Below are 72089 nucleotides of genomic sequence, written 5' to 3'. Positions count from 1 at the left end.
TGTGCACCTGAGCCTTTCCTCATTAATGTTCAAGAACACGTCTGTTATAAACAATCAGCTAAAAGAACATTCTCACTCTAACTACATTTCACTGGCAATCAGAAACTGATATGTATTTATTTTATAGTTATGTTTGGTTACTTAAAGATGATTGTGATTACATTAAACAGTGTATTCTGGGTGGATGAATTGTTGTCAACAGCCTTTAATATAAATACACCAATTTATTTGAATTTATTGACAACAATTTATTATTAAGCAACTTTTTAAAATACTTGTTCTTTTGGTTTGTAACTTGCAAACTAAAGGACTTAGCAATATCAGCAATAGTGAAGAAAACCAAGTGGGCATAATAACATTGTTATCCTGAGTGTTTAGTTAGTTTGTGTTTGTTTTTTGAAATAAACATCATATTTATTCATATTCATGACAACTCTGCTTTACCTCACACAGCAACTCTTTCTCATCTACTAGACAATTTGCAAATCTTAGTATGCTAAAACTACAGTAAAACCAAGCCCCAGATCCATAAGCTGCAGCTGAAACCTAATGAATGGTCATTCAATCAGAGTTTATTTTAAGTACCTACTTTATCCTGGTCACACTTCCACAACTGTCTATATACATTATATATACACACCTTCATTCATTCATTCATGCTTTGTCCTGGGCAGGTGAATCTGGAGCTTCTCCCAGCAACACTAGGGATGATGCAGGAATACACCCTGGATGATACAGCAGTCTAATGCAGGACAAAATGCACAGACACATTCACACACTCATTCAGACTTAGGGGAAATTTAGTGTCAGCAGTCCACCTTAAGTTGGAACGTTTAAATCACAGTACAAATAAGAAAACAGAGGACAAGCTCAAAAGGCTAGAGTCATCATCCCTCCATCAAATAATTATGTTTAAGATTATAGGCATTACCCTTATGTGCAATCAAACCTTGTCACTAATTTTTTATTTATTTTTTTTTTTTTATCTGTATGATCAAACTCACATCTGTTCAAATGAACATGCAGAATAAACATTTAATAAATGAATGTAGATGTAGATTTTTTTATTTATAGTTGTGTTAATCCCTCATTTTCTTTTCAGGCTATTAGCTCCAGCTGCAAATGTTTTCACAAATGTTGTTTGTCTCTGTGGTTAACTGATAAGTTGGTAAAGTGAGTCTCTTTCATCTTCTGTGGTTTTAGAAACTTAATATACCATGTTGATGTATTTGTAAAGCCTTTCAGTGACTCTGTATCACTGTGCTGTTACTCTAAGAGCACAATGATAGAGTGCAGAATCTGAGAGCTTTAGACCTCTGATAGTAAGTTCAGTAGAGTCTCTGCTTGTTTTCGACTCTAGTCGACGATCATCAGGAGTGCTCCCAGCACCTGCATTTGACCTTGCGCCTTTATACAGTAAATACTGTGGTGTGCTGTTAGGATATTGTTTGTACCAGTAAAGCAAAATGTATTCACTGCTTGCCTCATATGAACATTTCAGAATAACAGTCTCTGCTTCTTTCCTGACAATGTTTGCATCTGTTGGCCAAATTTTATCTGCAAAGCTACCTGGTGTGACAAAAATATAAAGAAACATGTCAGTGAAGTATTTTTTGTAATTCCAATATTGACTTAAGGAATCAAGAAATTATTAGATTAATACAAACATGCTTATTAATTAATGCAATTATTTAACTGATTAAATATCATTGTAATAATTAATAACTGAAAATGACCTGTAACTAGAGTGAGAATCAGTGGTATGTATCTCACTATGTACAGTAAGTTGTATAGTTGATCCATTTCTGAACACAGCTCTGTGAGGATTCTGTATAATAGTGCTGTATGTGCTGAACTTTACACGTCTCTAGAAGGACACACCCAGGAAGTGATGCTGTTGTAGTGTAGAGTCATTACTATGGCTGTGTTGTATTTTAAGATTCATCATCTATACCATACTATAAGCCTTTATCTGTTTGTGTGTTTTTTTAATTATTTGTACATTTATAAATAATTATGATAATTTCCTATGATAAAAATCATAGGAAACTGGATCCATGAGTAAACTGGATCCAATCTCTCATAAGTAAATTTGCTGTGTCTGTTCCCAAAAGGTAATTAAATTCACTTCATTTTCATTCATATCACTTTTAACAATAGACACTGTCTCAATGCAGCTTTACAGAAATACAGAAATTCAGAATAGAAATTACAAAGTTGAAAATTAACTTTACCCCTAATGAGCAACTCTGAGGCAACAGCGGCAAGAAAAAACTCTGTGAGACGATATGAGGAAGACTCAAATGTGAACCCATCCTCATCTGGGTGATACCAGAGAGTGTGATTATGAATAAATTACCTTCTAATTGTATATTATCAAACATTAAAAGCAGCCGAGGAGATGATCAGATCCACTTGTTTAGTTTTATCATCAACTTTAGCAGACAGACGTGGTGGCATAGGGTTTTACCTTTTACCCTCCTTTCTGAAAAGGTCAATGTTAACTTACCTAATGAAAGCCACAGACACATGAATATAACAGTGAACATGATGAATGGTGTTAGTAAAATGACAATATTCTGAGGTCTTTCTGTACTCTATTATATTAATTTTTCAGAGGTTCATGTCTCCACAAAGTGAGACATTCTCCATCCCGCTCCCTGTATTCCAGAGATAGGCTCCAGGTTGGAGCTTTAATTTTCAGAGGTAATTACAGTGGGATTTGAACCTTTTTGGACCTCTGGAGAAACAAGCTTCCAAGCGAGAACCAAGCCAGCAGTGCAAGTATCCATTAGTTTTATCCCAACCACTCTATTCCATTTAAAACCAGGGCTCCTCCGGGATTTGAACCCGGGACCTCTCGCACCCTAAGCGAGAATCATACCCCTAGACCAACGAGCCAGGTCATCCCTGTTACCTTGATGTGCACCAATGAAGGTTCACTGTACTCTGTAACTGTATGACCTTCTTGCTCATATGGCCTGGGGTCCGAGTAAAAGGAACTCGGTTACACAAAGTCAAGTTAACAATAAAGCGAGGCTCCTGTGGGATTTGAACCTTTTTGGAATCCAGACGCTAAGTGTGAACCAAGTAAGCAGCTCTTGCCATTGGGCCAAATTATGTCATTTACAGGGTTGTTACTGTAGTCTTAGATTTCTGTTCTTGGTGAACAGGAATGAAACCCGATGTGGTCTTTAGCTGTTGTAGCTCATCTACCTCAAGAATTGATTATGGAGCACTATTTCAGTAGAGCTTATTTATTTCCTGATTGTGTGATGGAAACTGTGTTTTTATTTTCCACAATTCTTATTCTTAGTTATACATACTTTCAGGTATCCTGTAATTCTCAAAAATATATTAAACACCCTGCAAAGACACACATGATGAACACATTAAATAGCATGCTCAGTAAAATAAACAAACAAACATAAAATAAAATAAAAATAAATCAGATCAGCTGCTTGTCAAAAGAGTTTACAATATCCACATTTTTATTCCTAGAACAGAATCAAATTCCAGCATGTGATCTTTACACTGTCATTAAGTAAATAAACCATCAAACCTGCCACTATTGTTTATGAGAACTGCACTTAATACTGCAGAGGGAGTGAACATGTGGCTTCTTCAAACACACACCTAACTTTTCTATCTGTATTTGGATTCACTTAGAATGTTTTGTCTATTCAATTCAAATAAAGTATTCATATATGGTTATATACATACATTTCTATTGGATCAATAATCAGAATGCTGATGTTATGCATAGCTTCCAGTCTTTTCTTCTTATTGTGATTCTTTAACACTTTCATGTTTGAGGTCTCTGTAGGTTTTTGGACAGTGAAGTTGACTTTCCTGTCACTGTGGGCTGCAAGGCGCAGTAGTACAGTGCAGAGTCTGATACTGAAGCAGGCGAGATCTCCAAATCCACACGCTTCAGACTCTTATGAACTTTAGCAGACAAATGAGGATGAGGAGTATCACCTGTCTGATTCCCTCCCGATTCCGTCAACAGAACGAGGAATTCTGGTGCTGCATTGGAATATTGTCCATACCACTGTAGATTGTTCATAGAAACAGTGTATTTATAATCACAGGAGAGTGTAACTGCTTGCTCCTCTTTACCATAGACAGCAGAAGATGTTGGAGTAATGCTGTCCTGTGTGCTCTCACCTGAAGAGGACATTTATTTCAGAATATTATCATTTTATATTATACAGTATACATACAGTACATGCTTACAATCTAAAACACTCACACATGGAAACATTTCTTTACTAGTTATAAAACATTTAAACATGATATATGGGGATAAATAAAATATAAGCTTACCTATGAACATGGTAAAAAACAGAAACACAGAAAACCTGTGTTTGAGAGCATGTGCACAAATACATAAGCATCTTGTATTAAGCTCAAGATTCTGCAGTAATTCAAGTGTTTCAGTCGGACTGCACTCCACACACCATGTACCTGTGCTGAAGCTTTGTTCAGGTTTAATGTTCATGGCTACTTTAACACTCCACATGGTTCTGTTGTGTCCAGGTCCAATCAGGTTCAGTTCTAGAGTATTTTCATGTCATGTACTGCCATCTGCAGGAGCTGAATTTAAATAGACATATACATTGTTTACATCAAGAACCATCAATATATTTTAAAACAAAAGTATTGCTCACCACGCTGGGAATAGTTCACAGTTTCAATTCACAGATTCATTTGGAATCATTACAGCATTTCAGCATATCAGAACACAAGAATAACCCGTCTTTTTCTTTTTTATCTGTATTTCTGACATTAACCTAGACAAAAACAAGTCCTCAGATTCAGCATCCTTAAAGAGACAAATTTGCTGGTGTGCTTGTGATTATTGTCCTTTAATATGACCCAGTTTCAGCACAACATAAGCTCATGGACAGTCTTACATTTGTCTCAAGAATATTCTAATATAAAGTGGAGATCATCAATGTCCAAATGATTAAAAGTTTTCTAGAGCCTGTGGCTGCAAAACAACCGAATCCTCACCCCTCCACCACCATGACACTTGGTATGAGGTGTTTGTTGTGATAAACTCTGTTTGACCTTCACCAAACATGAAACTATGAATAATGATTAACCATCAGGCCAAAAAAATATTGTTCCCGAATTTGTTAAGATGCTGCCATGTTTTTTTGGAGAGAAAGGGCTTCTTCCTCTCACCTCCTCCATGAAAGCCATATGTGGAGGCAGGACTGAGGTGGAGCACAGGTTTGTGAATGGAAGGTGGTGCAGGGAAGAGTAAGTGCTGTTTCCACAGGTCAGGGTCATAACACTTAAGACCTGGGAAATGCAACTGTGAATGGATTTTTGCTGATCCATTTAAAATTTGGCAGACATTGTACATCCATTTAACTGAAAATACAAATGTTAATACACAATTTCCATTTTCATTTCATTTTCACTCAATCTTGATGAATTTCATTATGATCAATAAAAGGAAAGCAAATTTGACTAACACTTTCCTTATTCATCCATTTTAACTTCTTGTAACTATACAATGGAATTATGGTCTGGAGTGCTCACATTTTGTTCTGGATCTTAGTTCACATTTGGTAAAGTAACATACATTTATACACACAGGAATAATAAACACATGAAAGAATAAATAAATGTATGAATGGAAAATAAATTACAGGATATAAAATATAGGATATTGTTTGTACCAATAAAGCAGAATGTTATCTCTGCTTCACTTATATGAACATTTCAGAGTAACAGTGTACTGAATAAACAAAAAGTAACCATGTGCCTTTATCATGAATTAAAGTTTAAACCTAATGTCATGTATTGGAGTTGAGTTGAAAATCAACATTTTATATATATACACATATCTTGATGTATAGAAATGATCTGACCGAGGCTGTAATAGATGCAAATGAAATACGTTATTAGAGTTAGGATAGGAGGATGATGAGAGGAGGGTTAATATTGGTTGAAATGATATTAGATGAAAGACAAACACAGAAAATTCATTAACACTAAACCTGGAAATGTAACGAGAAAGCAATTATTTCTAGTGAGAATGATAAAATGCTACACAGGCTACAACTGACTGTGCAATTCTGGTCCTAAAGTCCTGGGATCGTTGTGCAGACCTGTCAAGGGGAAAAAGAAGAGAGATATTTTAAAATGTGACAATTGAAATGTTACAAAATCAATTTATACTCATCTGTGGAGCGCTTGAGCAATGTAGGGACAAAATATGAACTGTAACAAAGTATGGAATGGGAACTTGTGCAATAAATTGTGTTTTTGTGTGTGTGTGTTGTGTTGGTGGGTACTGGGAAGGTGTAGAAGTAAGGGAAGGACATTGCCAAGAGCCTCTCCAAAGTCTTCACCATCTTCTTCTCGACATGCTGCCCGAGGAGCTGCCTAACCGTGCTGGCTAAAGCTGGCGGGTCGGTGTAGAGCTCCAGGGGCTGAGAGAACAGTACCACAAAAAGGCCTGTAAGCTGATCCTATCAACAAATGACACAAACACAAATCCAGTGTAATGTCACTGTCTTAGAGATACAATGCTGACCATTTGTGTAACGTGGCATCAGAAGATATTTGAACACTTACAATAAGCACTGTGAAGTAGATCTTTGCTCCAGGCTCCCGAACGTCTACAACCCACTTGATGAGCGCAAGCAGGCGCTCCGAGAGTCCTCCCTGAAGCTTTAGGAAAGGGAGACGACAAGCTCTGTTAATGCCAGGGTTTAAAATATGGGAAAACAAAATGAAATAAAATAGATCCTGTTCTCAAACTACATTCAAGCATCGCTTTTAAATCTCCCGATAAGACGCTTACTGGCTGAGGCGTTAAGCCCTTCGTGAAGTATCCGCAGAGAAGCAGCTCGTAAAACACGTCCACGAGGTTGTAGTGGTAGGCCTGCAGAGAGCAGAAAAGTTACAAAAAGAAATTAACTTTACATAATGGAGTCCTAATGGAGTTCTCTATTATCAAAGTCTTTCAGATTTAAACAGCTGTCATGTTACACAGGCATTCATAAGCTTACACAGGACCCGGAGAGCTCTGCTTTGATGGAGTCCCGATGAGAAGGAGTCCTCAGGAACCGAATCGGAGCCACGGAGGCCAGCTGTACGCCAACTGCATCCTGTTAAAACGTAAAAAACAAAAAAATCTCTGTAATTCACTTATGGTGTTCTAGATGGCGACTTAATTTACACCTTAACACGAAGCAGGATGTAAGCCTAAACATGTCCTGTTCTCCAAAAAAGATGATGTACTGTACATTTCCTCCCGCCGCCCCATCATAAGTGCTTCTTCTCATCGCAGTTTCATAATAACACATCTAACATTCTGTCACGTTCCTTACAGTAAAAACAGCTTGAGTAAAATAAAGGAAAGGTTTGTTTACCGGTTAAAAGGTTTGCATTACTCATTACGATATTTATCTTAATGATGCTACCAAGTTAATTATCCAGGCTTGCTAACAGTGTAGATAAACCAGTGCTTTTTTCACCCACACCCAGAAATAGAGGATTTTGATTGTTTTTTTGTTTTGTTTTTTAAAAAGGGAGAAGTAAAAAAACAAAAATTTCCTTTTTAACGCCGAAACGTTAATAAACCTGTGACTTTGTAAGCTAGTTAAGCTGAGAATAAACAGACAAATATTTAGTTATATGCATTAGTTAGCATTAGCTTGTGTAAATTCACCGTACATGGTGACTGATTAAAGTCTCAAAAACCTCCTGTCCCAGTCCCTCATCCGAAATCTATCTAAATATTATACGGAATAATTATTAAAACCTTCACCCGAGTTCAGCAAGCTTTACACTCTATATGATATTGTGTAAATGAAATGATTAGCGAGGTTCGCTAGCTAGATAACATACATCTGTAACCAAGTCCTTTGGGGCGCTAACTGGATAATCACTAGTCTAATCATGATTTAGTGTGAAACCAGTACTCAGGGTTGGGAAAAGTGATCTGTTTGATGGGGTAAATATTATAATGTGGAAATTATGTCAGTTTGACATATTCTGCAATTCTCATTGCAGTTTCATAATAACACATCTAACATTCTGTCACGTTCCTTACAGTAAAAACAGCTTGAGTAAAATAAAGGAAAGGTTTGTTTACCGGTTAAAAGGTTTGCATTACTCATTACGATATTTATCTTAAAGGTCAGAGAGACCCTGATGTTTCTAGTGTTTTTGTTCTGCTGTAGGTACTTGTGCTCCGAGACTCAATGCAGTTTCACCTATTAAACTCTGGTACAGCTGTTCAGGATGCTAGCAATATATTTTCCTGAATGTAGTGATGATGATGGAGGTGTGGGCCTCAGAGCACAGTAGTATAGAGCAGAGTCTGACACAGCAGCAGAGGAGATGATCAGATCCACTTGTTTATCATCAACTTTAACAGACATTCTTGAGGGATTGTTGGGACTGATTGGTTTTCCTCTTTGGTGAATATACAGAAGGAACTCAGGTTTAGATTTTGAATATTGCCTGTACCAGTGGAGGTAGTTGTTTGCTGAACTTGTGCTTGGTTTGTATTTGCAGGACAGAGTAACATCATCACCTTCATCTACAACTTGGTGAAATCTGGCTCTATTGAATCTACCATGGAGTCACCTGTCATAGAGAAGACAACATAACATTTTTAACCTTTAAATAATCAATAGGAAATACCTAAGACCCACACACTGCATTTTCACACTGCATCACCACACAGACTAATATTTAATATAATATAGTTAATATTTCTGTAATAACAAAAAGTCAATGTTAACTCACCTAGTGAAAGCCACAGATACATGAATATAACAGTGAACATGATGACTGGTCTTAGCTCAGTGAAAATAGTGGAGATCTTTCTGTAATCTAATATGTTAACACCATAAAGCTTCAAAATTGCTCCACCCCACAGCATCACATGACAGTGTCACCAATGTTGTTGTCAGATTGTTGATTCTTACTGAAACATCCTGGCTTTACATTCAGCCTCATATGGGAAACCTGTCCAGAGCACATTTAAGTAAACACATACTGAAAGCAAGAAAACAATGTATTTATGTAAAAATGATCAATTTAATCTAGTAAAAATCTAATCTAATAATTACATTCTTAAATATTTAAATGATGTATGCTAGTGATGTCTCCAAATTAGGTAACTGTTGTGTAAACACCAGCAGGCAGATTAATGTTAGAACCATTAAGTGGAAGAGAATAAGGTTTATTTCAGAATAAGAAAGAATATTTTTCCTTGATAATTCAGAAAAAGCTTTCCTGTACTCACTGTAGCATCAGAAGAAGAGAAAGAAGAGTAAAGGCAGATTTACAGATAAGTTTCCAGTTTTCAGTGTTTCTGACACAGCAGGTGCTTTTGCTTGTCACAGAAATGACATTAGATGAGTATTTATTCTTATGACAGTTTAGTGTTAAGTGGACAGTTGTGTTGTTTAATCAGAATGGTATCTCTGAAATTATCTTAGGCACTAAGAGTAACCAGGGCAGGGGTTAGGATATTATATCAGCAGTATGTATGATAGAAGAACAAGTATACTCTATGTCACAAAGGTTTTACTGTGAAAAGTAGCTTCCATCATCTCAGAGAATGTGAGCAGGTTGTGTGGCGCTCTAGTACTTAACCCACAATAAGATAAGTGACTGCGCCATCTTGTGTTCACTGAAGAGAAAAACCTAATTTAAGACAATAAATTAAACCCTGCAAACAGGTCACACAGCCACACATATATACTGTGGATTAGTAATTATATATTAGACCTTATATTTAAATTGTATTTACAACACCATTTACTTTGTGGTGGCTTCATAACGCCCATCCATTTCTCTCTCAAATACTGCTGCTTTTGTCATTGTATATGTGTTTCTGTTTTTTCTTTATATCATTTAATGTAAAGCAGAAAAAGAAATAAGAAGGAAAAACTAAAAGAAAACAGTTGTTGTAAAACTAAACACCTGAACGGAACTGGCCATTGAGAAATACTTTATATTCACATGACATTGTTCACAGTTACTTGTTTGAAAATACAAGGAATTGGTTTGCTAATAAGATTTAGTTTGCGAATAAGAGCTTAGTTTTGAAGATGATCTCATTATGTTGAGGTTTTACTTGTTGAAAATCTCTGATTACTTTGACTATTATATATGTGAAGTTAGATGGAATTGTACCATGAGGGTAGAAAACACCTCACTAAAAGAAAACACTAAGCAGAAGGATTTTAACAGTGATAGCACAGTGACACAGCAGGTAGTGTTGCTGCATCACAGCTTCAGGGTCCCCACTTTGATGATGAGTTCAGGTTACTGTCAGTTTGTGTGCAGTTTTGCATCCCCTCCAAAAAACATGAAGTAGGACATTTGCTAGGAGAAATAATGTTTTTGTGTGAATGAGTGTGTGAAAGGGTTTGTGTATGGTTTGTATATGGAGATCTGCAAAGGGTGTTTTCCTACCTCATGTGAACAAAGTTCATATCATATCAACCATGACCCTGACCAGTAGAGAGAAAGACAGAATCCCCCAAAAGGACATGTAACTCTCTCTAAACCACTGGAAGAGCTGCTTTCAGTCTAACAAAACTGTATGAAAGTTTTCTTGTACAGTGCAGCTGGATTTCCTGTCACTGTGGGCTCCAGAGCACAGTAGTATAGAGCAGAGTCTGATACAGCAGCAGAGGAGATGATCAGATCCACTTTCTTACTCGTTTTATCTGGTTTTATGGACAATCGTGGGTGAGGTGGATGAGCATGTGTGACATATTCACTTCTTTCATCAGTCAGCAGCAGAAACTCAGGTCTTGATCCAGGTTTTTGTCGATACCAGTGGAGACTGTTAACTGATCCAGTATATGTGCAGGACAGTGAGATGTTGCTGCCTTCCATTGAAAATACATTGGTTTGATCTGGTTTAATGTTATTGTCAGCAGCCTCTGCTATAAAAACATTACAACAATATTGTGATATTTTAATCATAAATGACACATTTCACTTGGAAAACTGTGTCTTATAAATTAGAAAAAATAATATTTTGTGTGCAGTGTATATGACTTACCAACATCAGCAAGAGTGAAAAACACCACGAAGAGGAACAACATTGTTTTCCTGAGTGTTTAGTTCAAACCTCTAGCTTTAGAAATGAATGTCTGTGTTACTATTTAATGTACATCTCCTCCTCTAGCTCCACCTACTTGTATTTATGCATATTCATGATAACTGTTCTATACTATATACTGTTCCTATAAATCTATATAATTATTATTATTATTATTATTATTATTATTATTATTATTATTATTATTATAATAATAATAATAATGTGGTCCTAAGAAGCCATGAATTCACTTATACCATTTCTCAGTTCCATTACCTCATTGTTTTGTGAAATTCTATCTAAGACAGTTTTACTGGATTCAATGTATGTTGCAGTGGTATTTATTGTTTTTCTTCCTTTGTTGGTCATGTGTGCAGTAGAAGGTGGCTTATTGTTAGAACCACTAAGTAAGAAAATAAGGTTTATTTGAAAATTAGAAAAAAATATTTTTTGCAAACTTTAATTAACCCCTTAATGCTCAGCCAAAGGTTACAGCTAGTTAAATATAAAAAATAAAATGCTCCTGTACTCAAGAGTTTCAGATGAGTTCAATGTTTCTGACACAGCAGATGCTTTTGTTTGTCACAGAAATGACAATAGATGTGCAGGTCAGTGTGATGTTGCTGCCTTCACTTGAAGATATGATGGTTTGTTCTGGTGTAATGCTGCTGTCAACAGCACCTGCTGTAAAACATTACAACAACATAAACATTTCTACTTTCATTGTGTAAGAGTTTTTAAAAATGAATTATCATTTTTAGGTATCAGCTCAAATCTCCAGCATTCATCTAAAGTTCGTGTATAATATAAATGACTTACCGATGTTTTTAACAACTATGAAAATAAAGAAGAGTAACATGACTGTTGTGTCTCTCTTGCAGTAGGTATAAATGGCAGGATCTCTGTGAAACTTTCTAAACTGTATCTTACCACATCTAGCTCCACCCACTTTTACTTAGTCATAGTCATGTTAGTTCTGGCATTATATGTGCTAAATCTATTTAAATAACAAGCAGTGAATGTTCATAATATTTTATTGCATGTTTAAATCTGTTAAGGCTAAATTTTGATAGATTTGGTGATAATATTAAGCAGTTCACTAGAATGAGAAACTCTTTACTAATTGTTTGCATATTGTGTCTATAGTATAGTAACTGCATTCAATCATGTATTCAGATTAATTTTAATCATTCTGTAGTGCTACATGCTAAACAGTGTATTTAATGCTATAGTTATCGTCTGGGTCTAAAGACGGACTTCAGTACCTACCCTGAATGAACATTGCAATATGTGAACCTCTGTGATAAACAGACTAGCATCAACGTGCTCCTTGATCTCTATCACTACTGAACCTTTGCTTACCTGCTGCACTTTCTATTTTTTTTTCACAGTGAATCATTTTTGGCATACATTTGTGCTGGTATTTCTTATTTGCACATTTTAGAGGTGTGCAGTAATTCACTGCAGACTTTGGTCCAAGTAAAAGCATGTCTCTTTTCTTCAACTTTATGAAGGTCCGGCTGTGCTGTTTAGATGTGACATGAAGTCACATAAAGTTACCAGGTTACGTCTGCAACCTGATAGCAGGCAGTTGGCTAAGTTCTGAATCATCTACTTTTTTTGTTAAAATTTGCATTAGATAGTGCACACACTAGTGAGCTACGGCAGCTAAGTAGTCAAGTTGGTAAGTAGCACCTTGACATAGCTTCAGCATCCCTGCTTTGATTCTGAGCCACAAGGTTTTGCATGTTCTTTTCATGGCCACAAGACATGCCAGTAGCTGATTTGGCTAACTTGCTCCTAGGTGTGAATGTGTGTTCTAGCATGTTGTCCTGTAAGAGGCTTCAATCCAAGGACCCAATGTACGCCCAGTATTCCTGGGATAGGCTCAAGATTGGGGCTCTGATTTTCAGAGGTTATATGGTGAAATACACTGTGGGATTTTACCATCCTTGGAACTGTGGGATTTTACCATCCCAGGATTGTAGCTTCTTTGCTGCTGTGAAAACTCAAGTGGTTGCTACAGTATAGCTTGGTGAATGTTATGAGGTTCCAAGTGGTTTCTGTGATGTTTACTATAAGTTTCAAAATGATTCCAGGTAGTAAAAAAAATGAATTAGCTGGTTGCTAAAGAAACTCAGGTGGCTGGTAGCTGTTATAAGGTCTCATTTATTTGGTTGGGTGACACTAGGAAGCTGTAATGGAGTCCCATGTGGTTGCTATGGTTTTTCAAAAAATATTTTAGTATGATTTAATTTGTTTACAGGGTTGTAGTTTGTTGGCTGCTAATGGATCTAAGCTGGTTACTAGATATTGCTTGTTGGCTGTTATGGGGTTCCAGGCGGTTTCTATTGTGTTTTTAGGAGATTTAACATGATTCCTGTTGGTTACAAGGTGGTAACTAGTAGGAACTGCTAAAGAAACTCAGCTACTTAATCCTGGTATTAGAAACAGTATTTGGGTTCTATGTTTTTTTTAATGAGGTTTTATTATGATTATTCCTGGTTGCAGGAGTTACAGGCTTGTTAGTTGCTAGGGAACTCATATGGTTACTGGTATTGCATGATGGCCATTATTTGGGGGTTTTGTGGTGTGTATTGTTGTTGCTAATTGATTACTTAAGATTGTCCAGGAAACTATTTTGGTGTCCCAAATGATTGCTATTGCAAGGAGTTTCAGTATGGATTAAGATGCTTAAAGAATTGTATTTTGTTGGTTGCTAATGAAAATCAGGTGGTTGCTAGAGTCTGATTTGACTGGTCTATTTTAGTGTTTCTATGAGGTTTCAATATGGCCTATGCTGGTAGCAAGGTTGGAGCATGTAGGTTAACAGTAAGGCTCAGCTGTTAGTTGCATGTTGTTAGGTGCTGTTTTGTGGTCCCAGGTGGTTGCTATGGTGTTTTTAAGCAGATTTGATTCCGATTCTTTCTGGTTGCAAAACTTTAGTTTAGCTAGTTGATAAAAGTTTAGCTGGTTGTTTGGATACTGATTGATGGCTTTTATGGGGTTCTAGGTGGTTGCTTTGGTGTTTTGTATGAGGTTTCAACATGATGTTCAAAGGTCCAAGATGGTTGTTATGGTGTTTATAGAAGGCTTTATTTTGATTCTTCCTTTCTGATTCTTCCTAGTTGCAGAATTTTAGTGTGCTAGTTGCTAACAGAACTCAGCTAGATTTTGTCACAAAGTTCCCCGTGGTTGGTATAGTGTTTATATGAGGTTTCAATGTGTGCCTAGTTGAAAACTTGGGCCTGGGCTCCACACTAGTCGTTAGCCAGTTACTCATGAAATTCAGCTGATTCCTTGGTTGTTTAAATGGTTGCTATCATGGTTCAGGTACTTGCTGGGGTGTTGTTAGGTGGCATTTATGGTGCACCAACTGGTCTCGCTGTATCACAGTGTTGTTAGGATGTTTCTATGTGACTCCAGTTGGCTGCTAGTTTATTGCAGGCAGGTTTCTATGATATTCCAGGTTGTTTCTAGCAGGTTACTATAATAATCTGCATGTTGCTAGAGTTTGAATGACCTAAACCAGCCTCAATGCTTCCCTATGACCCAATTTTCAGCATTGCTATTTTTTTTAAAATAAAACAATAAGCATAACATAAAGAAATACAAAAAAACAAAGAAATATAAACCTAAAATGTTTTCAATAAAAAGTGGCATTTGAAATAGAGTTTAAATTAAAGAACTCAACATTAAATGAAACTAAACAAATTCGAATAAATTCAAAAAAGAAAAAAATAAATCAAGAAACTTAAATAAAATTTAAATTTAAATTGAAAATGAAAATGTGTCAATTTTAACTACAAAAGAAATGATCTGTCAATAAAAGAAGTCAAGTTTAAATAAAACAAATGTAAAGAAGCAGCTTCAGATCAAAAGAAGTAAATTTTATAATAAAATAAACAGCTTAAAAATACTGTGTATGAACTAAACTGTCTTAATGAAGACACAGCAGGACAAATAACATTTATCTGGGTTCTTACAAATCTGTTGGGCTGGTTGTCAGCTACTGCATTGCTGATTTTACAGTTATTTAAATTAGTAATATTTAACATGTAGTAATATTATTTTCAAGGACAATCAGGATTTTATTAAATAATTTAACCATAAATAGGCAAGTAAGAACAATTATTTGTCAAAATATTGGACAATAAGTCCTTTACTAACTATATCTGTCGAAAATGTTGATGTTCTTAATAGTTTTTAACTGTAGAATATAGAAAAAAATCAAATGATCCATGGGCAGTTTCTGGTAGGTCATCTTTGTATCTGAGAACAGTTGTTTCTTGTATTGAGTTTTTTTTTTTTTTAATTTATTTAATTATGTGAAGGTTGGACATCTGATTTTAAGATACTTAAATCCCGAAAACTGTTCATCAGGGAAATAGTTGATCATCAGACTACTTTAAGTGCACCACTCTCATAACTTTTGCTATAATATTAAATTAACATTAAAATTTGCATTTAAGTTGTAAATCATTGATTATGCTACATTATACTGAAGCTTTATTAAAGCATTATTTATTCCTCTTGCTTTATAGATATATGATTAATTTACAATTAAAACTTGGAAACATTTTTTGTGATAAAGCAGCATTAATATAGTTGCTATTAAAGTAAATAAGCTTTCTATACTAGGCTATTACTAAAGAAAATATATAATTTCATCATAAATTTTATGTTTCAAATTAAGAATCAATGAAGGCATGGACTTTACAAGATGTTGCAAACATTCTGAGATTCTGTGTCATTCAAATGGTGATTGGTATTAACAGGCCAAAGAAATACTGTAGGTCTGGCACCAACAATCATTCCACCTCCACTCTTGTAAGTCACTCTATGCTCCTCCCTCTTCTGAAAATAAGTGGTAACCACAGCCATGTCCATCCTCTTAGCAAAGTCCACTACCATCTGCCCTTCAAGGTTCCTATCCTTAACTCCAAACTTGCCCATCACCTCCTTATCTTACCTTAACTTGTGTTCCCCTCACCAATTAAAATCTGCTCCTATCACCACTCTCTCACCTGTGGGAATACTCTCTGTCACCTCATCTAATTCACTCCAGAATCTCTCTTTCTCCTCTAACTCACAACCTACCTGTGGGACATAACCACTAACAACATTCAACATCACCCCTTCAACCTCTAACTTCAGACTCATCACCCTGTCTGACACTCTCTTCACCTCCAGAACATTCCTCACAAACTCCTCCTTCAGGACCACACCTACCCCATTTCTCTTACTATCCACACCATAATAAAACAGCTTGAATCCTGCTCCTATACTACGAGCCTTGCTACCCTTCCACCTGGTCTCCTGTACACACAGTATATCCACCTTCCTTCTCTCCATCATATCAGCCAGCTCTCTACTTTTCCCTGTCATAGTACCAACATTCAGAGTTCCTATTCTCAGTCCTACACTCTTACCTTTCCTCTTCTCTCTCTGTCTACACACTCTCCTCCCTCCTCTACTTCTTCGACCAACAGTAGCCCAATTTCCACCAGCGCCCTGTAGGTCAACGGCACCGATGGCGGTCGTTGTTAACCCGGGCCTCAACCGAGCTGGTATGAAATTCAGAGTACTGACGATTCGCATGATTAAATTTGGCAATGTTTTACGCCGGATCCTTTTCAATGTTTTATCCTGGTCAGAGTTTCAGAGCATCTGGAGCTTCTCCAAGAAACACTAGGTATGAAGCAGGAAGACAAATGAAAATTGATTACAGTGGGTTGTAGGCTGTTTATTAATGTGATTGCACATTGTATTCACCAGCAACATCTGACACCTGAAACATGTAAGTTTGTGAAATTACCACAAAATTGTGTAGTTGCTGTGTTAATCTTTCAGCATGCTTTTTTCTGTTATCTTTGCAAGCTGCAAATGTTATTACAAATGTTTTTTTTTTTCCTGTGGTTAACCACAATGTTGATGAAGTTGAGTCTCTTTGATCTTGTGGTTTCTGATACTTCATATGTACCATTTTACTGTTTTTGTAAAGCCTTTCAGTGACTCTGTGTCACTGTGCCACTCCTTCAAGAGCACAGTGATAGAGTGCAGAATCTGAGAGCTTTAGACCTCTGATAGTAAGTTCAGTAGAGTTTCTGCTTGTTTGTGTCTCTAATCGATCATCATCAGGAGTGCTCTGGCCAGTACTTGACCTTGCACCTTTAAACAGTAAAAACTGTGGTGCGCTGTTAGGATATTGTTTGTACCAGTAAAGCAAAACAAATTCAATGGTTGTCTCATAGGAACATTTCAGAGTAACTGTGTCTGTTTCTTCCCCAATAATGTTGACATCTTCATCCATTGGACCAATTTTATCTGCAAAACTACCTTTTATATATATAAAAGCAATGAAGTATTAGTGAAGTATTTTCTGTAAACCCAATATAAACTTAAGAAAACAATAAATTACTAGATTAACCCAACATAATTATTAATTAATGCAATTAATTAACTGTTTAAATATAATTGAAAATGAATTACCTGTAACTAGAGTGAGAATCAGTGGTATGTATCTCACTATGTACAGTAAGTTGTATAGTTGATCCATTTCTGAACACAGCTCTGTGAGGATTCTGTATAATAGTGCTGTATGTGCTGAACTTTACACGTCTCTAGAAGGACACACCCAGGAAGTGATGCTGTTGTAGTGTAACTTTGTACAGATCATTACATCACAGTATCAGTGACAGAAAACTATAGCCATTAATTTGGCTGGTGTTGTATTTCAAGATTTATCATCTATACAATACTATATAAGCCTTTACCTGTTTGTGTGGTGTTTTAATTATTTGTACATTTTTAAATAATTATGATATTTTGCAGTGGAACTGCATATGTGATGAATAAGGTCACTGGTCACTACATCAAGCTTTTATATGAAAAATGAATGCAAAATTTCCATAGTGATCATCATAGGAAACTGGATCCAGATTTAAACAAATTCCCTCATGAGTAAATTTGCCGTGTCTATTTCCAAAAGGAATTAAATTCAGTTCAGTTCAGTTTTTATTTTTGAGTTACATTGCTCAGACTCATTTTCTAATTATTCTTAACATCACACAGGCTAATTAATCATTAATGTAACACTTCCTTTCTGAGAAGGTCAATGATAACTTACCTAATGAAAGCCACAGACACATGAATATAACAGTGATCATGATGAATGGTGTTAGTAAAATGACAATATTCTGAGGTCTTTCTGTACTTTATTATATTAACATTTCAGAGGTTCATGAAGCTCCACCCCTCAGCATCATATGACAGTGTCACCAGTTTTACTGACAGATTCTTGACTTACTGCATCCTGACATTACATTCAGTCTCACATGTGGAACAAGACATTTATCATTCATCTAATAATTAGGATTTAAATATTATACCAGGGGTCTCTAACTCCTTTTTGGACCATATTAGTCCAATGTCAAGTGGGCTAGACAATGAATCAATCAGTTAATCAAATAATTGTTTGTTTACTTATGTGACCAATAACACAACATTATCTGAAAGCTTTATCTTCAATGTAAAAATGATTTCATTAGGTAAAAAATAAAAATCTACATGATAGATACAAAATCTACAATGCTGAGTTTCTTGAACATTTCCTGAAAGAGACATGGTTACAGAGTGACAGCAGCACGTTTATTAGTGGCTGGGTTTATTGTTTTATTGATTCATTATCTTTTCTTTCTCATTTATGTGTGATTTTGTATCACATGACAGTGTTGATTGTTGATTATTTCAGTAGAATCCAGGATTTACATTCAGCTTCAGTTAAAGGAGCTATATTTATATTTTATGCAAACAAACATGAAGCAGGAAAAATTAATTAAAGGAAATAATTGTAATAATCATTAAATCTTTTAATTAATTCATTTAAATAATCATTTATTTATAAAAATTGAAACCAGTAATTTAACTACACAGTGTATATTTATAGTCAGAGGTGTCTGCATCTTTATCTGGAACCAATATTCCATTTAAATCCAAACTGGTTTCTAAAGTAACCAAACATAACACTAATCCATTCGACATAGTCATGTTGTTTTTCAGATTCTATTTCATCGGTCAGCCCAATTTAAGCTGCAAAAGTTCCTGTTCTAAAGAAGTATGTAAATAAGATAAGTTTCTGTTCTAAAGAAGTTTATAAATAAAAGAAATAAATCTGTCAAGTATTGTGAACAAACTACAGAATATGTTCACTCTATGGACCCTTTCTTACTCTTCAGGTCTAACCATAATAGTAACTGGGTTTTTTTGGCACCTTTCTATGAATATATTGCAGTATATTGAAAATACTTCTCAAACACTACAATTCCAATACAAATCTACAAAGCTCAGTGTGTCTATTTACTTCTGAGCCATTAACCACCACTGTGGAGTGTAACCTGACAAAGAAATTAATTACTGAGTATGGACACTCCAAACAGGTGGAAATCCCATTTCATGCTGGTGATTATTGTTTATTGACCAGTTAATTAACTAACAAAGATTAGCAGTCCAATTTCTCCTAACATCTTATATTTGAATGTTATCTAGAATGACTACAACACTTGATTTATCAGTATTAACAAATAAAACAGTTGAGTATTGGAATAGTGTAGTTTAGTTTCTGTGGTACTACAAAACCTATACAGAATCCTGCACTTCAACAGAGGACCTGTCAAGCTGATTAGATGTTTAATTGCTTTTAGTTCAGATAATTAGCTTGACAATCTATAAACTTTTAGTGTGTCAGGATGGCCAAGTGGTCTCCCCTAGAGGTATGGGTTCGAATCCAACTTCTGACATTCACTTGTTTCCTTTGTGTTGTGATCTAATGCAAATGTCTGTTCTTGCCTGTTGAAAGCAATATTTTGGGGCAGTGGTAACTCAACCACATGTTCAGTCCCTGAGCAAGGCTTTTAAGACCCTCACTGCTCCAGGAGTGCTGTATCATTGTTGACTTGGTGCTCTGACCACAATCTCCAAAGTTGCAGTGTGTGCAGAAAGAATTTCACTTTGCTGTAATGTTTAAGTGACAAATAAAGGCTTCTTCTGTATATATGAATGAATACAGATGTGAGCAATGTGCTGTTTTATTTTAAAGTTCATGTGGTGAGGTAAGAAGGTAAAGGGTGCTGTTGTCGGCGGTGTGCTCTGTGGCTGTGAATTCCAGATGGTGCTGAGCAGAGACAAGGCCGGACGCAGGGAACTTGGGGAAATAGAAATAGCCTTTATTTGTCAGATATACATTACATCATAATGAAATTTTTTCTTCACATATCCCATCCTTGGAGGTTAGGGTTAAAGCACAGGGTCAGCCATGATACTGCACCCCTGGAGCAGAGGGGTTTAGCCAACAGTGGCAACTTGGCTTGATCCCCCGATCTTCTGGTCAATGAGCCAGAGCCTTAACCACTTGAACCACCACTGCCCTATATGTGGGGTACAGCAGGATTGGGGAACATCATCCTCACTTAGGTAGATGGAAGCAATCATTATCACAGTCCACCAAACTCCATTATCCTTCTCTGTCATAATCACACATATACACTATATTGCCAAAAGTATTCGCTCACCCATCCAAATAATCAGAATCAGGTGTTCCAATCACTTCCATGGCCAGAAGGTGTATAAAATCAAGCACCTAGGCATGCAGACTGTTTTTACAAACATTTGTGAAAGAATGGGTCGCTCTCAGGAGCTCAGTGAATTCCAGCGTGGAACTGTGATAAGATGCCACCTGTGCAACAAATCCAGTCGTGAAATTTCCTCGCTCCTAAATATTCCACAGTCAACTGTCAGCTGTATTATAAGAACGTGGAAGTGTTTGGGAATGACAGCAACTCAGCCATGAAGTGGTAGGCCACGTAAACTGACGGAGCGGGGTCAGCGGATGCTGAGGCGCATAGTGCGAAGAGGTCGCCAACTTTCTGCATAGTCAATCGCTACAGACCTCCAAACTTCATGTGGCCTTCAGATTAGCTCAAGAACAGTGCACAGAGAGCTTCATGGAATGGGTTTCCATGGCCGAGCAGCTGCATCCAAGCCATACATCACCAAGTGCAATGCAAAGCGTCGGATGCAGTGGTGTAAAGCACGCCGCCACTGGACTCTAGAGCAGTGGAGACGCGTTCTCTGGATTGATGAATCGCGCTTCTCCATCTGGCAATCTGATGGACGAGTCTGGGTTTGGCAGTTGCCAGGAGAACGGTACTTGTCTGACTGCATTGTGCCAAGTGTAAAGTTTGGTGGAGGGGGGATTATGGTGTGGGGTTGTTTTTCAGGAGCTGGGCTTGGCCCCTTAGTTCCAGTGAAAGGAACTCTGAATGCTTCAGCATACCAAGACATTTTGGACAATTCTGGCCCCTTCCTCTTCCAACATGACTGTGCACCAGTGCACAAAGCAAGGTCCATAAACACATGGATGGCAGAGTCTGGTGTGGTGAACTTGACTGGCCTGCACAGAGTCCTGACCTCAACCCGATAGAACACCTTTGGGATGAATTAGAGCGGAGACTGAGAGCCAGGCCTTCTCGTCCAACATCAGTGTGTGACCTCACAAATGTGCTTCTGGAAGAATGGTCAAAAATTCCCATATACACACTCCTAAACCTTGTGGACAGCCTTCCCAGAAGAGTTGAAGCTGTTATAGCTGCAAAGGGTGGACCGACGTCATATTGAGCCCTATGGATTAGGAATGGGATGTTTATATCTGAGTCAAGGCAGGTGAGCGAATACTTTTGGCAATATAGTGTAGGTGTTGTGATATATTTTTGTACATTATAGTATATTAAAGTTTATATTAGTTTAAAATTTAAAAAAATAATCTTAAGCTCTCTCTCAAACATTCAAGTCAGAGTCATGTAAGATAAGGACTGTTGTGGCATTCTCTCACTTAAGCTCAAGGATTTCTGTTTTTCTCAACTTATTTATCCATTTTAACAAAGATATTTCCACTTTATTGACAGACTATGTTCCTCGTTTTTTTTTTTTTTCATTTTATTTACGTCAGAACCATGGATTGCAGATGTGTCAGAAAGTTCAGGAATAATTCTTAATGGCCTAACAATGCACCAACTAATTTATTATGACTGTAACAAATGTTTATTCATCTATTCAGACATTCATTATGCATGTACACACAACTGCATGTTACTTTGCTGCATGTGAGCTAAGGCAATGTCCTTTTATAAAACATTGAACTTTTATAAAACAATGAACCAACTGGTTCCTTACATGATTATACATTTAATAAACTACCCAAAATTTACCTGTTTCTATGTCTGCAGAAGTACCATACTACCTTTTGTACCATCGACCATACTGGTCCTCTCTCCTATAGCTAACACTAGTTAGCTATAGGAGTGTGTTAAGTGTGTAGTCTGTTTTGGAACATGTGATTGTGTTCACACTACAGTGTTATACGTACTATCAGCGTAAATTTTTACTGTGTGTATAAGCCTTTAAAAGGGTCTACAAATAGTCTATAGGGCTTGGACTCCATTCTCCCTAGTCATTTGCCAACAAGGCTTTTTATGTGTCTCTCTAGTGCCCCTCCATTATGCTGCTAACTTTACTAAATCCATTTCATCAATGGTATCATCCAATTCAGACTTCAGCTTAATCTCTTGTGTCATTTGTACATACTGTCCAAATAGCCAATGTGTCATACGTTGCACGAAGCAAAGGAATTAAGCAACATGACAAAAATATGAATATCAGTAGTACTATTCCTACAATGGTCCCTAGTCTAAACAAAACAGCCTTCCAGTTTGAAGAGAATAACTAAGAAAACCAATCATCTGATGGTTTATAAGTGTTTTCTATGTGCTCATCTCTGAGGTCTTTCAACTGTCTTAGTACCTTACTCAGATTACCTTCTGGGCCCGTATGCATAGGGATGTAGGTGAATGAACTCGCAGTAGCTTTTCAATTCCTTCAATCGGGTGGGGCCTTAGGAAAATGAAACTGAGTGTAGGAGACAAACAAATGGGCACAAGTGGTGTAGATTGTGCACAGCGCTGTCACAGTTCTCTGGTCCCCTCGTTGGCATGAGACTGGGAGCTCGAGATGTTCTATCGTGGCATTTTTCCTGTGTATGCTGTAGGTGTCGCCAGGATGACCTTTAATGATCCGACCTTCTGGGCTCGTTCCACTTTCGCTTGAAGACCTTGACCTACACCCAGTCCCCTGGTTGCACAGTTCTCAGCTCTTCATCGATTTCACTCATTCTTCCTTCAGTGGCACCTTTCACCTGTTGGAATATAGCTCGATGTATTTCAGTTAGATGCTTTACATAATTACCAAGTTCATTTTTGAGCTGCTCAAGCGGAGGACCTTTATAAGGTCCTCATAAGTATGTTACAGGCATTGGTCGTCCAGTAAGCTTTTCATGCGGGGTTAGATGCGTCATTCGGTTAGTTTGCATTCTCATACTCATCAATGCTAATGGCAAAGCTTGTACCCAATTCATCTTTCCAGCCTCACAAATCTTAGCTGGTTTAGCCTTCAATGTTCTATTAGCTCTATCCACCATTCTCTGTGACTGCGGATGATAGACACAACCCAATCTGTGCTTTATCCTTAAATACTGGAACACTTTTCGAATCACTTTGTTCACAAAATGAGTACCATTATCTGAGCTAATTTTGTCAGGGATCCCAAACCTTGGAATAAGCTCTCTGCACAGAACCTTAAGGCCTGGTCACACTACAAGACTTTAACCGTCGGCAGATCGCTTTGCTGTTCAGACTACATGACTTCACTCTATGTCTTTTTGTCCTTGTGGTGTTCACACTACGCAACGCTTTGTAAATGATCCACAAGAGGGGGTCGCACACCACATGATCTGACAACAACTCTTGTCACTCAACGCCGTCCCCAAACCACGTTTTGTCACGAAAACACATGCAACAGGTGGATCCGGAAATGACACGAGACTTTCGGTAATAAATGTTGTGTCCACACTATTTTTGAAGCCATGTTGCTGCTGTTGCTTTTCTTCCGGTGACCTCAACTCAGTTGACTTGCTCTCTTATTGGCTGGAGGTCGTAGCTACAATTGACACCATGTGATGTCGAGTCGGCTGACCGTCCCAGATATTTAACATGCCAGATATCTGGATTTTGTCTGAGAGGTGTCAGCGACGCGTCAGTGAGCCTCTTTGATGCGTCATTGAGGAGTCCTGGGGAAACCTGGTGTCACCTGAGCCAGGTGTCAATAGGTCTTACATATTCATGAATAGTCATTGATTATTCAGTGAAACAGAGGCTCTGTTGAAAAAAGTTAGGCACATCAGTCATTCATTCATTCATTTATTGTCTATACCCACTTATTCCTAGGACTCCTAGGGTCACCGGGGTCTGCTGAAGCCTATCCCAGCACACATAGGGCGAAAGGCAGGGGTACGCACATCAGTCACTTTACCCCAAATAAAAGGTCTTTCTGAGTTTTATAATTTAGCTGTTTTTCTATGGGCCCACACCCAAGACTTTCCTGAACTCAGTCCTGTGTTCAAAACAATCTGCAAGGTTTGTTTATTCTCCATTTTCACTGTTTTTCTGCTAGAGTTCAAAATTCTATTTTCGTGTATGTGTATTTTGACATAAGCTTAAAAGTCACACATGAATCTAACATACTTACATCAGCCATATTATGAAAGCCCAGTTTGTGCTCTATGTAAATAAGTTGAAATGTATTAGCTACTACATTGGTAAAGATTTGAAATTTACACAAATTTAAGAAGAGCCCAGATTCACTGCAGATCTTCAAAAAGGCCTCAGACCCCAGAGGGTTAAAGGTATCCCAAAGTAAGCACAGCAGGGGGCACCTGGATTTGAACCAGGGACCTCTTGATCTGCAGTCAAATGCTCTACCACTGAGCTATACCCCCACAGGTAAGGGCTATCAACTGACAACAGGTGTATTCTAAATGGATGCACTTTCAAAGTGTTTTAAACCTGTCATTTTAATATTGGACCAAGGGTTCATAGATTAAAAGTCAATCCGCAGTTTCCTCCTGCCATGGGATTATCTACACATGACATCATTTGTAGGTTTGGTCATTTCCAGACGACTTTTAATGTTGTAAACTGTTAACCAGTTAAGGATACCTGAATTAGTGGAGTCAGGCAGGGGTACGCGGATTCGTCCAGGGGGCCTTCTGATCCGCAATAAAATTCTCTAACACGCACTCTGCTTGGTCCCAATGAAAAGAGTGTCAACTGGTCTAGGTGGTCTACTGGTGTGGGAATTATTTGTTACAATGAAAACAGTCCCTGCTGGTAGACGTGGCATAATGATCAGGGCAATATAGTACTGTGAAGACAGTCCTTGTTGGTGCAGGGTGTGTGGAATTTGTTCATAGCAGATGCTGGGCAACTTAACACAAATCAATCTCCACTTGAAAGCCAAAGCCTATTTGAGCATCTTTGCTATCCAAGAGCATCCCTTCAAGGCGACAATTTACCCATCTTTGTAAATTCACCATGTTGTGTAATCCATTCCATGGATAAGTTAGGGTGTCGGAGGACGAAGGTAGGTCTTACCCTGGATAAAATACCAGCCCAAAATTCATACTATGATAACTAATACATTAACAAACAGAAAACCCAAAACAAATGGGTTAGTGCAAAGGGCACTATTTACACACACACACACACACACACACACACACACACTGACAGACCCGCAGCACAGGCGATCTCACCCAGTGTCCAGCTCTTCAAGTCCTGCAGAAATCCGTGGAAGTTTTGATAATTTTATGATCATTCCTAAATATTATACATTACATTAGTAATATTGACTGTCAGATACTGAGCCAGGAAGTGGTCACGTGATGAACGAACGAACGAATCAGACCCAAAGACGGTACTGACTGCAGAGCCGTAGCCTATGAGGCTGTCACGCAAGTTTCCCCGCACAGACCCAGATAGGATCTTGCGCATGCGCGGTCAATACAAAATGAACGAATCTCTCCCAAGTCATATTCAAAATGAACGAATCTTTCATGAACGACACATCACTATCAAACACAGTGATTCATAAAAGCATTGTTAAACATGTATAAACAAAAAGTGACCGTGTGCCTTTATCATGAATTAAAGTTTAAACCTATTTTTCTCTACTAAGAAAAAAAGGCAGAAATCCCTTAGATTAACCTGAAGAAACCCGAAAACATTTGGTGAATTCCTCCAGAAAACATTTAAAACGTCGCCATATAGCACAAATCAAATCAAAAACTGAAACTATTATGCTATTCCAAGTAAACAAATGCACTAATATGTGTAAAATGGTGTTTGATCCTTTACAGTTAGAATTTCAGACTATGATCCTGACAGGTTGGGTCTTGAAGGCTATCTGTATTTTGTTATTTTGACATTTTCATTTCACACTGTAGTGAATGATTCAAAGTTTCTGATACTCTTTAAAAGGTATTTGTAAATAAGTGAGAAACAAAACTGTGTGAAAGTTTTTGTACAGTGCAGCTGGATTTCCTGTCACTGTGGGCCTCAGAGCACAGTAGTATTATGCAGAGTCTGATACAGCAGCAGAGGAGATGATCAGATCCACTTTCTTATTCGTTTTATCTTGCTCTTTTTTAAGTTGTACAGACAATCGTGGATGAGGTGGTTGAGCCTTTGTGACAGTTTCACTGGCTTCATGAATCAGCAGCAGAAACTCAGGTATTGATCCAGGTTTTTGTCGATACCAGTGGAGACTGTTAACTGATCCAGTATATGTGCAGGACAGTGAGATGTTGCTGCCTTCCATTGAAAATACATTGGTTTGATCTGGTTTAATGTTATTGTCAGCAGCCTCTGCTATAAAAACATTACAACAATATTGTGATATTTTAATCATAAATGACACATTTCACATGGAATATTGTGTCTTCTTAATTAGAAAAAATAATATTTTGTGTGCAGTGTATATGACTTACCAACATCAGCAAGAGTGAAAAACACCACGAAGAGGAACAACATTGTTTTCCTGAGTGTTTAGTTCAAACCTCTAGCTTTAGAAATGAATGTCAGTGTTACTATTTGATGTACATCTCCACCTCTAGCTCCACCTACTTGTATTCATGCATATTCATGATAACTGTTCTATACTGTATACTGTTTATATAAATCTGTAGAAATGTTTTTGTATTAATAAACAATGTGGTCCTAAGCCATGGATTCACTCGTACCATTTACTCAATTTTCCTGTGATATTTTGACATTGTTAGTTACATCACTTCTTTTTGCGTCTCTCTCTCTCTCTCTCTCTCTCTCTCTCTCTCTCTCTCTCTCATTAATAAAATAAGAATCTTTTAATGGATGGACATTCAGGAATTGTTATAATATGTAATGAAGTCCTTTCTTTAGTAGTTGGTGTTTGTGACTGCACTGTGTGACACTGGTTTTGTTGGTGTGTAAACTAAACCCATCACTGGGTCCCACGGTTATCACAGTGTCTTTTGCATAGTGCTACTTTCCATTTGTAATTTTACAGATTGTTCTATTGCCTAATTGTTCTGTGAAATTCTATCTAAGACAGTTTTACTGGATTAAATGTCCTTAGCAGTGGTATTTATTGGTTTTGTGTACAGAAATCTGTTTTGTTTATTTACCTTCCTCTGTGTGTCATTTGTGCAGCAGAAGGTGGCTTATTGTTAGAACCATTAAAAGAATAAGGTTTATTTGAGAATACAGAAGAAATATTCATACAAAAGTATGTCTTCATAACCCCCATATATTTCTCTTTAAATACTGCTGAATTTGTCATTTTCATGTTTGAAAGCAGCTATAAAACTCAACTCCACTGAATTGGCCATTAAGAAAGTCCTGTCCTACATCTTGTCCTAACAGGGAAGTAAAGACACAAAATTACCTTAAATTTACTTAAATACTTGATTATTAATCACAAGATAATATTTGAAACCAAAATACAATTAAGAAATAATTCTTAGTTGTTTTTTTTTTTATCTTTCCTACACTGAACACTGTGTAAAACAGTAGAAAAAAGCAGTTATTTATAAAGGATTTTTTCTCTGTAATACTGTAATACATTATGTGTTAGTTTTTGCCTCTTCAAGGCAGTGGTGGTGAACTTGCTGTTGTTCACTGCAACAAACTCAAAAGATTCAGTGCTGCCTTCCATGATATAGTGTTGGTATATTGTATATTGTAAAATTCTGCTGCGATGATATGTTCACTGTGTGGTGCTCTAGATCTTAACCCACAATAAGATAAGTGACTGCGCCACCTTGTGTTCACTGAAGAGAAAAACCTTAACACACTAATAAATAAAGCCCTGCAAAAAGGTCATACAGCCACACATATATTGGATTTTTAATTTTTATTAGACCTTATATTTAAATTGTATTTACAGTTTGGGGTATCATCCATTTCTCTCTTAAATACTGCTGGGTTTGTCACTGTATCTTTGTTTTTTTTATTTTCTTTACGTTACTTAATACAAAGCAGAAAAAATAAATAATAAGGGAAAACTAAAAGGAAACAGATGTTGAACACGGTTGTAAAACTCAACAACTAAACTAAATTGGCCACTGAGAAATGCTTTATATTCACATGATATACTTTCTGTCCTATCAGGGGATTAAACACACACAACTGCCTTTAGATAAATTTACTTAGATGCTTGATTATGAATCTCAACATAATATTTTAAACCAACATACTTTTATGAAATGATTCTTAGTCTTTTCTTCAAATGTTCTCACACTGAATACAAAAACAAACCAATGCAGTAATGAATGATCCAGTTCTAGTCAACTGTAGTGTTTATAAAATCTGATGACACTGATAATGCATGATGACAGGATAATGCTAGGTGAAGTGCAGGCCAGTTGGTGGGTGCATGTGTAAAAGTTTAGGATTTAAAATAAACACCGTATAAAATAAATAACAAAACTTTACATCAGACGCACTTCAGCAGTTCATTATTTTCTGTGATTTTGTGCACCTTAGTTTATTAGCTTTTTTTATACCATGAATGGTCTTAGCTGAACGGAAATATTCTTTCTGTACTCTAATATGTTCATTTTATGAAGCTCCACCCACAGCATCACATGACAGTGTCACCAATGTTGCTGACAGATTGTTGATTCTTACAGATAAATCCAGGATTTACATTCAACTGTAGTTAAAGGACCTATATATATTTTAAGCAAACCCAAAGCAGGAACTATTTGTAATATACAGATAATAGCAACAATATAATTAAACAAATGTAATTATTCTAATGATAATTATACAATTGTTAAGCCATAATATAAAAATTAAACAAGTTTTAAATTAATTACACATTATATGTTTACAATCAGGCAGCTTAGTGGTTAGCATGTTCACCTCACACTTCCACGCGTCCATCTCCATGTGTCCTGGGTTCAAGTCTTGCTCCTGCTCACTGTGTGTGTGTGTGTGTGTGTAGAGTTTGCATGTTGCTTGGTGGGTTTCCTGCGGGTGCTACAGTTTCCTCCCAAAGACATGCTTCTAGGCTGATTGGAGTTCTGTAGTGTGTAAATGAGTGTGTGTGTGCACCCTGCGATGAATTGGCACTCTGTCCAGGGTGTATCCTGCCTTGATGCCCGATGATGCCTGAGATAGGCACAGGCTCCCTTTGACCTGAGAATAGATCAGATAAGTGGTACAGAAATAAAATGTTAAAAAGTAATCAGTGGTGTCTGCATCTACATCTGGAATATTCCAATCCAAAATAGTTTCTAAAGTATCTAAACCAGTGGTGGGCCATCAGTGCCAGCAAGGCCTTCTCTGCTGGCCTAAACAGCAGTGATCTGAATCACTGATTTGCATTTTAATATATTTTTCCATGCGTGTGTATTAAATTATTCCCAGTAGTCTATTCTCTACATTTCCTAGCTTTGCTCTTGGTTGCGCTGCTTCCAGTAATGATAAGAATGTTTATCTAATCATATTTCAGCCAGTGGCTGACATCATGTGTTGCCAGAGTGAAAGAAATCTGTCTTAAGGCCTTCAGAATGAATAGTGCAGGCGCCCGTAGCTTATTATAAGTGGCAATTAAAATTGTTACATTAACCAATCAGATTTCGAGTTGGCGTCATTGGCGCCATCTAGCAGGCTTACGATTACGTCAGCAATTTCCCGTCCGTTGATTGGACAACTGGAGTAGTCAGAGGCAGAGAACCACACAAACTAAATAAAATTATTTTAACTCACAATGACTGACAGAGGAGAAGAAATCGATTTGGTGGCAGACATCCTTACACATGCATTTTCAAGGCAGACTGTAATAAAATTGACTATTCCTTGTGAGGTGTGAAATACTCTAGCCTAATTTCTATTTTACTTTGCTATTAAACGGTTGAGGACACCAGTGAAGACCGCAGGACGCGGTAACCATAGTAACCAGTGATTTCCGGATTGGACCTAAGATTTCCAGCCAAGCTACAGCTTAAAACCCGTCCATTTAAAAATAAAATAAAATAAAATAGCAGCCCAAAATGCATACTGTGATAACTAATACATTAACAAACAGAAAACCCAAAACAAATGGGTAAGTGCAAAGGGCACTATATAGACACACACACACACACACACACACACTGACAGACCCACAGCACAGGCGATCTCACCCAGTGTCCAGCTCTTCAAGTCCTGCAGAAATCCGCGGAAGTTTTGATAATTTTATGATCATTCCTAAATATCATTCAACATTACATTAGTAATATTGACTGTCAGATACTGAGCCAAAAGTGGTCACGTGATGAACGAACGAACGAATCAGACCCGAAGACGGTACTGACTGCAGAGCCGAAGTCTATGAGGCTGTCACGTGACGAGCAAGTTTCCCCGCACAGAACCAGATAGGATCTTGCGCACTTATGGTGTTCTAGATGGCTACTTAATTTACACCTTAACACGAAGCAGGATGTAAGCCTAAACATGTCCTGTTCTCCAAAAAAGATGATGTACTGTACATTTCCTCCCGCCGCCCCATCATAAGTGCTAGCTCAACTCAGGAATGGTTTACCATGGGGGAAAAAATCACATCATAGCAATGATTTTACTATTACTGCATCAGGCGATTTTTTAGTGATTGGATTTTAGGTTTGAGTGACTTGTTTTGTATTTATAACTAAATAAGCCAATCAAGCAGACTAGATGAATGCAGATAAGAGATTTTATTTTGTAATCAGCGCTGACACAAGAATTGAGATGCTCACGCATGAATGTCCCAACAACCTCTCTTCGGGGAACTCCAACTACAGCCTTTATATACATTTCCCTTATCTTCCCAATGCAACACGTCACTGGTTCTTTGCCTAGACAATCCCACCCATCTTTCTTTTTTAGACCTTTTAGACTCTTTTTTACACCATTATCTTTGAATTTACAACTTTTCAAATACCATTATAATTAAAACTTCCCTACATCATTATATTAACAAATTGGGCGTTTCCGCCCCCACCAGTGGGATTGTCTTCGGCCTCACTCTTGCCAACACCTCATTCTTCTTCAGGAGACAGCATGGGTAAGTTCTCAGTCCTTCAGGGGCCAACACCCTTTCTTTTATTACACTCTACACTTCACGGCTTTTCTGATTTATCCACTGTCTTCTACATATGTACTCTAGATATTTCGCCTGGTACCACCATTGCCATCCAGCACGCGCTGCGTTTACTTCATGATGAGATCACTGCCGCTCTAGGTACCAGCGGAGCGAAGATTGACCATAATAATCTAGGGTGCATCTCTGCCATTGATTGGTCCAAGTTTGGAAAGCCTGGTACCGCAGAGAAGGCCTGCCAGACTGACATCATTCATACAACTATTTGTTCTTCAAAGCCCTTGCAGCCTGTGTGCAAGGCCCGTGACAGGCCAACATGCCGTGTTAAACCTTATATTGTTCTTAAGCTCAAACGACCTAACGAATAAACCTTACCTGAGAACTCACTCCTGCTGTCCCCCGATTATTTCACACTACATCAATCACACACCGCATACATATATCCTCATTTACAAAATTATCTCCCACATTCCCCCCTTTTGTGACTCAAGTCACAACACACTCAACTTGTTCAGACGCTATGCATACATGCCTTATACACGTACATAAATCAGCACAAGGATTATATACTCGTATGATTCGTTTTCAGTGTTTCACTACTATCATGGTGCTAGTAAACAATTGCATTTGAATTATATACTCGTTAAGGAATGTAATAAGTACTCCAAGCTCTGTGCAGGTACCACTGCATGTAGTTCTTCTCAGTCTTGCTATCGCCCACCTCACCCGTTCTCTCACATTTGCCAGTCAATTTCATACCTACCTGGATCCCAACCCTACTCACCAGGTATTCCCCTGGTTACACGCAATCTCCGTTGTTTCCGTTTCACGCCCGGTGACCAGCAGCACGACCGTGCCTGCCTTAGGTTGTCCCACCCAGTGAGACCTTACCCGTCTTTGGCTAACTGGCCTTCTTCTCTGGTCACCGGCTGCCCCCTGTTTTTTTTGGGTAGCAGCTTTCCCGTTGCCCAACACCTCTGACTCTGGTGCGGCTTTTGTGTTGCTGGTCTGTCTTCTCTTGATTCTTCAGTAGGGCATTATTGGGATCTGTACCATGAGCCAGATTGGAACCTCAGTCACTCTGTTCTCAGTCACTCTCGAGATCTCATCACCTTACCTACCCAGCCACTGTACCTGCAGAGAGCTTCAAGTGTGCAAACATTAAGTATCAACTAACTCTATGTTTATAACACATTCAGTAATGTCTACCACTCATTCCCACACGACCAATAAGCCTGAATCATTATTCCCTTTAACCATAAATCAGCAGTTGTCATTAAGATGCATAAATGAGTAACATTCAATCATTCAGTAGTCATTATAAGACTTCTCCAGTGATCCCGGCACATTTGACACTCGGCATACGGATAGATGCATATAAGAAGCTGATTACGCTTTTTCATCAGTAGTATTTCAAAACACACGTAAATGATAATAGTGTTGCATGCATAAACATTAGTGACTTAAAACACAATATAATATGACACGCCAACATAACACATCCCACATCCTTTCATGATGTCCCCTGTTGTTCTTCTGCCCATGTGACTTTGTGCCACGTAGAGGGGCCATTGGGGGGCTAAGGAGAGGTTACTAGCACATCACTTAGCCCCCGCCCGATGATTGGAACGGCAAGGATCTCAGCAGCTCCATCATTCATCTAGGAACATTGGTCCACAATACATCTTCTCCTAACTTGACTGTAATGACCTCTATTCTCTTTCCAAGAGGAACGCCTATCCATATTCCGAACCTTCTCTTCCTCCTGTACGCTAGATTAAGTAACCGTTCTACACTATAATGTGCATGTTCTCCCACAATAGGTAACTGCGCTGTCTGCCTCGGAGTGTATGCGAATGTTTGTATCTCTGTGATGTATATCCTGTCTGCGTAAATCTCCCTCACCGATGTACGTCTGTCTATAAAAGGGTACTCTAGTAATCCTACATTTGGCTCCCACTCCCCCAAATCGTTTTTCAACAACCTACCCCATAAATACCTCCATATATGCCTCCAATTCCCCTCCATTATGCAATCATCTTTATTAAGTCCAATTCATCACTGCCATTGCTGGGTTTAGACGGAGACTCAATCTCATGTGTCATCTGAACATATTGGCCAAACATTGTGTGCGTCATCTGTGTAATCATGGAACGCAGTAGTGGAACTACACAACACAACAGAACTGCAAGTATCACCAAAACCACACCCACAACTGTTCCTATCCTAAGTATGACGGCTCTCCAATTTGAGGAGAACAACCATGCCAGCCAATCATTTGTTGGTTTATATGTGTTTTCTATGTGCTCATCTCTAAGATCTTTCATCTGCCTCAATATTTTACTCAGGTAACCCTCTGGACCAGTGTGCATTGGAATGTAAGTACAACATTGGTCTCCAAAAATGGTACACACTCCTTCTTCCGGGGCTCTCATGGTGTCCAGGATAAGCCTGTTCTGTAAGGCCATGGTAGATGTTGCATGTAGTTGTTCTTGAATCAAATCCAATGCTTGTATTGTGTAGTTCATGAACCTTTGTTGATTGTACCAAATGTAGTTAATCCATCTCACGTTTTTACCAATCTGTGCCCATGGCAAGAAAAAGGTCAGTGCTCCTGCTCCTGGTCGACCAATGGCAGCATGTTCATCAGGGACTCCCACCGGAACCCCTCTCCAATCCACATAAACCCCACTGCTCCTGTCAAATCGTCCCAGGTCGAGCTTAATTCGTCGACCTGATGCATTAATCTTCTTTTCTTGCAGCACAGTTAGTTTTCCTGTCAGCACCACTGTTGCACAGCATCCTCCCCATCCGGGTGGCAGGGTCTGCCTAGCAACACTATATCCACAATACCAGAATACATCAGCCAGCGGCCTAGTCCCATTAGATAGGTCAGGCTGGTTCAGATCAATATAGTCCTTTTTCCACTGTCTCCACACGTTAATCTTCAATCCTTTTGTATCTGCCGTCATGTCACAGTCTTTAGAAATGTTGCCGACGAACACCTGTGATCCGTTTGAACATACACAGAATGGGTATCTCTGTCCCTGACGCTCACTCACTCTGATGGGCGGATGTCCCTCAGTCCCGATCTCCTCATACTCACAGGTGCTATTCAACTTCTTCAACCTGGTTGGGCCGTAAGCACATGAGATAGAATGCATAAGACAAACGAATGGGCATAGGTGGCGTAGGTTGTGCTTGGTGCTGTTACAACCTTCTGGTCCTCTCGTTGGAAAAACCCTGGGAGCTCGCGATGTCCTGTCATGGCACACTATGCACGAGGTGTTTCCTGCTTCGTGTGCTGTGTAACTTAGCCATTGGTAAAACAAGTTGTTTGTCCACAACTCCTGATCTAATCTACTCATAAGGCTCATTGACTGTGCAGTGTCTCTGCGTACTCTGGGCAGTGTTGTTGGTGATTGCTCAATATAATATATTCCCCTAGTTTCATCATTCATTTGTTCATCATCACCAAAGACTCGCATAAGTGTGTATGTCCATAGTCCTATACACAGCAGTGCTATTATTACAAGTACCAATAAGCCCCAGTCCGTTCTGTTGATTCGATCACCGTTTCCCTCCTCTTCATTTATTTCTTGCTCATCGTTCCTCTCTCTCCCTTCTCTTTCAGTGTTCTCGCAGTGCACGGGCTCTAGTTCTATAGGCAGGTCCTGTATCTCCCACATTGTGTTGTGAAGGCCCTTCCCTTGGGTCTTCTTCTTCTTGTTCTGCTGGACTCTCCCACGGTTGATACTCCTGGCTCTGCGGGTGGGGCGCTTGTACCGAAGGGGGTTGTGAGGCGGGAACAGCTGGATCACGCCTTCGCGTCTCGAATTCCCTTATCAGTGGATCCTGCTCCTGCGCTCTTTCACGTCTCGCTCCAGCCCCTGGATCTGGTGCTCTGCAACAGTGATTTAGATGAAACCAAGCAGTCTTACCTTCGACCTTTACGGCTGTTGGAGTAGCTAAGACAACTTTTAGTGGTACAACTCGTCTGGGCTCATTCCATCTTCTCTTGAAGACCTTGACATACACCCAGTCTCCTGGTTTCACAGTCCTCAGCTCCTCGTCAATTTCGCTCGTCCTTCCCTCCGTAGCACCTTTCACCTGTTGGAATATAGCTCGGTGTATTTCAGTCAAGTGCTTCACATAATTGCCAAGCTCACTTTCAAGCTGCTCCAGCGAAGGGCCCTTATAGGGCCCTCGTAGATAAGGCACAGGCATAGGTCGTCCTGTAAGCATTTCATGCGGGGTTAGATGCGTCATTCGGTTAGTTTGCATTCTCATGCTCATCAGTGCTAATGGCAAAGCTTGCACCCAATTCATTTTTCCAGCTTCACAAATTTTTGCCAGCTTCGCTTTTAATGTTCCATTGGCCCTTTCCACCATTCCCTGCGACTGTGGGTGATAGACACAGCCCAATCTGTGTCGTATTCTTAAATACTGGAACACTCTTCGAATCACATTGTTCACAAAGTGAGTACCGCTGTCTGAGCTGATCTTATCAGGAATACCAAACCTTGGAATCACCTCACGACACAAAAATTTAGCCACTGAATCTGCATCTGCTTTAGCTGTTGGGTGCGCCTCCACCCATCTACTAAACCTATCCTCCACCACCAAAACATACCTTTTCTTCTCCTTCACCTCAGCCATATCCATGAAGTCAATGATCAGATGCCTGAATGGTCCGTCTGGCTCTGGTATGTGACCTATTGGGGCAGTAAAACTTTTCCTGTTGTTGTATTCTGCGCATATTTCACAATGTGCTAACCTGTGATCAACCATCTGAGCTAAATACGGAGACCACCATGCTCTTTGAATCCGTTTGATCACTTCCCCCCTTGCGCAATGGCTCAAGCCATGCGCATCATTAATCAACGATGTGAGAACTGAGAGAGGAGCCACAAAATGTCCCTGAGGACCCCGCCATACGCTTGTCCGTGCATTCTTAACCGCCCCCCTTTTTATCCACTTAGATATCTCATACACTGAGGCCGAGTTTTGCGCTGCGGCTAAGGAGGTTAAGTCCGTTTCTGGGTAGTCATCGCCTTCAGAGTCGGTCACAAGCATAATGTTGGTATGTCCTAAAGCTGCTGATTTTGCTGCCTCATCTGCTGTAGTGTTTCCACTGGTAACAAAAGAGCCATCTGTTTTATGCGCTAAACATTTGACGATGGCTAGTTTAGCTGGCAGAGTAATAGCATGTAACAAATCAGTTATGGCCATTCCATGCGTCACAGGAGAGCCATCTGCTCTCAATAACCCTCTCTGGGCCCATGTAGGGCCGAAGTAATGACACACACCATAAGCATACTGAGAATCCGTGAAAATAGTACAAGATTTCCCTGCAGCTAGCTTACAAGCTGCGGCAAGCGCTTTTAACTCAGCCAATTGTGCGGAACATGGTTGAGAAACAGCCATAGACTGAACAGTAACAAAGCTAGTCAAATCATTACTGGGCGCTACTATGGCGTAACCCGCCAAGTTCCCGTCTAGGCCTCTAAAGCACGAGCCGTCAACAAAAAAGGTTACATCCGAATGTGGCAAAGGTTGATTTTCAAGGTCTTGACGCGCTTTAGAGTATGTGGCTGAAACTTGCTGACAATCGTGCGGTTCACCATCCAATGGGGTCATCATTCTATCAGCTGGATTAACTGTCTGGCATCTTTGAATAGTCAATTCTGGTGAAGAGAGAATTACGTCGTAACCCGTCTTCCGCGCATGAGTTATCACAAATGTCGGACTGGTAAGCAGGGCATGTAACGCATGTGTAGTGTACAATATAGTAGGATGGCCCATTGTAATGGTTGACGCCTTTTGATACGCAAAGGCTGCTGCTGCTAATCCACGATAACATGGCGGCATACCACTCTCAATGTTGTCTAGCCTGCAGCTAAAGTAAGCAACAGGCTGCTTGCCTGGTCCCTGTTGCTGAGTTAACACGGCATTAGCGAAGCCTCGTTTCTCTGATACATACAGGAAGAATGGCTTACCGTAATCAGGACTCGCTAGCGCTGGTGCTGTACAAAGATCCTCCTTCAGCATTTCGAAAGCTGCAATGGCCTCCGTCGTCCAAACCAATGCAGCTTTCTTTTGATCAGCTGCTTTTATCAACGCACGTAGTGGAGCTACCTTCAATGCAAAATCTACTATCCACTGTCTGCTATAACCCACCATACCCAAGAAAGACAACATCTGCCCAACCGTTTGCGGTTTCGGGGCTTTACGGACCGCCTCTAGATGCGTAGGCGACAGCTTACGACTAGTGCCATGCAAAACTCTTCCTAGATACTCTACTTCCTGTTTGCAGAACTGTAACTTTTCCTTGCTCACCTTGTGTCCGTTTTCTGCTAAGAGTCTCAATACTTTTAGGGAGTCTGCCTGGCACTGTTCTTTAGTTGGGCTACAAATCAAGATGTCATCAACATATGTCAGGAGAAGACTATCAATATCCAATGAAGCTAGATCCCTAGCCACAATGCGATTGAAAATTGATGGGCTTTCACAATAGCCCTGGGGCAATCTCGTGTATGTGTACTGTTGGCCGTTATACGTGAACGCAAACAAATGTTGTGAATCTGGATGCAGTGGAATACTGAAAAATGCTGAACACAAATCAATAACCGTGTACCATTTAGTATTGCCTGGGATGTTGGAGAGTAACGTATGTGGATCTGGGACTATGGGCGCTTCTGCCTCAACTATATGGTTAATGGCACGTAAATCATGCACAAGTCGCCACTTATCTGAGTTTGGTTTTCTAACTGGGAATATTGGAGTGTTGCAGCGGCTATGTGTTGGTATTAAAACCCCTGCCTCCAATAACCCCTCGAGTGTAGGCCCTATCCCTGCCTGAGCCTGTGGTGTTAGTGGATATTGTTTCTGATACGGGTACCTGACATTAGGTTTAAGTTTTATCAAAACCTGTCCTGCTGACTTTATGAGTCCTACGTCCGTAGAGTGCTGAGTCCAGAGCACACTTGGGATGGTGGCTAACAGCCCTTCAGTTTCTGTATCCGATTGTTTATCTGGTGCGATGTCTTTGTCGTCTGAAAGTGGTAACTGATAGATAGGCGACATTTTCTTTTCTATCAAGGTTTGTGTGGCTCTTAAAGTGTCTGTGCCTTTTTGAGAAATGCGCATAAATTTTCCATCCGGTGAGGTGTGCATGTACTGATTGATGGTTGGCTTCCATTCCAGCACCTGGCTAGTTTCTTTGAGCATTGGTCCCAGGTCTTTCGATTCATATCCCCCTGCTACCATCAGTGTGATGTGTGGTATTGAGTTTGTAATCTGGTACCAGCTCTTTAAGTTATTGGGTAACTGAACTGCCGCTGCCACTCCTTGAGGGCCCACGAAGATGTCTGTTGTCACCACATCAAACAGTTTTCCTTCCAACATGTCTGACCATAGTGTTGCATATTCTTCATTGGTGCTGTCAGGGTCAAAACACATAGTACAGTGCAACGGGCTCTTAGGTTCGGTGTAATCCGGCCGCATAGCCTGTATCCATGGCTTCCACTGTAAATAGCTGGCCTGCAACTCTGATAATGAGGGATTGTCGTTCTGTAGCCAATACACTGTGCTACACTCTGTGTCTGCCTGCGTCCCAGCCATGAGATATTGTTCTGCTGTGGTTCTGTCTGGGAATGTTACCCAGAGGCCTGTAGGGCTGCACTGAATTCTAGCCTTAAATTTACACAAAAGATCTCGTCCCAATAAATTGACTGGTGTGGAGGGTGAATACAAAAGTGGTGCCACAATGGTGGTGTCTTCTAATGTTAGTATCTGAGGCTCTGTGAAATGTAAGATCTGTGAGATCCCTGAGAAGCCTGTTGTTTTGATGGTCTTCCGAGCTAGAGGGAGATTCGAGCCTTCGCGCCCTATACATGAATATGTGGCACCCATTTCGATCATGAATGGAAAAGGACGCTCATTATTGAGTGTTACCATGACAGTTGGTTCCTGTTGCGGATGCAGTGTAGTGGCATACTGCATATTCTCCCCCTCTGGCTTCTCAGGGCCGTTTCAACTCCAATTTGGTGCGGGCCCCAGTCCCGGGCCTATCTGGGGCTGATACATATGTGGGCAGTCTCTTCTCATGTGTCCAGTCCCTCCGCAGCCCCAGCACTCTAGTGGTTGTTGAGGCTGTTGGTACTGAGGATTGGGGGGTGCCTGCGCATAACTCAGTCCTTGGGGCCCTACAGGGCTCTGCGGCGCATATCCCTGCGGTGGTGATCCAAATCGTTCCCACAGCTGCCTTCTCCCTTGCCACCGACCTCTCATTGGGCGTCCTCTAAATCTTCCTTGTGCACCGCCAATGTGGACATTAATGGGTTGAGTCATTGGGTACACCTGGCTATTTTGTGGATGCTGTGAATTTGGTGCTGCCACCTGCGGTTGTGGCATCATTTGCGGTTGCTGCGGTGTTTGTCCTTGTTGCGGCAGCATTTGGTTATTCTGTACTGGTTCTTGGCCTGCTGGGATAACCACTGCGGCTTGTATTTTTCCTGCTTTTTCTCTCTCCTTTTCGTTCTGTCTAGCTCTTGTCAACTCGCCAAGCTGTGTTTTATATAGCTGTGTCAGTAGGGCCTCTGAGGCTGTTTTCTCGTCCTTTTGTTTCTTTCTGTATTGTTCCACATAATGTATCACATGTGCTTTGTAGGTATCCCAAGGCATGGAGTTTAGACCGACCACCTCATCCAACGAGATTTGGACTGGTTCTGGTAGACATTTCTTCAGCATTAATTTAAACAGTCCTTTACTTGTGTCTGTCTCGTCCCATGTTCCACCTGTCTCTTCCTTCCATTTATTCTGATAATCATGAATGAATTTTACTACATTTTCTTCTTCCTTCAGAATCATGTGTTCCAGTTGTCCTGGGTCCATTTTCGTGGGGTAGGTTTTCCTTATTTCATTCCACAACCTATTTCTCCATGTCCCCAGTGCTATAGCATCCCAGCCTGGTAGATCCATTGCTCCTTTTAGTCCAGCTTCATCCAGTATTTCAGCTGTCTTTGCTTTCCCTATTGTTTGGGCTAATATGGCTTTCACATCTCCTATCGACAAGGTATGTCCTGCTGTCTTTTCTTCAAACTTTGTAATCCACCTCTGCCCTCCATTACACATCTCCGGTAGCTGTGAGCTTAATCCTACCATATCCATAAATGTCCATGGAACATATTGCACATCTCTTCCTTTTGTCACCAGGGGATTCATTCGAACCTCTTCCTCGTCATCAAACCCATATCTCTGTGGTGCTTTTAATGACTTCTTGTCCCTTAAGGTTCTTGGTCGCGTGCGCTCCCGTTCCAGCTGCTCCTCCAACGCTGTAACTGAATTTTGTAAGCGCTCTTCTAAATCTTCCAGCTGCTGCGCGAAATTACGAACACTATCCCTCACCTTCTGCTCTCTGGTGTCCCTCTGTCTCTTTATTGCATCTTCCCTTGGCTCTATGTACAGCACTCCTCTAACCTGTCTCTCTGGATCTTCTCGCCAGTATTCAGCACATGGTTGTTTTTCCGGTGGCCCTGTTGTCTTTTCTGTTCGGGATTGATTATACGCACCCTGTTCCTCACTCATTGGTTCATCTCTTTCCCATTCTTCTGGGAGCGTGGGGGGCGCTGTAGGCCCACTCGCACACGTTGAGATATATCTCTCAGCACTGTCCCCCACTGGTGTTGAGTGTGTGAACTCTTTTCCCTTTTGCAAATACTCTTCACTCTCTTTCTTTGCTCTTTGCAGTATCTCCTCTGCCTCCCCTTCTTCCTCATTTTCACTGTGATTTCCCCCTGTTTCTTTGCTCCTTCTAATTTTTCCTTTAATTGGGTTTTCAACTGATATCTCCACGTCTTCCCATCCTGTCCAGTCGGCATAGCAGTCCGTTAGGGTTGGATACACTCCCACTTGTTCCCTGCCCACCATTGGCTCGTTGTAGTTAGGTGGTGGACAGTAGATTGGCGGTGGTCTTTCTATTTCTTTCTCCTCTCTACTCCGCTCTTCTTCCTTCTTTATCGCTCGCTTCACCGCTTCTTCCACTTCTCTGACCTTCTTTCCTTCTCTCATGAACCATTCCAGAATCTCTAATTGCCTATACTTCTTTCCTCTGCATTTATCATCATCTTTGCTTGGCTTCCAGTGTCTCAGCATTTCTCTCACTTCTGAGCAGGCCTTTTCATCAAATGTTCCTTCCACCGGCCACTGCCATGTCCCCTGAGTCCTGTCATGCCATTTTCTCATACACTTCCTGACATACTTCTCGTCAGGTTTGTGTTGCGCTATTATAATGTCAACTGGTGTAGGCTGTCTTCTCCCTTCACTCATGATGCACCCCTGTTGTGCCCTGTATGCGCTACTTCTCTCTCCTGGATTCCTGTTGCCTTCTGACCACGTCAGTGCGACGCTGATTCGTTTCACTGTCAAGCTCGGCCTTACTGGATTCTTTCTTATCTTCTCACCGAGCACATTGATCTTATCAATCAGCACTGACGTTGCAAAACCTCTTTCCCAATGTACAAGTCGCGGTTCTACTGTCACAGTTGCTGTCAATCCCGAACAATAGTTGTACTAGCCTGGTCTGGGCTGGAATAACTCTGCCAGGGGTTCGTCGTCCTCCTTATATGGGTCACTGATGAAATCAAATATTGGGATGGCTACACTGCTGGGCTCAGGAGCGTCAACTAGTGCTCTCAATATAGGACTCAACAACTTGGGGCGCCAAATCTTCCTCAAGGCTTCGTACCAGTCTAAGTCAGGGAACGTTCTTTGTAAGGTGTACAGTCCGTCAAACTTTGTCAGGGCCCACAATTTATCTCTAATCAAATCTTCTGGCTGCCAGTGCTCTACTCCTTCTCTATCTTTATATGTCTGCTCATCCCAAAAGTGTGTGCGTATTCCCCTTGTTTCTATCTCCAAGTCTTGGTGAAAGGCCATACAGCTGAAGAAAACAGTAGTGCGCATGCAGTATATGGTGTCAATATAATAGCTCAATACTTCAATAAGGGTAATGTTGTATTATCTGGGTCACACTTTTTACAATTCACTGAGTGGCCCAATAGAATGCAGACCCAAGTTTTAGGTGGATTTTTCCTGAGTATTCTCTTCTGCTGATTGCACAATATCCCTCCCTCGCTAAGCCTGCTTTCAGCCACTTTTGATTTCGTCCCAGGTCCACAAACCGTGTCTCTAGCCGTTGAACTCCTCAGCCTATTCATATGTACAACTCTTTTCCCTCACTTATTCTGTATGAAATTCCTCCTTCTAGGGGGATGTCTCCGCTCTTACTCACTCTTTCTTGGCACAATGCCCCCGCACACACACACACACCTCTCCACCACTCCAGAAAGCACTCAATCTTTTTCCACACACACACACACCCTTGCTCTTTTTAATTCCTCATCATCACCTGAGGGTCTACTGTTAAACTTCCTGCAATGAAACACTTCCACAACGTACGATCCTGCCCCAACTTCCACATGCTAATCCAAACTTCCGTGTATTGAGGACCTCTTGGGGTCATAGGCCACATTAAATTGACCCTAACCATGAGTTTCCCAGCTTCCTTTCTCAACAACTCTAGTGCTGCCTCCGCGAACTCCCTTTCAAACCTATTTGGAAACCTATAGCCAATTCGCTTGAATGGTAGTGGACTGCTAAGACTTAGCTCTAATCCGCGAGTTTTTGCTCTTTCTGTGATGATATTGGGAACTTCCTCACTTAGTTCCTCCAGAACGGTAAAGTAAGCACTCACACGGTGTCGTCCCGTGTAGGCGGATACAAACACTTCCACCATTCAGGATCAATAGTGTCCTTCGATGTGCTACATCTTCACATGGACCCCATGGATGTCAAACCACACTTTCACGTCAGTAGAGGGTGGAACAATTATACGAGCGACAGATACACGTATTCATCCAATTCAATGAGTGCACAACAAATTGAGATGAAACATCAGCTCACACTTGGCACTAGGTCCTCACTTACGGTATGTGGATGCCCGCTTCACTATAAGATTTATTCTAAAGGCTATTCTGGTCCACACCATCACTACCCTTACTTTCCCTTCACTTCTCATGTAATGCACCTCTAAAACATATATATCAAACCTTAGTATGATTACATCCATGCACGGTGATTCCTTTACTCTCACAAAGACTTCTGGCTTATTTTCCCACTCTGTTGCAGTTCCTTTTCAACTTCAGCCCTATCATCCCCACCTGTTTCATATATCACAGTCCATATCAATGTGCGTGCATGTACACACTGGTTTTCCTATACTCTCACAGTAATAGTGTTAGTAGACAAAAGGTTAATACAGTGCTATTTACAGTGCGCACCTCCAATCACCATTTATTTTCCTCATGCACTCACACTCACACAGCCCCTCGCACTCAACACACCCACACACTGCATGCAATACAATCAGGACAGACAACAGACAAAGGCCGACAGCAGGCCCGTCCTTATTTCTTAATCTTTTCTTTATTTTCTACCACCTGGATCCAGGACTTTTCTATTCAGCCCTTTTTCTCTTTATATTCTCTTTATCTCTTATTTCTCTTACACCTAGATCCGGGATTTTTCACTATATTTCTCTTTTCTTCTCTTATTTTCCTTTCACTACCACCCGGATCCAGGAATTTTACTCTTCTCTTTTATCACCTGCTACTTGACACTTATTTTTCTTTTTCCAGTGACGGTGTTCACATTCACAGAACTTACTATTCTGCTACTAAACGCCCCGTTTGCGTCCAAATAAGGTCTTTTTCACAGGAATTTCTCTCATACCACCTGGAACCCACCAGGACTTTCGATCATACAGGCCTTTACACATTCATACATTTGACATCATCTAGTCTTTTCAATACAAAACATGCAATTTATCATGTCACTCTATGTGGTTTTAACTTACACTCACTCTGCCTCTCTGCCTCAATAGGTTGGAGCAGAGCTGATCCGACCCTGGGCCGAGCGCCTCCGCCTCCCCAGACCACACACAACTAATGCAGAAATTCAGTTAAACAGGCTTCTGCCTTACCTCTGTCCTAGTTGGATCCCGTGTCTGGTCCGTGGGCGGCGGCCGCAGCCTCAGGTCCCAGGTCTGGGGCTCTGCTGTTCTCTCGTTTTCTTTGAAATCACGTCGGGGTCACCAAAACAATGTGGAATAAAAATTCTACTGTACTCACTACTAAAATCTGACTCCAGCTCCACACTGACCCGACAGCTCAGTCTAAGTGAGACTCATAGTTAGTAAGGCCTCAAAACTAAATAAGCCAATCAAGCAGACTAGATGAATGCAGATAAGAGATTTTATTTTGTAATCAGCGCTGACACAAGAATTGAGATGCTCACGCATGAACGTCCCAACAACCTCTCTTCGGGAAACTCCAACTACAGCCTTTATATACATTTCCCTTATCTTCCCAATGCAACACGTCACTGGTTCTTTGCCTAGACAATCCCACCCATCTTTCTTTTTTAGACTTTTTAGACTCTTTTTTACACCATTATCTTTGAACTTACAACTTTTCAAATACCATTATAATTAAAACTTCCCTACATCATTATATTAAAAATTGGGTGTTTCCGCCCCCACCAGTGGGATTGTCTTCGGCCTCACTCTTGCCAACACCTCATTCTTCTTCAGGAGACAGCATGGGTAAGTTCTCAGTCCTTCAGGGGCCAACACCCTTCTTTTATTACACTCTACACTTCACGGCTTTTCTGATTTATCCACTGTCTTCTACGTATGTACTCTAGATATTTCGCCTGGTACCACCATTGCCATCCAGCACGCGCTGCGTTTACTTCATGATGAGATCACTGCCGCTCCAGGTACCAGCGGAGCGAAGATTGACCATAATAATCTAGGGTGCATCTCTGCCATTGATTGGTCCAAGTTTGGAAAGCCTGGTACCGCAGAGAAGGCCTGCCAGACTGACATCATTCATACAACTATTTGTTCTTCAAAGCCCTTGCAGCCTGTGTGCAAGGCCCGTGACAGGCCAACATGCCGTGTTAAACCTTATATTGTTCTTAAGCTCAAACGACCTAACGAGTAAACCTTACCTGAGAACTCACTCCTGCTGTCCCCCGATTATTTCACACTACATCAAACACACACCGCATACATATATCCTCATTTACAAAATTATCTCCCACACTACTCAGGCAGTGAGGGCTTAACAGACATACATGAGACAGCGAAGGTTAAAATTCACAGTGTATTTATTTGGTGCACATAGGGAAAAAAAGAATCTTTGAGTACAAAATTCAGTGAAAATAGAAAAAGGAGCAAAATAGGGAAAACATGGTTACACAGCCTTGGTTGATGGCTGAAAGGGGCTGAAAGGGGTCCAGGTACGGTGGAGCAGTGACGAGTGCAATGGCTTAGGGATGTCTTCTTCGGTCTCCAACAGCTTTGCCATGCTTCACTCGCTCCACACCGCAGCCATGTGCTCCTCTGCTATCCAAAACATTGATGGTGCTGAACCAGCACAGCCTGTTCAGGTTTTTTATCAAGAAGAAAAACCTTAAAACATGTATCTTCAATTCAGTAAAACTTTCAATATAACAGAACTGTCAAAATTTTTGTACAGTGCAGCTGGATTTCCTGTCACTGTGGGTTAGGGTTAGAGCAGAGTAGCATAGTGCAGAGTCTGATACAGTTGCCGAGGAGATGAACAAATCCCCCTTTTTTCTCCATGGACTTTAATGTTGAATCAAAAAAAACACTTTAGTCTAAAGTGAACAGTTGTTTTATATGTCTGAAATTAGTTTAGCTCCTGAGATTAACAATGGCAAGGGTTAAATATTTGTGCAGTATGAATGATAGAAGAACAGGCAGAGCCTATATTACAGAAGGTCCTCTTGTACTTGTCAGACCATAAGATAACCAAGTTCGCCATCTTGTGTTCATCAAGAAACATATCTTTCTTTTCCTCTATTTATGCTTTTTATATTCTTGAGTCTACTAAACTTTCCCTAGGTTCTACCTAGCTTTAACCTTACCATTTTAAAAAACATGTCTCCACCAAGAGATGTCAGAGTGACCATTTTAGCAATTATAAAGGAAACCCAGCAAATCTGTACACTCTATAGATTACACTGAACACCTGCTTAGATACAGAACTGCTCTGAACAGCAGCTGGTCAGCGTATTTCTCTAATATCAATAATGCCAGCTGTAATAATTGAATTATTTTGAAGATGAGAGCCCGAGCTGCTTCTTTATATTTTCTGTAGTGTAGTGGTTATCACGTTCGCCTCACACGCGAAAGATCCCCTGAGGCTGCGCACTCATTACTCGGTTGAAGGAACGCTTAAGCCTTTGCGTTGATCGATTATTTATTCATTTACTTACTTTGCGGTTCCCCCGCCGAAAGGAAACACTTTCCTTTGCTTCTGTTTCTGTAGTGTAGTGGTTATCACGTTTGCCTCACACGCGAAAGGTCCCCGGTTCGAAACCGGGCAGAAACATCTTTTGGAGGTCAGGGGCTTGTGCTTTGCGTCGAATAAGACTCGAGTTTTGCGCTCTGTAGCACCCGTGCCTTGGGAACAAGCTGAAACTGAGATCCGGCCCCACTCCCACATAGTTTCTGTAGCGTGACTGTTTTCACGTTGTCTGCTCATTTGCACTGGCGAACAAAAGTCTTGATATTGTCTTTTTTTTGTTTTCTTTTTTGGTTTAATTGATTTATTTTGAAGATGAGAGCCCGAATAGCTTCTTTGTAGTTTCTGTAGTGTAGTGGTTATCACGTTCGCCTAACACGCGAAAGGCCCCCGGTTCGAAACCGGGCAGAAACAACCCAAGGCTTTTGAGCTTTGCTTCAGTATGCGTCCACTCGTCCTAATCGGCACCCTGAAGGTGACTGGAGCAGTTTCTCCACAATGGGATGCCTAGTTTGAAATGCGCTTTAGTGCATAGAAAATGAACAAGTGTATACTTCAAATCAAGCAGCGCTTAGGGGCTTTTGCTGCAGGCCGCAAGCCATCACTTACACCGCAATTGGAAATCGGAAAGAGCTCTCGCCAAAGAACTCTGGCCAAAGCCTGTCAAATGCAACTGGTGGACTTTGCCGTTCCGTTTTGACTTTCGAGACCGGGCAGAAACAAGCCTTGAGCTTTGCTCCAGTAAGAGCCCACTTGTCCTAATCAGGACCCTGAAGGTGACTAGAGCAGTTTCTCCACTATGTGGTGCCTAGCTTCAAATGGGCTTTAGTGCATGAACAAGTGTTTGCTTGTTCGAGTCGAGCAACAAGTAGGGCTGTTTTTTTTTTGGCCTCAGGCAGCAAGCAACCACTTAGAACACAAGTGGAAATCACTTGTGGAAAGACCTCTCACAAGCAGAGAAGCCTTCGTCACACTCTTGCCAAGCCTGCTAAACGCAGCTGGCGGACTTTCCTTTTCCGTTTGCCTTTTCAAGGGCGGCCCTCGTACATTTGCCACGCTCAAACATGCGGCTTAAATGTAGTGCGTTGGCCGGGAATCGAATTAGACTCGAGTTTTGCGCTCTGTAGCACCCGTGCCTTGGGAACAAGCTGAAACTGAGATCCGGCCCCACTCCCACATAGTTTCTGTAGCGTGACTGTTTTCACGTTGTCTGCTCATTTGCACTGGCGAACAAAAGTCTTGATATTGTCTTTTTTTTGTTTTCTTTTTTGGTTTAATTGATTTATTTTGAAGATGAGAGCCCGAATAGCTTCTTTGTAGTTTCTGTAGTGTAGTGGTTATCACGTTCGCCTAACACGCGAAAGGCCCCCGGTTCGAAACCGGGCAGAAACAACCCAAGGCTTTTGAGCTTTGCTTCAGTATGCGTCCACTCGTCCTAATCGGCACCCTGAAGGTGACTGGAGCAGTTTCTCCACAATGGGATGCCTAGTTTGAAATGCGCTTTAGTGCATAGAAAATGAACAAGCGTATACTTCAAATCAAGCAGCGCTCTCTGTGGACATTTGGTCATGGGTGCCACACTTGCGCCTGACGAGGTGGCTGAGAGGTTAAGGTGATGGACTGCTATTCCATTGTGCTCTGCACGTGTGGGTTCAAATCCCATCCTCATTGCTTGTGTGCCCTTTTACCTCCTCTTTACCACAACTCTTGCATGCGGAATGCTTCGGAGTGCTAGAGGGGATCGAGAAAAGCTAGCCCTGGGTCTATGTTTTTCACAACCGTGGGCTGTATTTCCATGTTGGTTGGACACAGATGCTGTAAGGCTGACGGGTCGCCACTGGAGATCCATGCAGATCAATGCAGTGCACAGTCCCGAAGACAGCGGCCCGGATCGTGCACCTTTATATATCTCATCAAAACCAGGTGAAATATCTAATTGGTCTAGATTAACTGAGTGTGTTAAAGATATTAGAGATTGGATGACCGATAATTTCCTATTATTAAATTCTGACAAAACAGAGATATTACTTATTGGCCCAAAAACTAGTACACAGAAGCTCTCACAATTCAGCTTGCACCTAGAAGGATGCACTTTTACTACTAGCTCAACAGTGAAAGACCTGGGTGTAATATTAGACAGCAACTTATCCTTTGAAAACCATATTTACAATATCACAAAAACAGCCTTCTTCCATCTTAGAAATATTGCCAAGCTTAGGAACATTTTATCTGTATCTGATGCAGAAAAGCTAGTTCATGCATTCATGACCTCCAGACTGGACTACTGTAATGCATTACTAGGTGGTTGTCCTGCATCTTCAATAAACAAGCTACAGTTAGTCCAGAATGCAGCCGCCAGAGTTCTTACCAGATCAAGAAAATATGATCATATAACCCCAATATTATCATCCCTGCACTGGCTACCTGTTAAGTTTAGAATTGACTATAAACTAGCTCTACTCACATACAAGGCTCTAAATGGTTTAGCTCCCACCTATCTATCCAGTCTTCTAACACATTACAATCCACCACACTCTTTAAGATCACAAAATTCTGGACTTCTAGTAGTTCCCAAAATATCAAAATCCACAAAAGGAGGTAGAGCGTTTCGTATTTAGCTCCAAAACTCTGGAATAGTCTTCCTGACTGTGTTCGGGGCTCAGACACAGTCTCCCAGTTTAAATATAGACTAAAGACTTATCTCTTTAGCCAGGCATACATCTAACACTTCCCATAACCTTGTGCTCCAGTACATCTGATTAAATGCACATTCAGCTAGTACTGCTAATATTATGAACAGCAGCTACGCTAATGCTGTTCCATTGTTTCCTTTCTTCTACCCATCCAGAGACTGTGCCGGCTCCAGTGGCATCCGGAGATGGACCAGCTCCAGCCGGGTTCTGCTTGTGAGGATTGGGATATTCAAGCAGCGCCATGGACAACAACCTCCTCATTGATTCACATAACACTATACACATGCTGTATCTACATCACACAATTGTCACACAAATGAGGATGGGTTCCCTTTTGAGTCTGGTTCCTCTCAAGGTTTCTTCCTCATACCATCTAAGGGAGTTTTCCTTGCCACAGTCGCCTCAGTCACCTCAGGCTTGCTCACTTGGGATAACATCTAGGACTGTTTGTCTGTTTGTCTGTTCATATGTTTGTTGTTTTCTTATGTGGTTTCTCATGTAAAGCTGCTTTGAGACAATGCTCTTTGTTAAAAGCGCTATACAAATAAAATTGAATTGAATTGAATTTATTGCAACAGACTGGGATGCAAGTTCATATCAGCAAACCTTGTCAACAAGAGCTTAAGCCTTTCAAACCTTTCCTGGGTTTGGATTTTGAATCACGTCTGGTAATGGAAGCATGCATGGTACAACCATTGCGACCGCCTGCCAGAGTGCCTCTCTTTCCAGACCTGGCAGGCCTCCCTTGACCACAGCCCCACAACCCTCCAAGTGCATGGGTAGCGTCGCCAAAAAAAACATGGTTATTAATTAATGTAATTAATTAACTGATTAAATATGATTGTGATAGTTAAAACTATTGATAAACTGATGAAAATGAATGACCTGTAACTAGAGTGAGAATCAGTGGTATGTATCTCACTATGTACAGTAAGTTGTATAGTTGATCCATTTCTGAACACAGCTCTGTGAGGATTCTGTATAATAGTGCTGTATGTGCTGAACTTTACACGTCTCTAGAAGGACACACCCAGGAAGTGATGCAGTTTTAGTGTTATTTTGTACAGATCACTTCACACAGTGTCAGTGACAGAAATCTAGAGTCATTATGGCTGGTGTCGTATTTCAAGATTCATCATCTATACAATACTATAAGCCTTTATCTGTTTGTGTGGTTTTTAAATTATTTGTACATTTATAAATAATTATGATAATTTGCTGTGGAAAATCATAGGAAACTGATCCAGATTTAAACAAAATCTCTCATAAGTAAATTTGCTGTGTCTATAACCAAAAGGTAATTAAATTCAGTTCAATTCAATTCAGTTCACTTCATTTTTATTTGTACAGCACTTTTAACAATGGACATTGTCTCAAAGCAGCTTTACAGAAATACAGAAATTCAGAATAGAAATTACAAAGTTGAAAATTAACTTTACCCCTAATGAGCAACTCTGAGGCAACAGCGGCAAGAAAAAACTCTGTGAGACGATATGAGGAAGACTGAAATGTGAACCCATCCTCATCTGGGTGATACCAGAGAGTGTGATTATGAATAAATTACCTTCTAATTGTATATTATCAAACATTAAAAGCAGCAGAGGAGATGATCAGATCCACTTGTTTAGTTTTATCATCAACTTTAGCAGACAGACGTGGTGGCATAGGGATTTACCTCCACATGGAGTGATGAAAAAAAGGAACTCAGGTTTAGATTTTGGATGTTGTTTGTACCGTTGTAGGCTGTTTACTGAACCACTGTCTTTGTTGCTGCAGGACAGAGTAACATCATCACCTTCATCTACAACTTTATGAGTGAAAAGTGGTTCTAATAAATCTGCCATGGAGTCACCTGTTATAGAGAAGAGAACATAATAATTTTTTAGTTTTGAGTTATATAACTCATATTCTATTTTTTCTTAACATCACACAGGCTAATTAATCATTAATTTATTATCTCCTTTCTGAAAAGATCAATGTTAACTTACCTAATGAAAGCCACAGACACATGAATATAACAGTGAACATGATGAATGGTGTTAGTAAAATGACAATATTCTGAGGTCTTTCTGTACTCTATTATATTAATATTTCAGAGGTTCATGTCTCCACAAAGTGTGACATTCTACATCCCACTCCCTGTATTCCAGAGAGAGGCTCCAGGTTGGAGCTTTAATTTTCAGAGGTAATTACAGTGGGATTTGAACCTCCTTGGACCTCTGGAGAAACAAGCTTCCAAGCGAGAACCAAGCCGGCAGTGCAAGTTTCCATTAGTTTTGTCCCACCCACTCTATTCCATGTAAAACCAGGGCTCATCCGGGATTTGAACCCCGGACCTCTCGCACCCAAAGCAAGAATCATACCCCTAGACCAACGAGCCAGGTCGTCCCAGTCAGCTTGCTGTGTGCCAATGGAGGTTCACTGTACTCTGTAACTGTATGACCTTCCAGTTCATATGGACTGGGGTCCGAGTAAAAGGAACTCGGTTACACAAAGTCAAGTTAACAATAAAGCGAGGGCTCCTGTGGGATTTGAACCTTTTTGGAATGCAGACGCTAAGTGTGAACCAAGTAAGCAGCTCTTGCCATTGGGCCAAATATGTCATTAATCTCGGTGGACATGAAGATCAAAATCAATTCTTGTAGAACAAGCTTGCTTTTGTGTCAGGTGGAGGTTTCAGTATAGGTCAAGTTTACAGGATTGTAGCTTCTTTGCTGGAAACTGTACTGTTGCTCCAGTATAGCTTGGTGAATATTATGAGGCTTCAAGTAGTTTCTGTGATATTTGCAGTAAGTTTAAAAATGATTCCAGTTGGTAATAAAATTGAATTAGCTGGTTGCTAAAGAAACTCAGGTGGCTGGTGGGGTATGGTTTGGTAACTGTTACAAGGTCTCATCTGTTCGATAGGGTGACACTAGGAAGCTGTAATGGAGTCCCATGTGGTTGCTATGGATTTTAAAAAAATATTTTAGTATGATTTATGTCATTTACAGGGTTGTTACTGTAGTCTTAGATTTCTGTTCTTGGTGAACAGGAATGAAACCCGATGTGGTCTTTAGCTGTTGGAGCTCATCTACCTCAAGAATTGATTATGGAGCACTATTTCAGTAGAGCTTATTTATTTCCTGATTGTGTGATGGAAACTGTGTTTTTATTTTCCAGAGTTCTTATTCTTAGTTATACATACTTTCAGGTATCCTGTAATTCTCAAAAATATATTAAAGATCCTGCAAAGACACACATGATGAACACATTAAATCTCATGCTCAGTAAAATAAACAAACAAACAAGCAAACAAACAAACAAATAAATAAATAAAAATAAAACAAATCAGCTGCTTGTCAAAAGAGTTTACAATATCCACATTTTCCAGCATGTGATCTTTACACTGTCATTAAGTAAATAAACCATCAAACCTGCCACTATTGTTTATGAGAACTGCACTTAATACTGCAGAGGGAGTGAACATGTGGCTTCTTCAAACACACACCTAACTTTTCTATCTGTATTTGGATTCACTTAGAATGTTTTGTCTATTCACTTCAAATAAAGTATTCATATATGGTTATATACATATATTTCTATTGGATCAATAACTCTTTTGTAGTGGTAGGCCTGCAGAGAGCAGAAAAGTTACAAAAAGAAATTAACTTTACATAATGGAGTCCTAATGGAGTTCTCTATTATCAAAGTCTTTCAGATTTAAACAGCTGTCATGTTACACAGGCATTCATAAGCTTACATAGGACCCAGAGAGCTCTGCTTTGATGGAGTCCCGATGAGAAGGAGTCCTCAGGAACCGAATCGGAGCCACGGAGGCCAGCTGTACGCCAACTGCATCCTGTTAAAAACGTAAAAAACAAAAAAATCTCTGTAATTCACTTATGGTGTTCTAGATGGCTACTTAATTTACACCTTAACACGAAGCAGGATGTAAGCCTAAACATGTCCTGTTCTCCAAAAAAGATGATGTACTGTACATTTCCTCCCGCCGCCCCATCATAAGTGCTTCTTCTCATCGCAGTTTCATAATAACACATCTAACATTCTGTCACGTTCCTTACAGTAAAAACAGCTTGAGTAAAATAAAGGAAAGGTTTGTTTACGGGTTAAAAGGTTTGCATTACTCATTACGATATTTATCTTAATGATGCTACCAAGTTAATTATCCAGGCTTGCTAACAGTGTAGATAAACCAGTGTTTTTTTCACCCACACCCAGAAATAGAGGATATTTAAAAAAAAGGGAGACATAAAAATACAAAAATTTCTTTTTTAACGCCGAAACGTTAATGAACCTATGAGTTTGTAAACTAGTTAAGCTGAGAATAAACAGACAAATATTAGCATTAGTTAGCAGTATCTAGCATTAGCATTAGCTTGTGTAAATTCACCGTACACGGTGACTGATTAAAGTCTCAAAAACCTCCTGTCCCAGTCCATCATCCGAAATCTAAATATTATACGGAATAATTATTAAAACCTTCACCCGAGTTCAGCAAGCTTTACACTCTATATGATATTGTGTAAATGAAATGATTAGCGAGGTTCGCTAGCTAGATAACATACATCTGTAACCAAGTCCTGTAATTCGCAGCAAACCTTTTACATTTCCCTGGACAAGCACACTCCACAACTCCTGACACTTTTCAGAGCTAAGGCATCGAAGGATGGTACCATTGGCAACCAGATGGCTAAAATATTAAAAGACTATCATGAACAAGTAAGTGGAATTCCCATTGAACATACTCAAGGGCTGTACAGGTTAAAAACATTATCAATAATTAAAATCAGTTAAATATAATAATGATGAATGTTTTCAGTTGCCAGAAAAGACAAAAACATGAAGGCATTCTAAAACAGTAGTCTATACAAACAAATTAAATAAATTACACAAAGTAGTGTAGAATAACATGCAAGTAAGTGAATGATGACAATTTTTGTGTGTGGATGAACTAATCCTTAAAATGTGCTTGTGCTGTTATTAAACTGCCTAAAGGAATTTGCCTGTTATGTGGATTAGTAATAAAGTGCCAGGTAATAACTAGTGCTGTTACATGTTGTAGCTAGGTTTGCAGTGTTAGAATGTTGTCTCATCATTAATCATGTTAATAAATTCAAAATGTTGCTTAGTTGGGAATTAAAAGTATGGTCATTTTTTGTTTTGTCTTTAAGGATCAGGATGACATCAGTGTCATTGGAACTCTTGTCCTGGCTGGACTGCCGCTTTACTTGAAGGAAGACTCGTCAGATGTTTTCAAGACACACACGGTAAGGCTCATCAGGACTACTTTCTGAAACATTTTGATCTTTTTGTCGACATCGAAAAAAATACAGCTAGAGTAGCTGTACAGTTGATCATTTCAGTAATCTTAAAGGAAAGGTTTACTCAAATGATGATTATATAATTCATTTACTCACCCTCGTGTAATTCCATTAGATTTTTGTTAAAGGTACGTTTAAATCTTTTTCTCTCCTTTTGTCTGTCCAATTAAAGGCAATCTGTATTTTCAAGCTTCAAAAAATTACTTTGATTTAGACTTTACTAAAATATTAACATGGTTCAACACACACATTAAACACATTATCTAAATATAATATCTAAATTTGATGTGAATTGTTTTCTGTATGTTTATATCATTGTCATATGTAAAGCTCATACTCCAAAGTCATGAACATGATCTGCACTATTTGCAGAGGCTTGTTATGTTGTAATGATAAGGTTTAGTTAATTCTAATGGGAACCACTGGTATTAATTTTGTTTTGCCTCTTTGTTTTTTTGTTTGTATGTCTTGATTGTCCTTGAAGATGACATGGTGATGTCTTCAAAATCCTGGGTCAGTGCTCTGATGCTGCTTTTTGGGCTGCTTTATGCCCTTCATATCAGCTACCCCAAGAAGCTGACTTTTTTTTTTTTGGTTCCTGCAACCAAGGAAAGTTCGATTTTGCTTAGTCTTTAAATCTGTTTGTGTTCAGGTAACAGATGTAATTAAGTCCAAATAACTTTTTAGCTACACAAATGGTTTGAGGAAACCGATTGCCTTAAATGGTTTGAGTTGACTGAACTCAAATTAATCAAGACTAACTTTATTAGTTTGTGTTCCGTCAACTCAAACCATTTGAGGCCATCGATTTCCTCAAACCATTTAAGTAACTATATATATATATACTTTACTACTTTTTTATTTATTGATTTATGCCACAGAATTACCACAAACATTGTTTGTGTCTGTGGTTTTCTGATAACAGGTTGGTAAAGGAAGGATCTTTGATGTGGTTTTAGAATCTTCATTTATACTGGTTTATACGTTTTATTAATATTGACTTAAGAAATAAAGAAATGACTGGATGAATAATAAAAAACATGGTTATTAATTAATGCAACTAATTAACTCATTAAATATGATTGTAAGAATTAAAACTTTTGGTAAACTGATTAAAATGAATTACCTGTAACTAGAGTGAGAATCAGTGCATCTGACTTCACCTCTTAAACATATCTTTTGGAGTTAGAGGTCAGGGCTGTGTCTCAAAAGACACAATAACTTACAATACTTTAACCTTTCATACTAACTTTTTAAACTTTTTAACCATGAAGTTATGACATTGAAAACTCACAGCTGAAAATGTTAAATATGAATTCCACACGTTTACTTTCTTTGTTGCTTGTTTTAATCTGCTTCTGAGAGAAATTCCGTTTCCAAGCACGTCATTTAATGTGTTTGACTTCATGCAACAGTATTAAACTCATGCAATATACTGTAGGGATTAAGTTGTAATGTTTTATTTATAAGGCCATATACATCAACGTGTTTGGAGTAATGTTGAAAGCAGATAAGTTATACCTACCTTATTATTAAAACAGATGGATGTGCATGCAATGAGTCAAGTTTCATTTTTATGCACTTTTATGCATATGCATAAGTCGTTTTATTAATACCTTAATTTCACTATACACAAATAGGCCTAATATATTATTCATCACTCTAAACATGTTAATGTAAATAATGACATTATTCTCAAAATATCGCGAATTTAATCCCTTATTGCTACGAATCTCGTGATTTTTACGTTATTCTCATAGTGTTAACGTTGTTCGTGAAATATTACTACTTTGTCACAATTATATTTAGTTTGACTTTTTTTCTGGAATAACTACCAGTTAAATTTTGCATTATAATGACTTTAATCTGAAGAGGTTTTCCATTTTAATTTTTATCTTTGCACAGGCATCTTTAAAGTTGAACAAAAACAAGTTATGTGCAAATGGCAGGACAACACCAGCGCAATTAAGTATTTACAAAGCACATAAAATACTTCGCAGCTTTACACTCACACAGTCACGGGTAAATTTATACATATTCATTTAAAATGTAAATATTATTATATATGTATTAAAGTATTAAAATATATACTTTAGAAACTGTGTTTATGTCTTTCAGAATGTATTGTGGATGTTTTCTCACAATCACTACATTACATGTGCAGTTAACAAATTTACTGGACACTTTTTAATGTAACGTGATAAATTACAAGCGTATTTAACAAGAGTATGAAGACTACATAGCAAACTTTGAGTGATTATACTGTATAATGTGCTCAGGCCAGAGGTGTACCATGTGCCACCTGGTGGAGATTCTGTGAAGTACAACACATGCATTTAAATACCAAAGCGCCGACATCTGTATACATCAATTTAATTCAATTTTCAATTCAATTTTATTTCTAAAGCACATTTCAATTCAACCTTAGTTTGCCAAAGATGCTGTACAAAAATAAAGGGAATAAAAATAAAAAGGATGAAAGCAGGAAAACACATACACATTACAAACAATTAAAAGCAGAAGAAAAGAGATGCGTTTTTAACATAGATTTGAATTCAGCTAACGTGGAAGCAGTTCTAATGGGTGATGGCAGGCTGTTCCACAGCTTAGGACCAGCTACTGCGAAGGCTCTGTCTCCCCTGCGTTACAGGCGAGACCATGGTATTCACAAAAGATGACCATCTTGGGATCCAAGTGACCGAGCAGGATTGTAAGTGGTGAGTAAATCGGAGAGATATCTTGGAGCTAAGTTGTTAAGAGCTTTATAGACAAATAACAGAATTTTGTAATCAATTCGATATCAGACTGGCAGCCAGTGCAGGGAGCGTAACATTGGTGTGATATGGTCTCGTTTGCAGCTACCCGTGTTTGCAGACACCAGAGCATGCAATGCATACCAGTTACTCTGATTTGGAATAAATTAGCCTGCATTAAGCTTTCAGTAAATGAACAATTATGCAGTGTCATGTGAGTTTAAATTGGGAGTGAGCAGAAACAAAGTAGCTTGAAGACAACTGTCATGTAACAAAGACTCTTTTTCACTGACTTTTTTCTTCTATAAGAATCCGTCATTGTTGTGATATGCTAATTAGGACATGCGGAAGTGTCACGTGACTTTCTGCGTCTCATTAGCACACGAAAAACTTTTTTAAGAATTCAGTTTTATTTTATTGTACAATAACAGTTTGGGGGATTTGATGTTATTGATGTTATTATTCTTTCTTTCTGCTTTGTGTAGGTCTATTTTGAGAATTTATATTACTTTAAACCATTCAAAACATTTAAAAGATAATTCTGTCTTTACTCCACACTTTTTACCAGAGTCTCTGCTTGCACTCCATTACATGACAAGAGCATATCTGATAATCTGTGGTCTCTGTGTTTGGAACAGTGTTCAGAGTTCAGATTGAATTGAATTGATGTTTCTCACACTGAACACTGTGCAAAAGATCAGAAAACTAATGATGCACTAATAAATAAGGCAGTTCTAGTCACTTGTGTAAAAATACCAGGAATTGTTCTGTAGTGGTTATACCATCTGTAGAGATAATGCTATGTGGAGAGCAGGTTTCCTGTGTAATGCTTTAACACAAACAGATTAAAGTACACACATAAAATGAAGCAACAAAACTTTAAATCACACACATTGCAGTGTTAAATTTCAGATATACTCCATCACAGCAGAAGCGACAAAGCATGTGAGGTCTAATTCTTATTTCCTGTGAAGCCTAAAACTCAGTCCTTAGTTCTGGAGGTTTTTCTCATTACCTCGTTGCTGGTCTGTGTGATTGGTGTTAGATGATATATACAGTTCAAGGTGATAAATGTGGAGCCATGCCTTGTCGTTAATGCACTTCTAATTTAATTACAAATTGCACTTAGGAGTAAAGGATTGTCACCAGCAGAACTGCCTTGAGTATAACAAAACTGTGTGAATGTTTTTGTACAGTGCAGCTGGATTTCCTGTCACTGTGGGCGCCAGAGCACAGTAATATAGTGCAGAGTCTGATACAGCAGCAGAGGAGATGATCAGATCCACTTTCTTATCTTTAAGTGTAGCATTCATTCTTGGGGGACGGTTTTCACTTAGATCTCCAGTTTTGTAAATATAAAGAAGGAACTCAGGTTTAGATTTTGGATATTGTCTGTACCAGTGCAGGGAGAATCCTGTAGAACTTGTTTCATATTCACAGGACAGAGTAACATCATCACCTTCATGTACAACATTCTGAGTGGAAAGTGGCTTTATTGAATCTGCCATGGAGTCACCTGTTATAGAGAAGAGAACATAAAGTTTTACACGATCAAGCCAGAATTACACACAGAAATCATGCTTTCTATAACACCAGACAATTAATAAACAATACATAATATCTAAACTAACAAAAGGTGTTAACTCACCTAGTGAAAGCCACAGACACATGAATATAACAGTGAACATGATGACTGGTTTTAGCTGAATGAAAAAGCTCTTTCTGTACTCTAATATATTACCATGATAAATGTTCAGGAAGCTCCACCCCCCAGCATCACATGACAGTGTCTCCAGTGTTGATGACAGTGAAACATCCTGGCTTTACATTAAGTCTTGTTTGGGAAACTGTGCTGAAACTCTTTACATAATAAACAAACAAAAACTGACAGCAGGAAAAAATTCTACTTCATAAAAATGTTGTAATAATTAAAATGAGTAAATATTTTTTTTTTAAATATATATATATTTTATAAGTGGTGTTTGGATATTAGGGTACTTGATTGTTGTGATAAAGCATGTTTATTGAATAGGATTACATTTTCATGAGGTGGTATATCATGAGGTGAGGAACAAACCAGCCTCTTTTCATTCTGTTATCTATTATTCTTTATTGCCATTTAACTCATTGCTTAATAAAACCACTTTGTAAAACTAGTTGATTTGATCTCATATCTGCTGATTGGTCATTTAAACATGAAACTGTGTTTATAAAGAAAGGGTGGAGTATTTACCTTATCCTATGACAAGAGAATCTGTCCAGATCCCATTTTATTCAAAGCAGCTGTAATATGATATAATAATAATAAAAATATAATACCAATTTACACCAATCAGGCATAACATTATGACCAGTGACAGGTGAAGAGAATGACACTGATGATCTCCTCATCATGGCACCTGTTAGTGGGTTGGATATATTAGGCCCCAAGTGAACATTTTGAACAAGTTAATGTGTTAGAAGCAGGAAAAATGGGCAAGCGTTAGGAAAATTGTGATGGCTGGACGACTGGATTAGAGCATCTCCAAAACTGCAGCTCTTGTGGGGTGTTCCCGGTCTGCAGTGGTCAGTATCTATCAAAAGTGGTCCAAGCAAGGAAGAGTGGTAAACCGGCGACAGTGTCATGGGCGGCCAAGGCTTATTGATGCACGTGGGGAGCGAAGGCTGGCCCGTGTGATCTGATCCAACAGATGAGCTACTGTTACTCAAGTTGCTGAAGAGGTTAATACTGATTCTGATAGAAAGGTGTCAGAATACACAGTGCATGATGGGCTTTTTGGCAGAAAAAGGAGGACCAACACAATATTAAGCCGGTGGTTATAATGTTATGCCTGATCAGTGTAGGTCACACATTTGTAATGAAATTGTACGTATAGGCCTACTGTACCTATAGGCCTAGTACTGTGTATGTAGGATTAAACAACAGATAGAGTCGATATTATTTTGCAAAGAAGTATTTATAATCACAGAAGTCTACATTCTTGGGGATGTGAGCAGGGTCCTTGTATTTGGGCCACAATAAGATAACTCACTACGCCATCTTCTGGAGAAAAGAGAAAAACTTTAACAAACAAGTCTTTTTTCTTTAAATTCACAAATTAGAACAACAAATAGTCATTTCTGAACTTCTGTACAGAGCCTCAGCTGCTTTCATTAAATTCAGAATTGGCTCTGTGGACTTTTCTGAAAAACTTTCTATCTAATGTAACTGAGTAAACTAGGGAAATACAGTATCTTTTAAAACAACAATATTTTTCCCAAATCAACAAACTGTTGTTTATAGAGTAAAGCAATTATTATTATTATTATTATTATTATTATTATTATTATTATTATTATTATTATTATTGTTATTATTGTTGTTATTGTTATTATTATTATTATTATTAATAATAATAATAATAATAATAATAATAATAATTCTTGCTTCAATTACAAACAAACAAAACAAGGTACATACTCAAGTTACACAATATGACGATATATAGCCAGCAATAGGTTGAACAAACCATTAACAAAGCTGATTAAATATCATAATATCATCAAAAATGAATAAACAGATAAAAATGAATGACCTGTAACTAGAGTGAGAATCAGTGGTATGTATCTCACTATGTACAGTAAGTTGTATAGTTGATCCATTTCTGAACACAGCTCTGTGAGGATTCTGTATAATAGTGCTGTATGTGCTGAACTTTACACGTCTCTAGAAGGACACACCCAGGAAGTGATGCAGTTGTAGTATAACTTTGTACAGATCATCACTTCACACAGTTTCAGTGACAGAAAACTAGAGTCATTAATGTAGCTGTGTTGTATTTTAAGATTTATCATCTATACAATACTATAAGCCTTTACTTGTTTTTGTGGTGTTTACATTATTTGAAAACTATAAACAATTATGATATTTTGCTGTTAATCTGTAAATGTGATAAATAGGCTCATTGGCCACTACATCAAGATATTTGTATGAAAAGTAAATGCAAACTTTTTATAATAATGATCATAGAACAACAGAACCAGATTCGTACAAAATCTCTTTTTACACATACATTTGCCCAATAGGTAAGTATAGGAAAGCTGATTAGTGTAATTATATCTAAATAATAATTTCATGTCATTGCTTATTCACAATTACTATCATTAATTAATCTTTAAATTTATATAGCCTTTCTTCAAAGCTAAGTAATAAAATATTGGTACTCAAAATTGACATAGTTGCTAAAAATCCAAAACAATCCCTTTATATACCTGTGTGTTCACAGTTTAGGATGAGAAGTAAATATCTATTCTACTTTGAAGGTGCTGATAGTAAGAAATAAAAGACCAAAATTATTTAATTATTGTTCATAACATACAATAAGTTAAGCGTGTGAGAGAAATGTCTGAGGTGGTGTGTCTGTGCTACATTTACAGGAATCTCTTTTGAATTTTGGAGGTTTTATTTAGATTTTTAGTTTAAAGTAGACTAATAAAAAGGAATTGAGGAGCCAGTAAGAAGAGTTTTACTGAGTGTGAGTTTAAATCTGGAGACACAGCACAGAGACATTAACTTATTATTTTTGTTCCTTCAGCTAGAGTTTATAATGTGCAGTCAGTAAACACAAACCTGATATCACCTGATACTACAAATGCACTAGCCTCTGTTTTATATATATTACACAGTAGCTACTGAACCCCTTCTAAAAGTAATTAATTCTTCTCTAAGCACTGGCTATGTGCCTAAATCTTTTAAGCTAGCAGTTATCAAACCCTTGATTAAAAAACCGGACCTCGACCCCTGCCAGCTGTCTAACTATAGACCGATATCAAACCTGCCCTTTATCTCCAAGATCCTAGAAAAGGCTGTAGCACAGCAGTTATGTTCATACCTGCATAGAAATAACATTTATGAAATGTATCAGTCAGGATTTAGACCTCATCATAGCACAGAGACAGCACTGGTTAAAGTAATAAATGACCTGTTACTGGCTTCTGATCAGGGTTGTGTCTCCCTACTGGTGTTACTCGATCTTAGTGCAGCTTTTGACTCCACTGACCACACTGTTCTACTTGATAGACTAGAACATGTTGTTGGTGTTAAAGGAACAGCCCTCTCCTGGCTCAGGTCTTATTTGACTGACCGTTATCAGTTTGTAGATCTAGATGGTGACTTCTCCATGCATACCAAGGTTATGTTCTGTGTTCCACAAGGTTCTGTCTTAGGCCCACTGCTTTTCTCCCTATATATGTTACCCCTTGGTGCAATTATTCGTAAACATGGTATTAGCTTCCACTGTTATGCAGATGACACACAGCTATATGTTTCAGCTAAATCAGATGAGAGACACCAGCTTATTAAGACAGAAGAATGTGTAAAGGACATTAGACATTGGATGGCCACTAACTTCCTCTTGCTTAATTCGGACAAGACAGAGGTGCTTGTACTAGGACCACAGGCAGTTAGAAGTGAGCTTTCTGATTACAGAGTAATGGTGGATGGTCTTTTGGTTTCATCTTGTCCAGCAGTAAAAGATCTTGGTGTGATTATTGACTCTGGTCTTTCGTTTGAAGCTCATGTAGATAATATCACTCGGGTAGCCTTCTTCCATCTTAGGAATATTGCTAAGATAAGAAATATGTTGTCGCGTCATGATGCAGAAAAATTAGTTCATGCTTTTGTTACCTCTAGGTTGGATTATTGTAATGTCTTACTGTCTGGATGTTCCAGTAGGAGCATACACAAGCTCCAGTTAGTCCAGAATGCAGCAGCTAGAGTCCTAACCAGAACCAGAAGATATGAACACATCACTCCTATTTTAGCCACACTGCATTGGCTCCCAGTCAAATTTCACATTGATTATAAAATACTGTTACTAACCTATAAAGCACTAAATGGTCTCGCGCCACAGTACCTGAGCGATCTTTTAGTCTTTTATGATCCGCCACGCCTACTCCGATCAAAGGGTGCTGGTTACTTGGTAGTACCTCAAGTAGCAAAGGCTACAGCAGGGGGCAGAGCTTTCTCCTTCAAAGCCCCACAGTTATGGAACAGCCTTCCAATTAGTGTTCGGGATTCAGACACAGTCTCAGTGTTTAAGTCTAGGCTGAAGACACATTTGTTTAGTCAAGCTTTTAATGTATAGTTTTCTTAGGTAAAGGAGCAGATCTGGAAGGTTCATGGGCATAGAGTGTTTGGTGTACTGGGATTTATTGGATGCTGTCATCTTACCACCCTCGCAAGTCGCTCAGGTTTGCTGACTGTGAAGTGGTTGGATGCTTTATGTCCCGGGAAGCCTTCATGTCTGTGACCTTCTGGCTCTCCTTTTTAGTTATGCTGTCATAGTTAGTCTTGCCGGAGTCCCTGCCTGCACTTTACATTTAATTCTACACTGTCTTTAAGCATCACATGATCAGAAACTTAATATCTTTCTCTTTCTCTCTCTACCTTCTCTGTCGAGCTATACACCCCACTCCTGAGCTCCCAGTGTTTGCCAGTTTCCAGTGTGACCACTGCCCTACCCCTGGTCGGAGTCTCGCCGCTTGATGGTGCCCACTGATGCTGTGGATGGATCTGTGTGGACCAGGAGACAGCCATGCACACAGCCACTTGGGGACTTTCGCACCATCACAGATTTGCCATTTCATCTGTCAGCCCGTGACAGCAAAGAACTAGTGTTTCTAATGACCTTAGAAACTACAATGACCTAATAGTTCCTCATGGTCATTGATTGCTGTTGTAGAAAGGACATTAATCAGCTACAGTTACATGATTTACTCTTTAGTGTCACCCGATTGAGGATGGGTTCCCTTCTGAGCTTGGTTCCTCTCAAGGTTTCTTCCTTTCCATCCCAGGGAGTTTTTCCTTGCCACCGTCGCCGTCGCCACAGGCTTGCTCATTAGGGATAAAATAGTCTAATTATAGCATTTAATAATTTATTCTTATTTCTAGTTAATTAGTTATTTTTATTTTTTATTTTTTATTATTATTTTTCATTTTCCCCTCCTTTTTCTCTGTTTTCTTCTCTTGTAAAGCTGCTTTGAGACAATGTTCATTGTAAAAGGCGCTATACAAAATAAACTGAATTGAATTGAATTGAATTAACTAATGAAAATGAATTACCTGTAACTAGAGTGAGAATCAGTGGTATGTATCTCACTATGTACAGTAAGTTGTATAGTTGATCCATTTCTGAACACAGCTCTGTGAGGATTCTGTATAATAGTGCTGTATGTGCTGAACTTTACACGTCTCTAGAAGGACACACCCAGGAAGTGATGCTGTTGGAGCATAATTTTACACAGATCATCACTTCACAGTATCAGTGACAGTGAACTGAGTCACTAATACAACACAGAACTATTCCACTGTTGCTGATCAAACCACTGCATTTATACATTATTATGATTTTTTGCTGTGGAACTGCATATGTGATGAATAAGCTCACTGGCCACTACATCAAGCTTTTATATGAAAAATGAATGCAAAATTTCCATAGTGATCATCATAGGAAACTAGATCTAGATTTAAACAAAATCTCTCATGAGTAAATTTGCTGTGTCTATTTCCAAAAGGAATTAAATTCAATTCACTTCATTTTTATTTCTACATCACTTTTAACAATGGACATTGTCTCAAAGCAGCTTTACAGAAATACAGAAATTCAGAATAGAAATTACAAAGTTGAAAATTAACTTTATTTATAATGAGTAAGTGTGAAGCAATGGTGGCAAGAAAAAACTCCCTGAGATGATTTGAGGAAGACCCAAAAGGAAACCCATCCTCCTCTGGGTGACACCAGAGAGTGTGATTATAAATACATTAACTTTTACAAGTGTATATATAGTCAAACATTAAACATGCAAATCAAATCAATTGCATATATCAATTAATTGATGTGGATATGTAAGATACACAGAGAGAGTCCAACATCTAGGATCTAGCATTCTCTCACTGTGGCCTTAGTACAGAACCAACCCAGCCACTGGGATCAGCTAAACCAACCCTAATGGGATCAGCTTAAAGAGGAAAAAACAGTAGTATATTTGCCTTCAGTGTAGTTAAACTGTGTGAAAGTTTTTGTACAGTGCAGCTGGATTTCCTGTCACTGTGGGCGTCAGAGCACAGTAGTATAGTGCAGAGTCTGATACAGCAGCAGAGGAGATGATCAGATCCACTTTTTTATCATCGATTTTAGCAGACATTCTAGGGTCAGTGTTGGAAATTAGCTCTCCACTTTGAAGAATATTAAGAATGAACTCAGGGTTAGATGTTGGATATTGCCTGTACCAGTGCAGGTTGTTGCTTCCTGAAACAGCACTGAATTTGTAGCTGCAGGACAGAGTAATATTGTCACCTTCATCCACAACATTATGAGTTGAAAGTGGCTCTATTGAATCTGCCATGGAGTCACCTGTCATAGACAAATGAACATAATGTCAGTGACATATGTGTGGATCAAGCCAGTGTTATGTAAGTCTCACATTCTGCTTTTTCTCATCACCACACAGACTATTTAACCATTAATTCAACTTTTAATATTTATGCAATAGAAATGTCAATGTTAACTCACCTAGTGAAAGCCACAGAGACACGAATATAACAGCGAACATGATGAACGGTTTTTGCTGAATGTAAATATTCTGAGGTCTTTATGTACTCTGATATGTCAACATCATAAATGTTCATGAAGCTCCACCCCACAGCATCACATGACACCAATGTTACTGACAGATTGTTGATTCTTACTGAAACATTGTTGCTTGTGGGGAATCTTTCCACATTGTATTCAACTGCAGACTACAAGCTGGATAATTACGTATTTAATTAATGTCACAAAAGGCAGATGCAAGTGTATACACTTTATTTTTATTTATAAAGTATATAACCAAAAAAGGACTATGGTTACACACAACAAATACAACTAGAAGTCATTTTTTATTCACAAAGCATAAAAACAAATAGCAGTTTGAGAACATTACTTTATTCCCCTGAACTCCTGAATTTGTAAAGCTTCAGCTGCTTAACTTGAGCTTGCTTCAGCTTCTAACTGTCCTCACAGTCAGGCATTTCAGAAGTGAATGTAAACATGTAAATAGCTCCATCTTGTGAGAAAAGCATGGCTCTGTCCCAGTCATGTGTAGTGCTTTTTGTACAGTGTGGTTGGGCAGCAACAGTAAAGAAAAGCAAGAAGAGGAGTAACATTGTTATCCTGAGTGTTTAGTTCAGGTCTCTAGCTTTAGAAATAATTGCCATTGTTTTGTATGTGAAATGTGTCTCTGATGTCTTCACATATAGCTCCACCCACTCAGATTTATTCATATTCATGACAATGCTGCTTCAGCTCAGGTCAACTATTAATGTACTATGGATTACATTTTTTTTCTTTTCATTTTATTTTTTGTCTGCAGTATATACAATAAATGTTTTTTTAAATATATTCAATCTACTGTAAAATGCACTATACTTAAAATACCAATAATTCTCATGTTTTATTTAATCTTTTTTGTGATAATCAATTAATTGATTTTTAATCATCATTTAATCATCTGTTTGTTTGTTTTTTTTTTACTTTTTTATGAATATATTGTCTCTAGTAGGATAAATATAAACATAAAATACTTATGAAACATTACACTTCAAACAGAAATACAAAAGTACAAAGCTCAGAGGGTCTGTTTCCATATGAGCCATTAACCCCCACTGTGGAGTGTAACCTGTCAAAGAAATTAAAATACTGAAAATGGACACAACAAAACAGGTGGAAATTCCATCTCATGCTTGTTTATTGACCAGTTAATTGACTTACAAAGATTAGCAACATCTAATATCTGAATGGGATCTAGAATGACTACAACATTTGATTTATTTATCAATAGTAAGACAGAAAACAGTAGGATTTTTGATATACTTGGGTTTTCATAGCTTGTTCTGTGCTACTATATAGAATCCTACACTTTAACAGAGGACCTGCCAAGCTGATTAGATATTGTTTCATTTATTTTAGTTCAGTTACTAAGCATAACAATCTTAGGGAAAAAGCTGTTACAGAGTCTGGCAGTGGTAGTTCATATGTTCTCATTCATTCTGCCAGTGACTGAGGTTAAGAGTCTGGTAGAAGGGGTGGCTGTGAATACAAATAAAATAAATAGATCTGTCAAATATTTTTGTGAGCAAACTACTCACTTTACTATTTGGACCTTTTAAAAACTTATGTGTCAGGTTGGCCGAGCAGTCTTAGGTGCTGTGTTCAGGTAGCAGTCTCCTTTGGAGGCATGGGTTCAAATTACAATTCTGATGTTGGTTCTTTTCCTTTATGTTGTGATCCTGGGCACAAATCAAACCTGTTGCATGTTGAAACAATCCTTTGGGGTAGTGGTGGTTAAAGGTTGTTGGGTTGTTGATTGGCAGATTGGGGTTAGAGCAACAGCACTCCTAAGCTGTTGGGCCCCTGAGCAGGGCCCTTAACTCTCATTGCTCCAGGAGTGCTGTATAATGGCTGATGCTGTGCTCTGACCCAATTTCCAAAGATGGGATATGTGAAGTATAGATTTCACTGTGTTGCCTGCTGTCTTGTAGCTCATCCACATCAAGATTAGACATGCTGTGCTTTTATAGATGCTTCTCTGCTCACTGGGATTGTAAACAGGGGTTATTTATAGATTGTTGTGCATGAAAATCCAGGGGATTAACAGTTTCTGAAATACTCAAACCATCTCATCTTAAACCAAAGAACATGCCACAAAGTCAGATTTTATTTATGTCTGTGGTTAACTGATAAAAAGTTGATGTGGTTTTTAGAAACCTCTTGTATATATGTGATTTGGATGTTTTTGTAAAGCCTTTCACTGACTCTGTATCGCTGTGTTACTACTTCAAGAGCACAGTGATAGAGTGCAGAATCTGAGAACTTAAAACCTCTGATAGTAAGTTCAGTAGAGTCTCTGCTTGTATTTGTCTTTGTGCTCCTAGAACTATATGACATTGTACCTTTATGTAACAGTAAAAACTGTTGTGTGCTGTTATGATTTTGTTTGTACCAGTTAAAAATAAATGTATTCATTTTCATTTATTGGTCCAATTAGAGGTTTTGTGTTTTGTTAGCTGATAATTATGAACTACTGTATGAGTGCAGCATTTGACTCTGCAAGCTACTGTTATAAACAGACATAGCTAATGTTAGCTTGCTAGCTAGCTATCCTCAGTTATATCAGAGAACAAACAACTCCTAAAATAACTTAATACAAAAATTTTACTGTTACATATGAGATGATAAATGGCAGTTGCAATACCTTGAACTAGCTTTTATAGCCTTTGTCTGGCCTGGAAGCGTGCCCTGTTTAAGAAAAACAGTCGACAGATTGTAGTCAACTAAAGCCTTGTGAAACTCTGATGCTTTATATACTGGATGTAGACAAATAAATCAGAAATTAAGCAAAACTCCATTACCTTAGACGTTTTAGAACATTCTTCACCCACACCTCCTTAGTGTTTGCACACACCTTCTTGTTGCGCTTTGTAATGAATCTGGAAAAGAACATAGAAATTGTCCATATATTGTATTGTAATAGTGTGATAATAGTATATATATATATATATATATGTTGTACCATATTGTATAAATACTACTCTAATGTTATATGTAATAGGTTAGGTCAGATCTGTTTTGTTTATTAGTAGTCTGCACTTAAGTGTAAAGAATGTAAAGAATGTGTAACCACAATGAATAGTGGGTAAAATTGGCGGCAGTTTGTGGTGATATGACTCACATGATCACATCAACGCAGCGCACGTTACCAAAACTCGACTGTGCAAAACCTTTGATCAGTTTGAAATCCAGTGGTCTGCGAATGTACTTGATGCAGCAGCCATGGCTCAGTGGGACATCTAACATCACATACAGACAAAAAAAACCACACACACACACTCATGTTCATCATCGTCTAATAACTATGTAACTTACTGTAAAGAACCAAAACCAAATATTAATTTTTAAAAATATTGGAAGAAAAATCACAGATCACAAAAGTGACAAAATAAATTTAGATTTAAAAACAATAACTTTCACACTGTACAAAACAAAAGATACCAGAATCAGACTAAAACATTACCCAATGTGTAAATTTTAAACAACCAAACCAAAAAAAAATACAGATTTTTTGTTATATTTTTTGTAGATATAGCACACACACACACACACACACACAAACACACAAACTTTGCTTTTATGATAATTCAAAGAAACATTGTTTAGATCACTAATAATTGACGTTTGTGTTTTTAGGTACCATTTTGCTATGAAGTTAAGAAAAACCTACATAATTAAAAAAAAATATATCAATCAATGAATCTCTCAGTCAAGCTGGTTAAACAGAACTTAATGCAGATCTCCAAAAAATATTTACTGTAAATATCTGTATATGAAGTATTTCACTCATATTGGTAGTTAAAGTTTTACAAGTATTACAATAAAAATCCTGTGACCTTTATTTTCAGGTCCAGTTGTTCCTGACACAGCAAACAATGTTTGTATAAACACATGTGAGACACAATATCCAAGTAACAGTGAACAAAAAAAAAAAAAAAAATACTCACAAGCATCTGTCTTCAGACAAAGCATGCACAGTAGCCAAAATCCAGCAAAGACAATGGTCAGGGTACCTTTCAGAAACATAATGGCAAGTGGGCTAGTGACACATGTGCTGCTGTCTTATATATCCCCCTCAAAACACACACACAGACACACACACACATACACACACACACACACAAATCGAATGTGTGTATTTTTCAGAGTAAAGTGTGGTAACTAAAATGGGGACGACATTTTCAAGTTAAAGGGCACAGGAAAGCCAAGAGGTATTTCCAAAATATGCTTGCAGTGAAAAAAAACCACAGACATGTTTTTTTGTGTCTGTGTAGGAGTACAAGACATCCATCATCAAAAAAGTACATTATATACAAAAAATACTATGTATTCATTATTATTATTTTAGTTACATACAGTTAGATCACATACAAACCCTCTAAACCCTGCCCTGCAGCTGCAGCCTAATAAATACTCATTCACTCAGAATTTATTTTTATTAACCACTTTATCCTGGTCACACTTCCACAACTGTCTATATACACCTACATTCATTCATCTTCAGTAACTGCTTTATCCTGGTCACATGTCCACAACTGTCTATATACACCTACATTCATTCATCTTCAGTAACTGCTTTATCCTGGTCACACTTCCACAACTGTCTATATACACCTACATTCATTCATCTTCAGTAACTGCTTTATCCTGGTCACATGTCCACAACTGTCTATATACACCTACATTCATTCATCTTCAGTAACTGCTTTATCCTGGTCACATGTCCACAACTGTCTATATTCACCTACATTCATTCATCTTCAGTAACTGCTTTATCCTGGTCACATGTCCACAACTGTCTATATACACCTACATTCATTCATCTTCAGTAACTGCTTTATCCTGGTCACACTTCCACAACTGTCTATATACACCTACATTCATTCATCTTCAGTAACTGCTTTATCCTGGTCACACTTCCACAACTGTCTATATACACCTACATTCATTCATCTTCAGTAACTGCTTTATCCTGGTCACATGTCCACAACTGTCTATATACACCTACATTCATTCATCTTCAGTAACTGCTTTATCCTGGTCACACTTCCACAACTGTCTATATACACCTACATTCATTCATCTTCAGTAACTGCTTTATCCTGGTCACATGTCCACAACTGTCTATATACACCTACATTCATTCATCTTCAGTAACTGCTTTATCCTGGTCACACTTCCACAACTGTCTATATACACCTACATTCATTCATCTTCAGTAACTGCTTTATCCTGGTCACACTTCCACAACTGTCTATATACACCTACATTCATTCATCTTCAGTAACTGCTTTATCCTGGTCACACTTCCACAACTGTCTATATACACCTACATTCATTCATCTTCAGTAACTGCTTTATCCTGGTCACATGTCCACAACTGTCTATATTCACCTACATTCATTCATCTTCAGTAACTGCTTTATCCTGGTCAGGGTTGCAGTGGATCTGGAGCTTCTCCCAGCAACACTAGTCATGAAGCAGGAATACACCCTGGATGGGACACCAGTCCAACACAGGACACTAAGCAAAGACACACATTCACACACTCATTCAGACTTAGGCAATTTATTGTCACCAGTTTGTTGTTTATTAATTTAATTACACATTGTACACACCAGTAGAACCTAAAACATGTAGATTTGTGAA

General features: G+C 38.9%; 1 protein-coding gene, 1 long non-coding RNA gene, 6 other non-coding genes and 1 gene segment (V, D, J or C); 3 read left to right on the top strand and 6 right to left on the bottom strand.

Moving 5' to 3' along the window:
- Nucleotides 1-2829: 2829 nt before the first annotated feature.
- trnap-agg (transfer RNA proline (anticodon AGG)) lies at nucleotides 2830-2901 on the bottom strand. Its single transcript has one exon. It is a non-coding gene; the product is annotated as a tRNA-Pro (tRNA).
- A 22010-nt stretch (nucleotides 2902-24911) lies between these two features.
- On the bottom strand, nucleotides 24912-24983 carry trnac-gca (transfer RNA cysteine (anticodon GCA)). The gene has a single exon. It is a non-coding gene; the product is annotated as a tRNA-Cys (tRNA).
- An 8692-nt stretch (nucleotides 24984-33675) lies between these two features.
- Nucleotides 33676-38734, bottom strand: LOC131350523 (uncharacterized). The gene is made up of 6 exons (XM_058385515.1): nucleotides 37876-38734; nucleotides 37522-37755; nucleotides 36642-36840; nucleotides 35435-35552; nucleotides 34309-34653; nucleotides 33676-33753 (listed from the first exon to the last, which is right to left on the bottom strand). Exons 1-6 carry the CDS (start codon nucleotides 38732-38734, stop codon nucleotides 33676-33678), a joined length of 1833 nt encoding a protein of 610 aa, XP_058241498.1.
- An 8323-nt stretch (nucleotides 38735-47057) lies between these two features.
- On the top strand, nucleotides 47058-47130 carry trnav-cac (transfer RNA valine (anticodon CAC)). Its single transcript has one exon. It is a non-coding gene; the product is annotated as a tRNA-Val (tRNA).
- A 254-nt stretch (nucleotides 47131-47384) lies between these two features.
- Nucleotides 47385-47457, top strand: trnav-aac (transfer RNA valine (anticodon AAC)). The gene has a single exon. It is a non-coding gene; the product is annotated as a tRNA-Val (tRNA).
- A 905-nt stretch (nucleotides 47458-48362) lies between these two features.
- trnav-aac (transfer RNA valine (anticodon AAC)) lies at nucleotides 48363-48435 on the top strand. The gene has a single exon. It is a non-coding gene; the product is annotated as a tRNA-Val (tRNA).
- Nucleotides 48436-52044: 3609 nt separating this feature from the next.
- On the bottom strand, nucleotides 52045-52116 carry trnap-ugg (transfer RNA proline (anticodon UGG)). Its single transcript has one exon. It is a non-coding gene; the product is annotated as a tRNA-Pro (tRNA).
- Nucleotides 52117-65934: 13818 nt separating this feature from the next.
- Nucleotides 65935-66430, bottom strand: LOC131350521 (T cell receptor alpha variable 20-like; the record flags this gene model as incomplete). The annotated part of the segment is given in 2 exon segments: nucleotides 65935-66206; nucleotides 66366-66430. Coding segments are annotated over 2 exon segments (312 nt in total), but the record flags the coding sequence as incomplete, so codon positions are not given.
- Nucleotides 66431-67671: 1241 nt separating this feature from the next.
- On the bottom strand, nucleotides 67672-70470 carry LOC131350528 (uncharacterized). Its single transcript, XR_009204277.1, has 5 exons — nucleotides 70388-70470; nucleotides 69562-69679; nucleotides 69242-69319; nucleotides 69085-69128; nucleotides 67672-68425 (listed from the first exon to the last, which is right to left on the bottom strand). It is a non-coding gene; the product is annotated as an uncharacterized LOC131350528 (long non-coding RNA).
- Between the last annotated feature and the right edge of the window lie 1619 nt (nucleotides 70471-72089).

The sequence above is a fragment of the Hemibagrus wyckioides genome, unplaced genomic scaffold (assembly GCF_019097595.1).
Source record: "Hemibagrus wyckioides isolate EC202008001 unplaced genomic scaffold, SWU_Hwy_1.0 Contig4, whole genome shotgun sequence".
NCBI classification, from domain to species: Eukaryota; Metazoa; Chordata; class Actinopteri; order Siluriformes; family Bagridae; genus Hemibagrus; species Hemibagrus wyckioides.
The sequence above is the reverse complement of the archived record's forward strand: the minus strand, read 5'-3'. Positions and strand labels throughout refer to the sequence as shown.

Bases quoted from the DNA above. Each gene is read 5' to 3' on its own strand.
- LOC131350523 (XM_058385515.1), bottom strand. From the start codon at position 38,734: ATGTCGCCTATCTATCAGTTACCACTTTCAGACGACAAAGACATCGCA. The intron at 37,756-37,875 runs CCCCGAAACCGC...TGATAAAAGCAG, and splicing joins TCTAGAGGCGGTCCGTAAAG to CTGATCAAAAGAAAGCTGCA. The intron at 36,841-37,521 runs GTATGCCGCCAT...TTACTCTGCCAG, and splicing joins GCTAGACAACATTGAGAGTG to CTAAACTAGCCATCGTCAAA.